Here is a 60,948-nt window from a genome sequence, read left to right as displayed (position 1 = left end):
CTACCACTTACTGGTTGCATGGCCCCAGTTTTATTATATAGAGAGTAGGGAAAAGAACAGTGCCTACCTCAGATTATAAATCCCGTGTGGCATTTACTTGCACACTAGATAATTTTCTGATTGGGATAAAAACTATGGAAACCAACTCTTAGTTTTAGAAGTTTACTTAAATTCCTCTTAAGATTTATACACTATATTACTTGGTTAAAACACTAGAACCAAAGAACCACAAGCAGAATCAAGAGACAGAATTTAATATATGCACACAGTTTTATACGTAATGCAGCATCACACCGTGTAGGGCATTTACTCTTATTTTATACATTCAGGTATGTTCGAAACACTTCTTAAGGCTACAAAACAGAACATAGAAAAATAAACAGGAATATATTCAACACTTACAAAAAGTGATATGATAAAGAATATAAAGTACTATTTTCCTTTCAACACTTCAAAAGATGTATATATACTTTTTTTTAACAAGTAACATCACAAATGATCACATCTTCACATGCTTTTAAGTATTATTTGTACTCAGTGTAAGGCTATTATCATTTTTCATACATAAATTTTTCTCTAGCTCTGTAACAATGCAATTTTTAATCCATTCAAGTAAATTCAACCCCAAAGTTGCTGTTTCCCAGCATTAAGACATGCACCCACCCCTCTTCTAGGATTTTCTAAAACTTCTATTTCAGCGGGGAAAAAATAAGTGGGAAATCCCAATTAGTGGGAGAGTAAGTGGCTGATACTAGTAGCAAAACCTTAGTTCTCTGAAACTGACATACTGGTACTGAGCCATTATTAAGAGTTTAAACAAAAACACAATAGCATTTAGACATTGAACAGGAAGCAAAATACAGTAAACAGAAATAGTGTAGCCAAATATGCATTCTCTTCAGCTACACCAAAATGGACCTTGCTTAGTACCCATAAGTGAAAGACTAAGGTTACCTCATCTAAAACTGTAGAATAAATGAGGCGTAAATAAATATTGCTAGTTTCTAGGATGGCTGAATGTTTTCTAAACCAGAAATGGCTAGAAAGGAACTTTATTGCACCAAGTCAATCATAAGCAAGTCTGCAGTTCACAGGCATTATTCCACCTTGAGTCACATAGGAAACACACTGCAAGAATATATAGAGTTTGCATCAAATACGTTGTGTCACCAGGGAAAACCTACTCCTGCCAGCAAGGCAGGGTCTGAGCTTAGGTCAGCCATGAAAATGAACATACGGAACAGGAGGAGGACTACACAGTTGCTAGCATCCTGCTGCCAACAGGTACACGGAGCAAGAACTGAAGGTACGAGAGGAAATAAACTCCAAGAGAAATACACATAATACTAAAAAGGAAAGGGACTGGAATCAAGTTTTAGCAAAAGCAACCAAACCCAAACAAAACAAAAACAGGTGAGCTTTGGTCATTCTAAACATTTGTTCTTCAAAATGTGTATGATCCTAAGTAAGTTCCATAATTTCCAACTCAAAATACAAGTGATTCCCACTTCTTAACTTTTGCTTTTCTCTGAAACATTTTAGCTCATGTCAGTATACCATATGACTCAGTTAAAATGAAGACGGACAAAAGCTTGCTCGGCCCTACTTTGACCTCAGCCTAAGGCAAAAAACCCCTGGACTTACATACTTAAAACAAACCTAAAGGAAAAGAACAAAACTGACCTTCATACAAAGACTGATCATTTTATAACTAATTATCAAAAGTCAGAGTTCTTTTATTCCAGTGGTCACTGAGAAAAGTACCAACTGCTGAAGTTCTCTTTCTGCACTGTTTCCATCACGTCCCGGAGGTGAGCACGGGAAACAGGAAGCACGTATGTGCTTCCTTCAGGAACTGTATAGAGTATTCTGCTACTCAGCTGAGGTAAGACAGAGTGACAGTGAGGAAATAAACAGTATTCTTTCCTGCCCAAGTTTTAAACATTTCCAGAAGAAACTGAGAAGATCAAATCCCAGTCAATAAAACAAAGGACACTGGAAACAGTGACTTCTTTTGGACTCCTGAGATCAAACTTACACTGAACTTTTAAATCTGGTCATTCTATCTAAGTGTAATTTTCATAAAAGCATCAAGTTAATCGACTCTACATAGAAAAGTATGAGCTGAAAGTGGAGGACCCCCTAATCTCTTTCCGTAACAACTGCTGATGTTAACTAAGAAAAAATTTGCTTCAGAAGTACCTTCCCCCGTTGTTTGAGCTGAAGAGGTGACAACAGAAATGCCTTTCAACGGGTTCTCTCCAGAATTTTTCTTTTTTCCACACAACCACCCAGTCCTCACAAATTTTTACCTAGCACCATCATAATAAAATGTTATCTTTCAAAGTGCTCTCTAAAATCCTATGTTACAAAACATCTAAACACTAATCACTACTCAAATCAGCAGTTACACAGACGTTAGGTAATTAAAACAACACAGAGGTAAATAACCATTATTACAGTACAGTGGAGATTGACTGAGCCTAGCTGGCATCCAAACATTCCTGCAGGTTATCAGAGAACCCAGAAAACTCATCTGCTTCGGTTTGTCAAATTCAAGTGAATTGTATCTGCTTTTAAAGTAATTTGCTTTAAATTAAAAAAACGAAAGTCTACTTTTGGCTAGGTAACATATTACACATGGCATGCAAAGAGAAATTACAACATTATTTGCATAGCACTCAAACTTCCTGATCAAAAGAGAACATAAAAAAGGGTAGATTTTCACATTGGTATGTACAAATAAGAAATACAAGCTACAGTTATTTTTACATAGTAACACAGATGAACAAATACTGTGTTAATTCAGAGAATCAAGTCTCCAAATGGGAACAGAGTGCAACATGCAAAGGGGACGTCTAGTGAATACTGCAGAGACTGAAGGAAGCGGGACAGAGACATCACCGGAGGGGCAACAAGCTCTCAAATGCAAAGCAAATCCACTGTCTAGCAGCATCCTCTAGAAAAGAACTCAAAAGTCACAAGCATCCTTTTCTGTACAATAGTTCCAGCCGTGACAGACTGAACATGCAAATGTAAAGTGGTACACACAACTGATGGCGCAAAGAGAAAAACAAAACACAGTAACTCTATAGAAACCTGTCAAGCTAAAAATTTTTTAACAATTCTTCTCACAAAATATTTAAATCTGTCAGTGCATTAGTGTTAAAGTGGCATTAAAAAAACTTCTGCAGTTTTAACAGATGCAGATTATTTTCAAAATGCATAGCATCTACATTTCTTTCGAGTAGGCACCATGATATTTACACCAGTGCTAAGAATTCTTGGTGGGAACAGCCATTTCATTAGATTTCCTGTTACTTCTTAAACATCTATTCTTGTATGCAATCTCAAGTTCAACACTCACTCACCAAAATTCAAAAATATACCCTATGAATATTAAAAGAACTATATACAACATTTCTAAGACACAGGTTAATAGGCTGCCTTATGTGTAATATTAAAGAGAAGACATTATTCAAGTTTGACAGATATTGAGATGAAAGGCCTTTGGGTTGGAAGCATTTCAAAAGACAACAGTGTTTTAGGCTAAGAATTGTTTGAGCCCAGTTTATGACTAAGGCATTGCATAATAAAATATACATTTCTATTTGGTGCAATATTATGTTTTGGAATCTATAGTGTGTCAAATGGTATATTTTATCACTTTAGTAAACACTATAAAGCACACATTTCCAACATTTGAAATTAAACTTATGTAAGGAAAAAACCAAACACTAAATCTATTTTATATTAAGCTGTTTATAAAAAATACTTTAACAAACTTATTTTCTACTTTTTATGGGGGCAGTCACCCGATAAATAGATTGTGAACGAAGAAAAATGGCAACGCCAGGAATTTACCTGCCCCTTTGAACACATATCCAAAATCTCTTGTCCAGAATGAGAGTGAGGCTAAAGGGGGAGGGGAGGAGTGTGTTCCAATTTGGGTTTTTATTTTAATGTAATTTTTAAAGCCTTCAGAAACATTCCACCTAAGAAAGGGTTTCTGCTCCAGAACACCACAGCAACACCATCAAGTGTGCTGTCCACGATGGCCGTCTCCCATTCCTGATCTCCTCCTGTCCCCCCGGTACGGCCGACCCCGGACGTTCCGATGGTACTGATAACCCTCATCACGGCTCCTGCTCGGCTGCCCCTTCCAGGACTCCTCGCTCCTGGCATGCTGATACCCGCCCCGGCCAGCATAGCCCCAGTCGCTTTTGTACTTCCTGCCTCCGTAAGTCTGGTTGTAGAACTGCTTGGATCTCCCACTTCTCAGAATATTCGACACTTCGCTCTCATCCTCCGAACTCTCTTCTTTTGGTCTCTGCACTCTGTTATCCACAGAGTTGGCCCCACTGACCACATCAGCAGCAGTCTTAGGATCTTTCGCTTTTTCTGGTTTTTCCTTCAGACTTGGAATGGTCCTTTTAGGCTCAAGTTCAACAGGCACAGTTTCCCTCTCTCTGTTTAAAATCTGAGTGGGAGGATGAGCCTTCCCCTCTGCTCCAGGAGGGATGGAAGCCGACGCCAGGGCTGCCTTGGGCGTCTGGGGCGACTGCCCCGCCCGGCCTTCATGCTCGCTCCCACCTGCGTCAGGGAGACAGTGCGTGTCTTCACCTCTGGCCTCCAGAAATTCATCCACTGTGGAAACTGAAGCACATTCTTTCGACAGATCCAGATTTTCCAGGGGCACGTCTAACTCTCCTTTCTCATCAGAGGGCAGAACAACATTCTGCCGCATTACTGGATTTTCTATGAATCCCTGAAAAGGGTACCCATACCAAACGGGAGGAAAGAAAGGAGGGGCGATGGGAACTGGGCCTAAGAACGGATTCGGTCCAAAGGATGGCTGTGGGAACAGATTCTTGCCGCTTAGTGACTCTTCATATTCAGCATGAAGAAGCTGCCCAGAGTTGTCAGATTCAAGGTCTGCCTGATAAGACAACTGTCCATGACTTTCAGACACCTGAGATGGGGGGATAACCAGAGGTGAAGAAAATGGCGGCGGTCCGATCTCTGCCTGTGGCATCTGACCATTGACGCTGGCCTCGGTCTGCATGGGAAAGTGGGCATCCGGACAGGTACAATCACTTTCATTCTGAGCAGAAGGAGCTTCTTGGAACCAAGGATTTTGAGGATACGTAGGGACAGGGACCTTTGGGTACATCCTGCAGGCTGCCAGGTAGGCCTGGTGCAGAGGGTACAGGTAAGAATGTGGGGCCCACATAGGACAACTATATGCCTAAAAGAGACAAAAGACAAAACAAAACAAAACAGTAAGATAAACTAAAAAGGGGCATGGGGGCAGAAAAGGAGCTTAGAGTGGGCTCGAGGTAAATTTTTCATGCCTGAAAAGACCATGTAAACTGCAGTACAAATACCAGACCATTGTGATACGCAACACAAAAAGGAATTTACAAGATTAAGTCACTGCTCAAGACTTCATTCCTTGTTCCTATCCTGAAACCAACCCAACGTCCTGACACAGAGGTCTGATAAAAGATAAAATAATGAACCCACAAATTAATCATGATCATGAATTCCATCCTTTAGATACAATCGCACAGAAATAATCTAGGGTGATGCAGACCGCAAGAACCACCACCATCAAGCAAGCACTTGAGCCTCCAACTTCTGTATCTCCATCACGGGCTGTTTGCCTTGACCTGCGTTTGTGTTCTGGCTCTGCCACTAACTCATCGTGTGACCCCATGCCAACTTGTTACCTAGCCTGGATCTACCAGAAAACCGCTGGTATGGGAGTGGATGATCCCCAACAGCAGGACTCCACAGTCCTAGGAGCCCCTGAAACACTCCAACTGCAAGGATCAAAGTTAGACCTCTGGTCACAGAAAGGTAAATACTGAAAATGAAATACTCCAAATCTTTCCCTTGCAAAAGGTTCAGCTAAACACCAAAACACAAAGACAAATTTACCAGTTAACTGACTAACCAACCAACTAGCTACACCCAGCGTTAACTAGATAAATATAAAACCATGCAATGAATGCAATAGATGGGGAATTAATCAAGTCTCCTTTTATGAATTAGTCAGTAGGCTACACTAGGGCACTTAATTTCAAATTTCAACGGCCTAGAATCCACAGAAATGAATCCAGGACAGGAGACGACACCACACTGACAAGAACGGAGCTCTCCAGTCTCCGTCTAAGAGACGCCACCTCCAGGCTGACCACCTGCCACAGGGACCTCTCTGCCAGTGAGTACCGCCTTCCACAGGAGCACCTTCACCTGTGACCTCCTTTCAACAACTGAGGCATCATCTCGTAAATGAAACAAGCCAGGCTCAGAGACACAGAATGATCTGCCCAGGGCCGCACAGCTAAACCGGGCAGGAGCAGAACTCCAAACCCAGACCTCTCACTTAATTCCTTGCAGAGACGCTTCCACTAGGCTGTTTCCAGAACACAGTCACAGGGCTAAACCACTGCCAATTAAAGGGAAAAGCAAGCAAATACTGGAGCCTCAACAACCACCAAAACAACAATAACAACAACAAAAACTCCACAATGCTGAAAATGCTAGTTCTTAAAATAATGAGATTTAGTAAGCCTTAGGTTATTGGCCAACAGTAAGAATTAAGAGCATATTTAAATTGTAATAATTTTAAACAGTGTTAACTTAAAAATAACTTAAAAATGATAGAATGTAAATACCTTTACACCGAGATTGAAGAAGAATCGAAGAATGTTCTTATCTGAAAATAAGTAACATAGTAATCACTCACTAAAATTATACATTCAAAAACCTTTTTTTCATTATTCTCAAATGACATATACAGTTCTAAAGTTAATTTTGCCTACTTGAATTGCTTTCTCTAGCCTGTAATATAAAACATAGATTAAAAACTGTAATCTAACCAAAACCAGGCTCCAATACTGTAGGGTAATACCAGGTTCAATATGCTTTATCTATGCTGACATTCAAGTTCCCAAAATGGCTTCAAATGAGATTTTGATATGATTAAATCTATGTAAAGAAAACTCAGGTGTTCACTGTACTTCTTTGTCAGCTTCTTTGTGGAGTTTAAAACATTATGAAATAAAAATGTTGGGGGATAAGGGTGAAAATCAGCATAAACCTAACTCATGAATGAGATGAGCCCAGATACTCACTTGACATTAGCCAGTTACCCCCAGATTCAAGCATCAAACCACTGACTAATAAAACAAAATTATCCACAAAAATCCAGGTAAAGAGCACACGAGCCCCTGCATTACCCTTTCAGTTGTTCTACAGATAGGAAATCTTGCAAACTAAAATTTTAAAAAATGTTTAAAGAATCCTTAAAAAATACATTATTGCATGTACTACCATAACAGCTATTACGTATTATATTCATTCTCTTCCGTAATTTTTTCATAAAGTATAACGTAATGAATATGAGCAGTTCCAAAAACCAAACACTGATGTAAAAACTCAGTAATGTTTAGTTATTAAGATTTAATTCAAAATGGTTTCAAGCTGTTTTTGAAAAAAATGACACCAGGGCCAGAGGTAGTTACTAAACATACAAAATACTCCAATCAAACAGGAGCTGGAACTGGAGAGAGTGAATGACCAGCCAGACCTCTGCTGTCCTCCCCAAGCAGTCCTTCGGCTTACTCAGCAGCATGACCTCTGACCTCTGCTTACATTTCTCACCGCACCTGTTTCAGTACTTGATGATAAAGCAACCTGCACCTGGAGAAGGGCCTCACCTTTAGGCAGGTCCTCCCCAGTGTGACACAGTGAGTAAGGTGGTGCAATGGCTCGATCTCCCTTTTCATTACAAGGAAACCCAGGATAGAGTGGGTCTTGGTAAAGGCTCAGCGTCTGAGGCAAAGGCATCAAGGGCTGGTTCACGGCTTGTATTGACACAGGAACTGGAGAGGGTGTTAAGTGAGCTTGGGACACAGCAGAATCAGGTCCAGTGGTCAGAGTCTGTGTCACTGACAAAACGGGAATTGGAGCAGGGACACCTACAGAAGAGAGGGAGAGGAATCAGAAGACTATAAACAGGCAAAAATAATTCTGCTCTACAAATGTAACTTCACATTAAGCTAAAAAATAAAGAATGGTATACAATTATAGAGCTGGTAACAAGGTGTGGACCCAAGCGATCTAAAGAAGTACCTCTTACATCAACCAAGGAGTCTCCTGGAAACACAGGAGGAAATGAGCTCAGAAAACGAGCTTTGAATCAGTGCCTTCTAATAACAGCTCCTATGAACAGTGTAAGACACAGAGCCTGGCAAAGGGCTCGATGGGGGCCCCTGAGAGCTGGTCCGGGGTCAGGGAAGGGGGGAGACTGTGCTGTCTCGCTCCCGAGACTGAGGGCCTATTTCGGATGAGTACTAAATGAACCCAGCCCTTCCCCACTGGAAGCAGCGCAGCGCAGCACAGAGGACCACAGGAAGCTCTGTGCAGCTTCCCATACCACCTGCTCTGAGGTCAAGCTCACACTCAAGAATTTGAAGTCTCTGACTTGGAAGGCATCACAGGTTGGTTCAAATTTTTAAAATTCTTATCTAACCTGTTGGTCCAAAAGTTGTCGATTCACTTGGCCAGGCTGGCACAGTGGCTGGTAGAGAAGGCACCGCAGGAGTTAGATGTACCTCTGGAGACACTAGAAGGGGAGCTGGACTTGACAAAGACACGTGTTCTGCTGGCTTCTTCAAGAAGACAGGGTGGAAAAAGACAACAGTTCATTTTGTTTAACACTCACTTAACCGTCAAATGTACCTTGAGTTGCCTGCCTTCTATATATACAACTGCATTTTCTATAAACGGTCTTTCTAAAGTCTAAAACATAAGAGAAAAAAACACAGTAACTGAAACTTCCACACAAATAAATTTGATCCTAACCAGGGATTGCCCACTGAAAGTCACAGAAGTCACTGGCAAGGTTAGAAACAAACTGAAGCAAACAACACAATGCTTTTAAGCCAAGGAAGCAGAATCCCTGAAATCACCTTGAAATCCATGAATTATTTAGAATAGCTCCTCACACAAAGAGATAACATCAAACAACTATATGCTTTCTACCCAACACGAAGGATGTTAGCTGAAACGCACGGCTAAGAACTTTCTCTGCTCCTGTACTCGACTAGCAACCAAAATGTCTGCTAGAACTTGGGCCCCTTCACCATCAAATCTGTAAATAGGCGGGACTGCATTTTAGATGTTGTGTTTTTGTAGTCTCTTCAATCATTAAATTCCCTCTCTTCTAGGAAATAATAGTTAAGAATGCAGACAACTCTTTGAAATCAAGTAGAAATGTATAATTTCCCTTCAAAAATCTGATTTTTCAAGCCAACCCACCACAAAGGTTGATACAGGTACCAAATATAAACTTACTCAAAGTCAATTCAGAAGAATGGCTTCTGTGTCCAGAAAGTAGTGATTACAAAAATAACATTACATTAAAACTGAGAACATTCTAGACTAACAGCAGAATTACACAATAATCATAACTGCATCCAAATGTTGATACTAGAATAAATTCTCCCATCTCCTTTATTTTTTGTTTTTATTAAGTTTTTTTGTATTTTTTTAAATGATCATACAAAAGAGTTAAGAAACCCAGAAAATGAAGCATTTAATGTCAAGTGCAACAACGCACTTACTTGTTCTGCAGGAGGTGGGCACTCTAATTTCTTTGACTTTGATGGTGATGAAATCCTTGAACATTTATCATTGCTAATATTCTTTGGAAGGAAAAAGAAGAAAAAAAAAGCGTAATTTTGTATTTCAAAGACCCACATTCTAGGGTAACCATGGTCGCCCTAACAATTCGCCCTCCCTGCATCTGACTGAACCCTCACATGAGTGAGTATTTTTTCAATTGTATCTGGTCTTCAACAGATTTTGCCTGCACATCTTTATCATATCAAACTACTGGGCAGTTTTCACTGGGTGCATGGTTTCAAACAGCACTTTTCCTTTAAAAAATCTCAAATCTACTACAGAGTAATGGAAAGTAAGCTACCTTCCACCAATCCAGATAGGTCCAAATGTACTCAAGAGGAAACGGTCATCATTTGTGAGTGAATTCTCCTCAAGGACTGTTTCTTCCCGCTTTTCTATTTCCCTAACACTTTGTTACAAAGTGATGACATCACCCGCACCTTCTACATAACCACAGCGGTAAGGAAAGAAGAAAAGGATGCAATAAATATTTAAAAGCTTTACCTCCAATGTGCCTGGCTCAGGTTTTTTATCCAAGGGAACATGTCCATGGACAGAATCTGTAACAGATCAAGACCAAAAAGACCACGTCAGCCACTAGACAGGTGTGAGGAAAGAACAACAAAATGTGGAGACGGAGAAAACTAAGAGTACCATCTGAACCGTGTTCAGTCAGTGAATAGTACGGTTTTCAGAATAACACAACATGCTTTCTTTGCTTCTCTGTAACAGCAAGACGTGACAATGAACTGCTTAATCACTTAAGAAGCAAGCTCTTTTCCCCATATATGACTTTAAACCCAAAGCAGACCTGAAGCACCCGCCTTCAGATGATGCGATGGCGCACCTTTATCTTTCCGCTCTTCGGGATCCGTCCTCCGTCTGCCTCCTTTTCTATCGCTCACGTGGGATGACTTTCTCTGGATACCTGGGTTGCTACTCGGAGAAGCTGACTGACTGACTGCTGAGCTCTTTAAAAAAAAACAAAACCCAACACTTTGTGCTAAAGATTTACCCACAAATATACGAACAAAAGTCTTCTAATTAATCTTACTCATAAAACATCTGACTGAAAATCTCAAAATTCACAGCCCTGTTGTTTATACTTCCAAAACCACAAAAAACAGGACCTAGGGTTCATATCATATACTCTGTAAATTGGCTTATTAGGCAATCAGACACTCGGCCTAAACTAGTAATAAGACTTCAAGTCACCATGTTTCAGGAAGCCACCCTGACCAAACCAGCTTGCGACTTACTCTCCATTCTCACAAAGAACAGCACCCTCCACACCAACCTTCACAGGCAGCCCTTGCAGAGCCACAGTCCTTGGTGGGGAAAAAGCCCCAAGTGCAAACTGGCAGTGCCCTACAGGGCACTAGGACTCCTACTGCTGAAATGCTACTGACCATCAGCAAATCACCCAAGCTCTGGTGAAACACAGGGACTGGAGTAAGGCAGGCTGTTCGGCTGAACTATCACCGCAGGTCCCTTCCTCTTTAACACTCTCCGGGTAAACACTGCACACGGCCGAGAAAAGAATCTCAGCCCTCTGTGCTGGGAGTTTTCCGAAGACAAACCTGAGTCACTGTCAAGTCCAAGAGAGGATCAAACGCCTATCTAAAAACAGTGAGTTATGAAGGCCCCACTTTAACAAGCAAAAAATTTCAGGATTTATTTCAACATTATAGTTGTTTCATTCACTAACTGAAAAAAGGATAAAAACCTATGAGTAGAAGCTTAAATGCTTTGTAATTTTTATTATCTAAATATAATGGGAAGATAACCTATATCACAGAGAAAAGTATACTTAAAATACAGGCCATGCCTAATTCACATATGGATTTGGGCACTTCTTCCAGTAACTCCTAAGGTCTAACCTCTGTGCTAGCTGTTTTCAACTGAGCATCGCACACCTCTGAAGGATTCCACAGAGACCAGAGGACAGAGAACTGGGTGTGGGGGCACTTTAATGTTTTATACTGGTAAACTGGGTAGCCCCCTGAAACATTCAATTCTGTTTGCTCAATCCACTGTTAAGAAAGTGTTCCAACCACCACTCTGCATCTCGGGTCACTTGGTTCCACTTACCAATACATCTAAGACCACAGGCACAGGACTCCCAGCGCCCCAACCCGAATTAGTTACCTTGCCCTGTGCTGCCAATGACCCCTCCTCACAGAGCACTTACGTCACTCTACACGAGAACTGTTCTCCCTTCTGACTCCCGTAAAAGGAATCAGAAACCTAAAGGGAGAGAACACTTATCTCACCAGAGAAGCATCCCTCAGCCCAGGCCTGCCACCCGGACAAGGGCAGCGCCACAGGATGGCATGGACCACGGCCCCCACCAGTGCTCGTGCTGTCCTGTCTGCATGCGTGAGGCTGCTCTTCCTGGGCCCTGGTATGCTTAGTATGGAACACTGAAAACGAGTTTCCTGATTTTGCTGACATACCTTGTTAACTGAATTGTGAAACTCCAACGCTTGTTACTGTCTCTTGCAAAAAACAAACGAGTTTCAGTGCAAAAGTAAGTACTAAACTTGAAGTGAGATAACCAGTTTACTTGCCTCAACTCTGCCACAATTAGTAATAACCTTAGACCGCATCTTCCTCATGAAAATGAAAAGAGGGGCAACTGCACGATCTTCAAGGTGTCTTTCAACTCAGGGAGACTTCTGAAGGATAACGTTTAAATTAAAACCCTTTTATATACATACGGAAAGGGCCGGGAAAGCCTGTTCATCTCTGTTCTGAATTTCATAGAGTAACCGAGATTCCTCTATAGCTTGTTTCTCCCTGCGCTCTTCTGGAGAGAGGCCGAAATAGTTAGATTCTCGAATCGTGGGGTCAAAATCCTCCACTCTCTCACGATCAGGTTTTCTGTCAAATAAAACATTCTTGTCACACAAAAAAACCCCAAAATGCATGGAGTTCCTAAAAAGAAAAAATGTATTAGGTACCTGAAATTTTTTTTTAAACTTTTTTGCAATACAAATATTTGACTAATTTAGCTACACAGTAACATTACAGAACTTCCGGCTGCCTGATTAATTAATGCTCAGCAAACGGCAGCGCCTGGAGCACTAGGCTACATTTCACAGTCAAGAAAATATACTTACAATGGGGGGAGGGCGTGGGGGAAGGAAAAAAAAGGAGAAAAACAACTCATTTCCAAGTGATACAGAAATCAGAGATATTTTTTTTTCTTTTTATCAGGCCATAAATGTAAGCACTATGTATATTTTCTTTATGCCATTCTCCAGGACTTTCACAAGAATTCTCTTTCAAAGGAAAGGGAAAGTTACTAGTTTAGGCCTCAAAAGCATCCTCATTTTCCATTCCAAGTAAACGGCAATGTTCAAAGGAGACACCAGGACCACCCTCTTCCTTTTTAAAGACAGTACCATGGGAAACTGAAACTTGAAAAGAAGAAAAAAGGTACCAGGCTAGCTACTAATTGCCCAGATAAAATTACTGTCATTTCAATATAATTTTGGTTAAAGAAGGATGACAAGAAATTCACAAATAGAGTTTTAGTAACCTGTAACACAACCCTAATTTTTTTTTAAGGCTTGTAACTATTATAGGCAACAAGAGCACTATATTTCTACCATGTCTCACAGTTCCACAGCAGTGGGAAATGAAAATCCAAAACCTACAGGGAAAATATATTGTCACAATACAAAAGATAGAATTCCAATAGGGCAGATGGAAACCCCAGAGTGCTGGGGGGAATAAACAGGGGAGCAAATCTGGACCCTCAATCTTAGACCAGTCCTCCCCAAACCCCAATGGTGGGAGACTCCAAAGACGACTCAGCAAGTGCCAGCAGTGTCTGGAAAGTTAATACTCCCTCCCCAGTGTGCCCCACCACCCAAAGGTGCCTACCTCTCCTCACCCGCCAAAGAGCCAAATCCTTCCCACCTGTGTCTACCTAGAGAGCACAGACACCACCACCACTCTCAGCACCCGCATAATGAAAGCATGCATGGAATCCTGCTTGGTTTCTGTCATTATTTTGTTTCCTTTTCTCCAAAGAGACAGTATCAGTGAGGATATCAATGAGAAAGAAATGAAAAAATGAGAGGTCATGAAGGTCTCAGGCCCAACATTACAGCTCTTTCATTCTGTAATAAGAATTCAAAATTGATGCGTTAGATATTAGAAATAAAGCCAAGACAAATTCTAATGGTCTTAAACAATTGGCGGTATTAGCTATACAATTCTGAATTTTGACTAAAACTTTTTTAAATCTTACTTTAAATATTCAATCAGCAGTCTCTAAACGTGTTTGAACACACTAGTCAAATTCACGCTCACACCCACGGTGTGCAGCAAGCACAGCTAGGTTCTATGTAATCCGTCACGAGGTCCGAAATTCTCCAAAGCTTCACGTCTACGTACTATCCACTGCCTCCTGCCGTCCAGTGCTTTAGTACGCCAGGTCGTATACAGACACCACGGAAACAAGAAAAGGATCACACCTGTCTGCTATTCCAATTCCTGACAGACTGGATGCAATATTAGAAACGCACTAGATATAAACTCAGTTTGTGGTAAACAAAAGTGTATTTAAGTTAGCCATTTAGTAATCTGTATGTTCTTTCTTAAAACTTTAAGACACTAAAGAGTATCCTTGTGTTCAAGAGAAAAAAATGCTTTTCTAGCCTATTTTAAAAATGAGAATTTTGTTTTAAGAAAAAAATCTCATTTTTGTCTATGACCTTCCTACATTTACTTCAAATTTTTAGGTTTCCAAAGTTAATATTCATAATAAATTATTCCTCTTAGATACTTTGCCTGTACTGGGTAAGCTACCACCAGATGCTAGTGGAGTTTGGTCAATGTCCAAACATCAGACTTTAGCCACAACTAGCTGATTTACAACATAATTCTGTGTGCTGCATGTGCCAAGACCCTGACTCCTCTGTACCCAGGCTGTACTCAGTCAGGGTTGTTTGTGGTGGCCAGCCTTGACGGATGAGGTCATTCTTTCTTCTGACTGATGTTTAATCATTTGTTCTCATTAGAACTTTCAGAAAACTGGATTATAAACACACACGTATTTTTTACACATATATGAAGTATCCCAGGCAAGGATACAGAAGAATCTGTTAAAACACTGGATGCCTCTGCAGAAGGAAACTATACCTCTGGCAAAATAGAGATAGGAAGGAATTATCAGAATAAACTGAATGTTCTGAATTTTAAACAGTATCAATTAATTTCCTACCCTAAATAGTTTGTTCAATAAAAAAGAAAAATGTAATCTGTTACAAACTGAATGTTCAAGTCTTGACCCCAGGTATCTGTGCGGACTTTACTTTTATGTAGGGTCCTTGCAGAAGTAACCACACTAAGATGAGGTCATCCTGGAGCAGGGAGGGCCCTAAGTCCACCGTGATGACACAGACACGCAAGCAGAACAGCACATGACGACGGGGACAGAGACTGGAGTGGTGCACCTACATACAAGCCAGGGAACGCCAAGGACTGCGGACAACAGCAAAAGCAGGAGAGGGGACAGACTCTTCCCCAGAGCCTTCAGAGAGAGCACGGCCCTGCTGACACCTTGACCGCAAACATCCAGTCTCCAGAACTGCGAGAGAATAATGCCTGCTGTTTTACGCCAGTCGTAGTACCCCACAGACCCAGGAAACTACACCATACTGGTAACGTGTCAACCTAAGAACCTACAACACTGTCTTGAAGATGTAACATAAACTATCCTTAACAACAAAATGTTAAGTACACTCCCAAGAAAGGGGAATGCCCACATGCCAGAAATAAAGGAACTAAAAACCGGAGCTTGGCAAGTTCCAACTATTCAGACAACTGGGGAGAGGGAGCCTGGATGGGGAAGGTACTGGTCACAGTAACCCAGGAGGCCTCCAGCACACACAGGAGACACGGCCAAGCCTGCAGGAATTACACCAACCTACAGCCCCATTCAGTGTTAAGACACATTACCACAAACAATCCAGACTTATCAAAACAAAGTAAACCAACCACTCAGGTTAATTTACGTTCCTATATGAAGGGGAACAGCCTCACTTTGCAGGGAATTAGAAATACAATTTGGAAGTCAGTATTTAACACACTACAAGCCACCAGAAAACTTACTAAATGCCAGGATAAGGTCTAGGATAAATAAATAAATCATTTGAAAAAAATTATTCAAAAATAAAGATAAAGATGGCTTACCCTTCAAAATTCCTCTGATTTATTTAAAGAGAATTACAAAGAACTGAAATCTTCACATGGTACTTCATCAACAATACTTTTAATACTGATGCTACAGACAAGTATATGAACAAAGAGTTGTAACTAAACACATGTAACATGGCAAATAAAAGAAAAGTTCCTCACTTAATTTCTTTTTATTTTTCTTTTTTAGGTAGGGGAGGTAATTAGGTTTACTTACTAGTTTTTTAATGGAGGTACTGGGGATGGAACCCAGGACCTCGGGCAGGCACTCTGCCACTGAGCTCTACCCTCCCCACCTCAGTTAATTTCTCATTGTCTTGCATTCAAGAAGAGTACCTTATGATCTGTGAGGGTGTCCTGCTCAAACTTCTGTGCTCGCTGGCAGGCTTCTGAGGATGCGACCCTGCGGGGTGGCTGGAGGCGGCGTGCGGTCTCACCCCCGAAGGGTGCTGCAGCCGAGGAGGTAGTGTGGCTGGGGCTTTCGCTGGCTTGCTTGGGGTCTTTGGCCCTCTGTAATCAATGTCTGTGACAAGAAGCCAAAAATATCTCATCGTTTTCCTATTATAACCACCCCAAGTACTATCACCCCTTCCCCAAGAAAGAGTAACTTGATGTGCTCCTACCAGAATGGAAATTTTGTCCGGAAGGAGGTTTTTTCATCCTCTTCCCTGACACTGTGTTCCAGCTTTCTGAGGGAGGTGGTTTGAGGTTCTTCGGTGAGTGTCTTTAAAAGGAAATAAATAAACTTGCAGTAATTTAAAGTACTCCAGTAAGAATACCCACTTAAGTACTGTGTATACTTAAGAAAAAATTTTTTCAATTTACATAAAAAAGAATTCCCAGTTTTAGTTCTTATATAAAAAACTAAAGTACAAAGCATTTAGCAATCCAGATGTAATTCTAATCAAATAAGGTGTCACAAAGCAAAAGCATATTTTCTAACCTAAAAGAACAGAAGACTAAAAGGCCATAATCACAATCTAAGCATAAAATTAAATAAAGGGGAGATTATTATCCATTAGACATGACGACAGGACTGTAGCCAAGGTGGGGGAGGGAGGAGTCCTTTCTGTGTTATCTACGTGTCTACAAGAAATGGTGTGATGTCTGGGATACGCTTGCAAAAATTCCAATTTCATTCCCATTTTTTTTTAAGGGTTAGGCAGAAGAGATTAGAAAAGACCGCCAAACCACTATTTGCTTCTAAAATAGGGTGACAGTCACACTAGGGTTCACTGCAATGTCCTTCTCACAAGTGTGTATGTCTGAAATTTTCCATAGTGAAGTCTAGGTGTGATCTACTACCTTTTCCTCTAATAAAGGCAGCAGTAGCTGAAACAAAAGTTGCTCTAAAGTAACACTGCTTAACAGAAAGCGTTTTACTCCTCCTCCTGACAATCATTTACTAAAAACTACAGGCAGGGCAGCAATGAATGAAATTAGAAATGAGTATGGTCTCTGTCCTCCAAAGCTCCTACTTTATAGTTACAACAGAATCAATTTCCCAAATTGCCTTTGAGAAGAATGGCACACTTTAAACAGTATGCAACAAATATTTTTATTTAAAATACGTTAAGGCACAAACCACTAAATCTGAACTCAAACTAGTTTTCCAAAAGATCTAAACAAATATATTTTCTATACACTGGCAGTATCTTTAACTGAATTTGCAAATACACAGGGCCATTTAGAAATGCTCTTGATTACATGAGGCTAAATGGAAGAGACCGTGAATGCCTTAGCTGAAGAGCAATACATACTTCTTTCCAAGTTCCTCGACCAAAACTGGTCCGTTCTCAGAGTGAACCCCTTGGAAGTCTGAATTAGGAAATTTTCCATTGTGATCCAACCTCACCTGTTGAACAATTGCACAAAGAAAAATCAGTCACCTGATTCTTTCGCATTAATGATCAGTTTCCAAATTGTTATTTCATTTTCAACTAAAGAGAAAATGAACATACATTGTTGAAAGCAAACTTAAGTTCAAAAGGGTGTCTGATATTATCTCTGACCTCCATGACCTATGTACCTCTATCAATACTACTTCGGTTTACTCTTTCAAACTTTTTCTAAATTGTCCTAGCTCTGAAGGCAGGCTGTGGCCCCACAAACACCAGGATTCCAGGCCCGGCGTTTCTTCTTACCAGCAATATGACCTTGACCAAGTTCCTCATGTCATGCTTCAGTGTCCTCAGATACAAGATGGGACTAATAATAGTACCTACATCAGAGGACCCACGGAGATGGAATGAGGTACATATGACACAAATAACGGACACCAGCTTGCAAACGGCAACAACTCCACAAAGGAGGGTAACTATTATTAAAATTCCTATTGTCGTCTCATTTTTTCAATATTTAAATATTTTAACATGTAACTGGGACCTTTTTTCCCCTTACAGATAGGTCCATCATCTCTTCTCTAACATACAGCTGGTTATTACACAATAGCAAATCATCAAGACAGAAGAATAAGCCTTTGGGTTTCCTATAGTCAAAGGGCACACACTGAACAGCGCACTGCCAGTCACTGCACTAGGAGCCCAATGTATGCAGCCGTGTCTGGAGTAACCTCCTATTTTATCCGTACAGTCTCCCTTGGAATCCGTGGGGGACTGGGTTCCAGGACCCCTGAAAATACCACAACTCCCCGGGTACTCGAGTGCCTGACGTAAAATGGCCCAGCACGCTCGGCCCTCCACGTCCGCCGGCGCGGAGGACGGCCGACTGCAGATTACGGCCCTCAAGCGGAGCTTTCACTCTTCATCAGCCACAGCAGGACCCTGCCTTCCTCTCTTCCACAGTTTTACCATAAAAAAATTTTTCTGAAGCTAATTTTTATTAAAAGTTTAAACTACATTTTACACGCTTGAGTAAATAAAAGTCACCTTTGAGTCACAACAGACTCCATAATAAAATTTCAATTAACTTTTGTCCAAGTGAAATAGTCAAGTAGTAGAAATAGAAACAAAATACTCTAAAAAGGAAAAAATTAAAACAAGTATCTGCTTAACCATCTACCTTATACAGCATCTGTTTTATAGAAGCAATTGCAACCTGAAAGGAAATACGCCTGATTTAAAGTAATGAGTAACACACTTTCAGCGATGCCAAATAAGCAAACTTCTCTTCCCTACTAAGCAAGGAGAGGGACGGAGGGGAACCACAAGCCCTGGATTTACTCATCTCTTTTCTTCTCTTCCAAGTTTCCCAAATCAATATAGTAAAAGACTGCACGATTCTGTTCTGTGACTAGAGCACATTTCTGACAATCCTGTAGGGAAGAACCTAAATGAATCATACCCTCTTCTTCCTGTCCTTTCAAATACCCCAGAATCAGAACACTATTAAAGCTTTTAAGGTAAAGTTAGTCACAGACACCCCAGATATAATCCTGGTCAATCAGAGACTTTCCACAGACCACTTTATCACAGAGGAAATGAGTGTTTCCTCCCCAAGTCAAGAAGAAATGTTTGTCAATGGCTATTTTAAAATAGTTTTTAAAAGACAGCACTTTTTGAGGGAAACCATTTTTGATGAAAATTCTCTTATAAATAACAATATTTTTGTGTGGAGGGGAGGGTTGTTTTTGTTTTAGAAAGAGTATTATTTTTTCATAAGAGTTTCTCTAGTCTTGGCATTACTGATACTTTAGACCAGGTAATTCTTTGCCGGGGCGGTGGCAGGGAGGTGGTCCTGTCCCAGCCTCTACCCACCAAAACAGCATCCTCCCAGCTGTAACAAAAAAAAACGCCCACAGACATTGCTAAATGGGAGTCAGGGGTACAAAATCACACGAAGTGAGAAGCGCTGACCTAACGCAGCTTTCCCCTTTAACACCCAGCTGCTTCAGTCCAGAGCAGTAGCTTATTCAAAGTAAATGGCAAAACTCTTTATTATTCACTTCCCTTTCTCAGTCCAACAAAAAAATTATGTATTTATCAAAATCTTCCAGAATGACTTTCATACACCAAACTGATCTATAACGTCAGTTTCAGTAAATTATCTGCCAACTGTGATGAAAAATCTAAAAACCTAAAATGTTATTTGCTACTCCTTTGAGGCAAGTAGTATCAAAGACTGAACTGTTTTACAGACCATGTGATGGGATGCCATGGTTTTAGATGCATATGGTTTTGGTAATGCATTCAAAAGCTATATATTTCTAACTAGTAAAATGTTTACATGATAAAATGCAGTCTGAAATCCCAAATTAACAACACATACAAACTTGGGCAAGATTTCAAGTAAAATCTTTACTTCCTCTATATAATCACTTACTTGGCATTTATCTCCAACTTCATACTGTAAGCCAGCAGCAATGGAATAATCATGTTTTTGTTGAGCTGTAAACAATATCAGTACAGTATCAAGTTGACTTAATCATTTTCAAATACCACAAAGCAAATTTATGGAAAATACACAGATTTTTAAACTCACCTTGTTTAGACTTCAGCCAAATTTCATATTCCACATTTCTATAGACTGCTGGATTGAGTGACTTAAGAACCTTTCTAGACAAAGGAAGGCTAGGAGAGTTCCCATTGTTTTTCGGGTGCTAAATAAACAAAGCCAGGAAGTCCAATGAACACAGAAATGCTCTTAAAACATGTCTGAGATACGTATAAGAGTAAAATCAAATGAAGAAGTAAACTTTAAAAATTAGGAAGTCACCAAAAAAAGTCTTACTAGTAGTTGATCCTGACTCTATTGAAAATGTACCAGAAAAGAGAAAAAAAAAATTAAGACTATAAATTCATATGCTTCTTATATTGAAGAACTAGTTAAAACCATTTTTAAAAAAAATACCTGATCACTTGACAAAGCTTTAAATCCATTCACATCATTAGCAGTGGTAGCTGTACTCCTACAAAGAAGCATAGCCATCATTAGGAATACAAAAGTGTTTGCACACAATTACCTTATTCTAACCTCACAAAAAAAATCTCAGTCAGAGTTATATCCCAAAAAGTCACAGCTATATTCCAATGAGCTCAAACAAGTTTAGAATAAATGAGCATATGTACATGTACATGTGTGTATGTGTATATGTATACATGTCAAAGATTTTTACGGTAATTCTTACTGACTTAATCATCAAAAAGACAAAAACACAAAAAATATGAAATTTGGGGGAGCAGAATCAATGAATTTATGAAACATTCAATGTAAAAATTTCCTTTCAAAATATAGATGAGGCTCCACTAAACAAAATACTTCACTACAGCAAGACAGACAATCTATGAGAATAGATATAAACTAAGTAAGTAATCAGTATGGTAAATGCTGGTAAGTGCTGTAGGGGGAAAAAGGTAGGAAAAACAGTGTTGAGACTTAGGCTAAAATAATACAAAAAAAAAAAAAAAGGATGAGCAAAGGACTTGCTGAGATGTCTTTCTAAATAAAGATTTAAAGGTGATGGGACAGCAAACCATATGGCTGCTGCAAGCAGAGGGGACAGGAGATGCAAGGACCTTGGGGAAGCCAAGAGGCTGGTGAGGCTGGTCAGAGTGATGGCAGGTCGAGTGGGTGATGAGGTGAGAGGTTACCTACACTCTTCCATCCTACAATTCCTCCTCATTAATAAATCAATCTCTAGTCTTCAGGACAATCTCCAAATCTATACCCTTAAATGCAGCAATATGTAAGAGACCCCAAGTATCTGAGAGTCTAGACTAAAGAGCACCCTAACTTTCTAAAGTTCAGGACTGACCGATATCAATGTGAAAAGAATCCAGGCACAAGAGCACAGTGACATCCCGGGTCTTTCCTCCTTGTTACCACACGTGTGCCTACCTATCCTGCCATGACCAGGCAGCATTATTCCCTAACTGAAGTTCTGTCTTCCCCGAGCCAGCCACAACACAAGCAAAAAGAAATCTTAATAATGCAGTGAAAAGTTAATTAAAAAGGCTTCCACGTTCCAAGGGCCACAATAACGCAATATAAAAAGGAAAACAGCATTACAATGAGCTCAGCATCCCTGATAAACTTCTCCAACTTACTAGCCTCTACTCCACGCTACACCTACCTCAGCTGCCAGCTGCCATCCCAGACCCAACTGCTGCTAAAACTATCAGGAGCAGCAACCAAAGGGCGTGTGCTGGAAGTGCCACCACACCAAATAAAGGTAATAAGTTAAAACAAGTCATTCATTCTCTCTCCCAACTTCCCCTATGTTCAATGACTTGTCTTAATCATACCAGGTGCCTGGAGAAAACCACTGAGCAGAATTTCCATCTGTGCAAAGTTAATTAGGCTATTCTAGCATTAAATTTACAAGGGAAGATCCTAATTTTAATCTAACTGACTCATTTCTTTCTTACAAAGAAATGGTAGTCAATCAAATTTTTAATCAGGATCAGAAAAATTTAATTCAACAAATGCTTGGAATTACAGATGTAAGAAGATATATTTAAGCATTTAATAAAGAATTAGATATCCTAAGGCTCCATTTCATTTTTCTCTAGTTTCACAGTATGTAACACCAAATGGATACTTTTATACTCTCATACAGGAGGAATAACACACTTTTAGCTTCAGTGAGAATGGAATAGGTCGGTTCTCGTAAAATAGAGAGTAAATTTAACATGGTTGATAAAAACTAACGCATGTTGGACATGCTATCTAGGAACTAGGCTGTGCACTGTACATGTTATCTCATTTAATTCTCACAGATTCTCCACTTTAAAGAAATACTAATATATCCTCATTTTACAGGTATAGAATTGAGATTTCTTAGTGAATTTAAGTAACTTGTGCCAAGAGCAGTTAGCTGCCAGGAAGCCAGGACTGAAACCAGGTTAGGATGTCCACAGCCCAAGCTCTTACCCACTACCCTATACGTCTTGTGCGGAAAAGAAAAATAAGCTTCAGAGACTTAAGGTAAAAGGTGCTTATTCACAACCTAAACAAAGGCATCATCCAGAGCTACTCACATACTTAAACTCCAGCTTGGGTTTATTATTATATAAAAAGAAGAGGCATTAAGAAAGAAAATAATAAAAGAAAGTCAAGGAAATCAAAATGCCCATTTTTTCCATCACTGGCTATGTAAGCAATTGACAGGCTAATTTTAAAATTTTATTAATACACATACGTATAGGTAGGACCAAATCTATTCCACAGATATATATATACACATCCAGGTTACACAGAAACAGATCCTTAGCAACAATAAAAAAAATCAACTTCCAAAAGAAATAGCCTCATAACAGAAATTAGATAAAATTAGTGGCAGGGAAGGAACCTGCTACTGCAGACTGCTGTGTTTCAGAAGCACCGTAATACCTCAGTACGTGAGGCAACTCCATGCAGAAACAAGTTCCGAACTGTTTCTTGGTATGGCACTATAAAGATATTTTAGGACTGAAATTCATTCTTACTTGTAACTGTCATCCTCTGAATCTGATATTTCACTGTTGTTTTCATCAGCTACTTCAGAGGTGTCTAGTCCCATCAAGATTTTACTCACATCAGTTTTAAATACCTTCTCATACAACAATTCATAAAGGAGAGCTGCAAGTAACAAAAGAGAGACGTTACACAACATTAACTAATTTTATGTTCTAACGTAAAATTGAGATTGCTCAAGCTTCTACAGTCCTAACTAGACACCTGCAACATCCTATGGTCAATAACACAATTTAATCAAAAAACTACCTAGATAGAGAGCATCTACAATGTCTGTCTTTGCAGTGAATTACTTCCAAATCACTTACATAAGATACTGACATTTTTTAAGCTATAACACAAAAAAGGTATCACAACTGTGAAACAAGTATAATGCAATTAAATGTGCACACTGAGCAATGACTACATTTCATACACTGTGCCTAGCCTTTACACACCTTCATATTCAGTCCCAGCACAGTGAAGTGTTCTAACGGTACACATGAAAAAACTAAGGCGGGGGGAGGAGTAGCTGAGGGGTAGAATGTGGTCCTTAGCAGGCAGGAGGTCCGAGTTCAATCCCCCAGTCCCGCCTTAAAATAAATAAATTAAAGACCTAATCACCTCTCCCCACCCAAAAAAAAGAAGAAAAAAAAAAAAAAAAAAAAGAACTACAGACGTCACACAACCTGCCCAACCTTAAGAGGCTTGGATGGAAAACTTAAGGGCATGAAGAGTGTGAGAAAGAAGAGAACTTTTCATAAAGGACTAAAAAGAAACTGTTATAAAATGTGCTCTTATCACCCCCCACTGAAGCATATTTAGCCAACCTCTTTGCTTTAAAAAAGGGGAAAAAACCTCCAGAAAACACAGAAATATGTATTACCAAATATTCAAAAACACACTCCACCTGGAGTTTAGGACTCTCATTTAGTTTAAATTACAATGACCTTTACGAAAACAAGAATACTAAGAATTCACCCACCATGGTCCCCCAAGACACCCTCGTCTCACAGACCACCTTGCATCTACCCTGATATCATCCAAGCCGCAGGCACTGAGACGTGCAGGAGAGGTAGGCACCATGAGCTGTCCCTTCCAAAGCTGAAGTGTCCAGATTTTGAATAACTGAGAGAGGAGGACAGAGCCCCAGATTCAGACTGCTAGACTTTCCTATCCCAAAACAGATCAATCAGTTTAAAAATCTGCATTACACACAACTTCGCTGGTCACCCTAGCTGGAGAACAGAGGAAAAAGCTGTCACACGCCCAGCACCGCTGCTTTGCACGAGTGATGTGCACTTTATTGGAACAGATGATAAAGGAGCTGAAGTAAGAAGGTAGGAAGGACCTACCAGAGCAGTGATTCTCAACTGAGGATGAAAGGGGGATTTTACCCTCCCAGGAAATATTTGGCAAAATCTGGAGACATTTCTGGCCGTCACATGGGGGAGACAGTTACTGGCACCCACACAGCTGATACTACTAAACATCCTGCAATGCACAGAACCCCCCTCCCCAAAACAAGTAATTATCTGGCCCCAATGTCAACAGTGCCAAGGTTAAGAAACCCTGGTCTGGAGCCAAATATAACCAAATGCTTGATTTCCTCATTTAGATTTTTACATTATATGCTAACAGCTTTAAAAACACATATAAATCCTTATTACTAAAATTAATCACTGCAGAAAAAAAATAATATTGCATTTACAAGCCAAACTCTAAGCAACTAGCAGCTCCTTTTCTGCCTATTGAAACAAGTTTTTATTACAGTATTAACATTTCTGGTTAACCTAAGGTTCTCAGAAATATATTTTTATACAACAGAACAGTGTATTTGCCCTGACTTGTCTGCATTAAGACTATGTATTGCTTAGGGATAAAATGTCCTATACAAACAACAAGGGTAATACTTACACTGACACATGGCAGAGCTCTCTTTATACTTTATGGGATAGACAATATCATAATGATTTCCATTTGAAAAACACAGTAATACCTGAAAGGGAAAAATAAAAAACGCTTCTGAGCCCTTCACGTATGACATTTACGTAGAACTTCTATCTCCAGTATCTCTGAATTACTAGTAAATAATTTCCAAGTAGAAAGAGAGTATTTCAGAAGCTCCCATGTGGTACATCTATACGCTGAAATGTCACACAGCCATTACATCAAAAAGTTCTTAATGACTTGGGGAAATGCTTACGGGATCACAAATCACATACAATTTATGATAACAACATGATTTCAACTATTTAAAGACCAAGAGGTTAAAAGCCTGTAAGAAATCATTCCAAAACCTTATTAATGCTTACCTCGCTAAGAGGCAGAATCAAAAGTAAATTTTTTCTGCTTTACAGTTTTAAGTACCTTCTAAACAGTCAACTACTTATGCAAAGAGAAATGCACACTGATTTTGCTTAGATTATGTCATATTCCAAGAATTATACTGGAAAGGCCAGATCCAGAGCCAAGCACCTTGGAAACCCCCAAGTCCTTATAAAGGTATATTTCACTCAGTTCCCCTCCCCTCACCACCATTAGCATGGTGACAAGACACTTCAGCTTGGTCGGGATGATTCCAGCACAGCTCATTTAAATAAAGTTCTCTAACAGTGAATCAGGTTTCATTTTATTTGTCCCTTTCTAGACTTTCTGCTTTGTGACTCGGATTATCTTTATTATGGGAAACAGATCGCAACTACCGATCTATTAATTTCTGGGTACAATGACAGAACCTATTTTCACAAGTAATCTTACTATTTAATGTTTATACTGATCTAAGACAGTAACAGTCTAGTTAATCATGTACTACTACCTCAATTTTTTTCCTCTAGTAAAATGTTATGAGTTCAACAGTGACTTGTGGGGAAAATCAAATTCAAAATAATATAACTCAATGATGATTATCAGGAACTTAAAAAAACTCAAAAAGTAACTTTAAAAAATTCAAAGTCAAGTAAAAATTATAGCTCAGGCAGTCAAGGTAGCAACTGAGTGGTTCTTTTACTTAAATCTTTAAGAAACGCTTAGAAAAATTCTTACCTTTTCAGGAAAATTATTTTCAGTTACTTGTGAAGGAGAAACATTTGGTTCCCGATAAATTATAAAATCTTTCCTGAAAATAACATTTAGAAATTACTTCTGATGAAATGTGTTTCATGAATTGAGATTTCATGATTTCATTCTTTCACTCAAGAGCCTAGTGCACAACAAGCAATGTTCTAGGCCCTGGAAACAGAGCAGTAAACAAAAGACTGTGATGGAGTAACTAGGTTCTAACATACCTGCATAAACATATCCATTTAAAAAAAAATACTTTAAATATAATTTGCATATCTGTAACTGCAGCTGTAACTCTAAAAGTAGACCTCAAAATCACAGAAATTGTTAAGATAAAATCTATAAAGACATTTTGAAAAGAAAAAAATAAAGCATTCACCTGCTCCTCTACTGGGCAAAAGCAATGAAATTGGCACTCCGGTGTTTTGCCTCTGTCCTAGTGGCCACTCACTGCTACCAGCCCTGAGAAAGTGGGGAAGCGTTTCTCTGGGAGGCCGATAACTGATACAGTTCATAGGCTTGGAAAACTTTTGGAATATTCCATTCCAAAAATATTTTGAGAATTAAAATTCCTAAACACTGACATGTCTAAATGTCAAACTGATGCAATTAAAAAAACAAATCATCAAAAAAGATTCTCAAAATCAACAAAAACTGCTTTGCTACTTTAACAGTTTTAGTATAATGGAATCTGTTAATTTCCCACTGACTTCATTTTTGTTTGCCTATGTTATTACAGTGTTTACCTGTACATAAGAGAAAGGGCACTTATTTCCACTTGTCCAACCCATTCCTGTATTGAAGAAAAGAAGTTGGCACATAAGTCTCCTACTTTTTACAAAACCTTAATACATATCTTTATACAATATACCTAATGAACTAGAAAAGCTCATTAATATTATTAGTATTATGAATATTATAAAAGCATGTCTGTAAAACAGACAATAATATGTACTAAAAGGCAGCCCAACTACGGGGACGCCGTAAGAGTTTCTGCTCGCGTGGCAAGATGACGGAGTGGAACTTTTAAGCTGAGAACTTGCTGAAGGCAAGGGCTCTGTCTTCCAACCTAGCCGGACAGAGCCTGGCACATGGTACGTGCCCAGAAAATGGGATGATGAGCAGGAGCAGAACTCAGGAATCAGAAAGGATGGAAAAGGGCAGAAGGTCTCTTATCTTCAGCATGACTGAGCACAAAGAAAGCAGCGTCCCAGCAGTCACGGTACCGTGCAGTAGAAGTTCTAGTACTAAAGGAGCCATTTTAAGTCCTTCAACTTTTTAGAAGAAAATAGCCAGTATATATCAAAATTTTAAATCCCCATATACTCTTTGATCCAGCAATTCAACTTCTATTAAGTCTACCCTAAAGAAATTTTTCATATGTTCACAAGTGTACATAAACAAGAATGTTCACTGTAGCTATTTTTAATAGTTTAAAAAAATTTTTTAAAGAAAGCCCCAAGATTCCACCAATAGACAAGAAGTTATTAATTTATGGTTCATCCAAATTATGTACAGAAACACCACGCAATCATCAAAAAGAAGGTACACTCATGTGAACTGACTGGGAAGGATCACCCCAACTACTAAGGGAAAAAGACAGTCATAGTAAAATAACCCTGTTGTGCAAAACAAACAGGAAGGCACGTCCGATAGGTGTGCATACATGTGACAGGAGGCCTGCGAGGACATGTCCTGAACTGACAGCAGAGAGACAGGGACTACAAGATGAGGGAAAACGAAGGATTTTCACTCCTCATTCTGTGTTAAATTTTTTACCATGAGATCTACTCCTATACTACCCATGAAATCAGTAAAGACTTACTACCAAGAGTTGCTAAACATAACGAGCTATGATAAATGAATGCTGCCTCTTTCTCCCTGGAAGAAAAGAACTTTGAGACAAGGAAAAGGTTTTAGATAATGCTGTGATCTCTCAGAAAACAATCATCTTTCCTCCACAGACTTTGCATTTTAATAGTTCTTAAAAGTTGGCTCTGGTTTTCAAAATGAAATGGGTGCCATATATTAAAATAGATTTCTTAAAATAGGCCTCTGCCTAACAATCACGGCTTCTCATAAGCTGCTAAAAGTGACACCCTCTGGTATAGAGGAAATCCTCCCCTGAAATCAGTCTGCTTAGCTCGCGAACACAAGCTACATCCACTTTACAGAATGCATTACATCACTTGAAAAATGGAAAATTATTCTACAAGTGTCAACAAAATATTACCTCTCAAATAATGGACCTTTCTACAAGTATTTAAATCTTCAGAATAAACTCTGTTGTAGCCTGGTTAAGTGCAAAAGGGCCATTATAGTATCTTCTTGTCTTCTCTAACCAGGGTCAAAAATTTATAATTTTAAATTATTAAAAAAAAAACTATGTTCTACCATTGCCTTCCACCTTTAAGGCTGTAATTACTCAGCACTCTGTGTATGTTTGATCTACTTCCTTATTTTGGGTGAAAGAACAGCATTTCTGCAAAACCTGTTTTAACTAAAGAACTATATATACTACATCAAAAATGCTAATTTAAATGTTCTTAAACACTCATCAAAAGCAAAATGTGGTCCTCAAAAGACACTATTAAGAATATAAAAAGATACAAATTGGAACAAAATACTGGAAAACATATATATAATACAAAGTAAACTTGTAATTCAATAAAACAAACGTAACAAAAAAAAGGACAAAATCTCTGAATACACATTTCACCAACAAAGATATACGGATGGCAAATAAGCATATAACAAGATGCTGAACATTACTAGAGAAATAAGTTAAAAATCACAATGATATCCCACTACACAATCACTAACACAGCTACAACTTAAAAGGCTGACAATCCTGAGTGTTGATGAAGAAGTTGAGCAATTGGAATCCTCTTACGTTGCCGATGAGAATGCAAAATGGCACAGCCACTTTGGAAAACAGATTGGCAATTTCTTATTAAGTTAACATACATTTACCTTATGACCCAGCAATGCCACCTCTAGGTATTAATTCAAGCAAAAAGAAAACCTAAGTCCGCACAAAGACTTGCAAGCAAACGTTCTCAGCAGCTTTAGTCATAACTAGCCCCAAAATGGAAAGAATTTAAATATCCATCAGCTGGTAAATGGATAAACAAAATGTAGTCCATCCATACAACAAATCACTACTCAGTAATAAAAAGGAACAAACAACAAAATCACACAACAACATGGACGAATCTCAAAGTGTTTCCATTATGTTAAGTGAAAGAAGCAGATCATATCATCATTCCATTTGGGAGTCTAGAAAAGGCAAAAAAATAGCACATTAGTGGATGTGCAGGAGAGCCAGGGGTGTGGGGTGAAGCGCAAAAGGGCGTAAGAAACTCTTTGAGTGATAGAAATGTCCTATATGATGTTTGCGGTGCTGGTTACACAATTGTATCCATCTGTCAAATTTCATCAAATTATAAACTTAAAATTTTATTGTATATCAATTCTACCTCCATAAAGCTGACAAAAATATATTCTTGCAAAAAGTTTGAGGCATTTTTCAAAATGCTCCACTGGTATTTTTAAGTAAAAGGGTAAGGGGCTTTCTCTGAACTGGATGAAGCAATGGAGTTTATCAACTGTATTTCCCTTTTCATTTCATACATTCCATATATCAGGTAGAAAGAAACAAATGAAGACAAAAACATCTGTTGCTAATAACAAGGAACAAACGACTTTTCAGAAGGTTCCTAAAACATCTGGAGAAGGGTTGTGATCACACTGGGAAGGAGAGTGTCCAAAGAATAAGAAAATCCAGCTAGCCAGCACACTGGGAAGGAGACACCTGTCCCATGTGCTCAAAAACGGAAGCAACTTTCCCTGCCTCCTCTCCTGCAGACCCCCAAGTCAATCTCAGCTCAGGCCACAGCACCTCGTTTCCTCCTTCTGACCCCTCCCCTCTCCACTCCCACGATGTCTCTTCTATCCTTTCTCAGACCCTCACAGGCCAACAGCTTCAACTGCTGTGCAGAGATCACTATACAATAATATCCCGGGGTTTTTTTCTGATTAAAAATTAATAAATAGCCTTTGTCATTTCCTTCATCTTCTATAAAGGAAATAAAAATCACCAGTTATACTACTACCAAGAGGCAACATGCTGGCGTTTATCCTGTAACAGACAATGCGACACGGATTTAACATTCATTCAGCTCGCACCAACGGATCATCGATGAGGCACTCCAAATGGACAGGCAATGATGGGAAGTCCAAAAGCAGTAAAATATATAATCCTTGCCATCAAAGAGGCTTATAAATGAAGAGAAAAAAGCAAAAACTTCAGGAAAATGAATTTATGATCATTTTTTGAGGGCAAAACTCAGTTTTAAATTTTTTAAAATGTTGTCAGGAGTGGATTTAGAGAAAAGGCCTTCAGAGAGTATTTGTCTCCAAAACTGGAGTAATACTATACTTGTTCCTTTTTTTACACTTAATATAGTGTGCCCACTTTCCCATGTATTACACAATTTTTTTTAATGCCATTGAAATCGGTCTTTCTGCCTCTGGTCTCATCTACATCCAAACTATCTTTACACAAGTGTTGCATCCATCTATTCAGTCAGTCAACAAAGATGCCGGGCACTCTTCCCCATTCACAGCAGTGAAGAAAACATACTTACTTCCTTCCTGTCTCCAAAAACTTGAAGACTTCCCAATGCCAGATTCCCAGGCCCCAGGCACGGAGACTTTGGGTCTGGAACAGGGGCCAGGGACCTGCATTTCCCCTGATGCACACGGCCTGGAGGTCGCTCTGAGAGATGCTGGCCTGAAGCACAAGCTCCAAGCTGCTGAGCCGGGCCTGCAGCTCCCGGGCCTGGAGCGCCCCCATGGCTGGCCACAGCCGGCCCTCACACTCCTCCCCACCTCCCACCTGCCTGGGCTGCAGGCTGCTCACAGCTCCAAGTGCTTTCTGAGTCTGCCCTGTTCACAGTGTTCACTACCTGGCAACACCCTCCACCATGGGCATTTCCTACCCAGAATCTATTCAGAATTCGAATGCCCACTCACTCTCCAACTCCTGCTTTGCCTACCGAGCGGGAAGTAAAACTGAAATGCCTACAGCACCACGTCCACACTTCCGGTACACAGGCACTTTCTCCCCTGTAGTAGGTATTCTTCTCTACTGTAAGGGAACTCCTGCGAACAACATCCAAATCCCAGGCACCTCTGCATCCCGCGTGCCTGGCAATCTGGCCCACAACAAGCACCCAAACAGGAGTTAGAGAGTCAAACGGAGACACCAAACGTTGACTAAACGCCCTATTCCTATGTTATTATTCCCTCTTCCCTGACTCCTCCCCTCAGCTTCTTCCTTTGCTAGCGTCCTCTTAAACTGAACAGTGATGACCTCTGGGGATGATGGAACAGTCTACCTGGCATTCTGCAGGGCATTTCATTACATCTGGATTTTTACAGTAAGAATAGTTTTGTAAACAGGAAAAAAAAATTCTTCCCACTTGAAAATGACTGAGTGCGCTGGCAGCGGGACTGGGGCGAAGTGCTGTCCCTTCCTCCTCCTCACGCTGACCACAGGGCACGCAGCCTCCATGAGGAACCTGTCTTCTTAGCTGCCTAAGGAAGCATCAAGTATCGCGCCCCGTACACACACCCACACAGCACCCTGAAACCACCGGCAGTGTTATTTTTGGTCTTTTATGCTACAATCACACGCTGTCATGACAGGTAAAGACAGCACGACTCTCTCCTTTGGGAGGCAACATTCAGTGCACAGTACACAGCTCTGTCTTCTAATTAAATGCCGGATAAAATGTGCACCTAACAGAAAACGTTTATAAGGAATCCCCTCCATACCCTGTAATATTAAGTGCATGTTATAATGAACTTTGAATATATTATTTAAATATATAAAAAATAAATACACTAGAAGATGACTGCATACCTGTGGATTTTCCAAACGTTTTAAATACTCTTCAAATGACCCTTCTATAAACTGCAAAAAAAGAAAAAGTCTATTAAGAATACATAAAAGCAACAGTCAACCTCTTCACTGTGAATTACTGAGTTTTTTTACACAAACCTTGGATACACCAGTAATAGTTAATTATACATACACAAAATCTAATTATGCAAATATATACAAATCATCATAAAACATACAAAAGAATTTAAAGAAGGAAACACCGTCAGAAAGCATTTCCTGGACAGGATGTGGAGGCACACAGGGACAGCACAGCAGGAGGGGCAGGGAGAGCACTGTGCTGGGAGCACAGGAGCCGCCCGGCGAGCAGGAACAGGGCAAGCAGGTGGGGAGAGCACAATGAGGGAGGGACTCAACTGGGCACCTGTTTACGGAGGGCCTGGAGCCCAGGACTTTGATTGAGGGAGAAGGCAATTCAAGGTCACTTCAGGTGACACCATAAACAAATTACATGATAAAAGCAGTACTTAACTATGGTCACGGCCAATGCATAGGAGAGAATTAAACAAAGACAGGAATATTAGTTTACTAATAGATATAAATATTCACAGTCTCTTAGGTCAGTTACCCTAAAAACAAGGTTGAGAAGTAATAACACTAAAGATACTCTGAAGAATCAATGAGAGTTTTCCAATAGTGTGCTTCACTGTTACTTTAACGTAAAGATAAAAGTGAGTTTCTTCAAACTATGTAATAATGTTTTTTGCTTTTCTCCTAGCAGTTGCACTAATTTAATTGAGAAAGACATTTGTCTGAAGCACCAAATTCAACTTTATTTAAATTACAGTCCCAGTTAATTTAGCAAAGTGATACACTTAAAAACATTACAGTACACTCGCTGGTCTATAAAAATCTTTTAAATGCCCATGGATTTTTTTTTTTAAGACTGAGATATAATTCTTCTATATATCATATACTGTCAAATTTCCAAAAAGTATCCTAAGTTTCAACACATATTTATAAAAAAGTAGTCACACATTTTAAATATCCCACCAATCAGAGACTGTTCTATATCTAGTGATTGTTTGTAGACTTAAAGAAACAAAAACCCACAGAACCCATTTAAAGCTGGAAGAGACACAAGCCCGTATCCAATCTGAGACTGTCCTTTCTAATCAGAAAGTACCTACCTTAAGCCCTGACTAAGCACTGTCAGTAAGTAACCAGGCGCACCTCCTCTTCCTAGGAGGCCTTTCCCAATACCGGCCAACAGAAACTGTCAGAGGAATTCATTGTATGGAAAAGTGAAACCTTCCCCTTCGGAACTTTCAGCCTCCAATCATACCTCCCAAGATTGTAAAGGCCAAATAACACACACAAAGAACTTCACACAACGCCTGCGGGCACACAATCAGTGCTCAACCAGTATCAGCAATTTCCATTATTGCCAACAGAGTTTAACCTTTTGGCCAAAAATAACTCATTCACTTGTAATTTCTTCAAATACTTAAAAACCACTCTACTTCCCTGCTGTCTTCACCATCATACCATAACACTCTCTCATCTAGCCTTCACATTACCAGTTTTTTGTTGTTTTTTTTTTTTTAAGAAGAAAAGTTTTCAAATCTGATCAAGCAGGTAACTCTCCTTCTTGGAATGTATTACTGTGCATCTGATAACACGGCACCCAGAAAAATGTCACCAGTAGTAATATTTCGCTTAAATATAGGAACTCAAACCCAAGCGCGCATCTAAACTAAGAACTGTTTACCTACTAAGTCTTAGAATTGAGTTACATGCAAAGCATCTATGTTCCTTTGGCAGTCAACAGGGGAAAATTCCACTGAAAGTTGTCAGATGATGTAGGTCATAAAACCAATAATTAGTAAATCTTATAAGGTTTTCGATGTAAAATGAAAATAGGTCACTGTGGCATCTTATTTCATAGCCTACTACGTACTACTGAGGAAATTACAGCAAGTTGCTATTCCGTTAACTACTAATTAACTGCTACATTCTATTAACTACTAATCGTTAAAATTACAGTGTTCTGATATGCGATTCCCAATGATGAACCCTGAAAATTAAAAATCTATTAATCTGATAAAAATCAAAGGCTCAGCATTAGCTATGCTCAGCATGTTTTATATTCCAAGTCTGCAATTTTTAAAATTCATAGGCGGTCACCAATCACAGAATGCTGTTAACCACACACCCAATTCCCTGATCATGTCAGACAAAGCTCACTCTAAATACATACAGATCCTCCCCGAGTCATCCTTCCATCCTCCACTGCTCAGGGTCTGATCTGTTACAGAAGCTTTCTAAATGTCTGAATAAACAAACACCATAAAATGGCCTTTAAAAAAATCACAACTGAAAATAACTGGATTTGAATTCAGTAAAGCAGTTCTTTTTTATAAAGGTTGTCTTCATCAGCTACATTAAGATCCAACCTGTGAAATTCCCACTAGACCACTTCTAAAAAGTGAAACGTAAATTTAAGGCAAGACACCATTACATGTCTAAAATTACAAATTACCTCTTCAAATTTCTCTCGGTTCTCTCGGAGATAATGGATACAGGCCATCCGGACTTCAACGTGGCGAGACTGAGAGTGCAGCACCTGCAGAGGAAGAGGCACACACCACTGAGCACCTGAGATTCAAGTCCTGCCGGCAGGCCTCCTCTCACCCAGCGCGACCTCAGGACCAACAGGCACCAGCCTCCACCTCCCCTACTCTGAGTTCTAGCTCGTGACTCATTCCCACCTCTTCCCCAAACACATACGCATACAACAGGAGCACTTCATAAGCCAGGTGTCATCCTACCAAGAGCTCAATACCACTTCCCTTTAGGTCACTGAAATCACTCCTTTGAGGAAATCTTTGTAAACTTAAGACACTCCTCTCTCGGCCAGCTCTCTACTATAACTGCTCTTCACGAAGAAGGGCTAACAGAATTCCTGCTACTCGGGGCTTAGCTTCATCCTATGCTTGTTGGTAAGGAGAACAAATAGGCAACTTCAACAAAAATCCCCGTTTTAAGAAGCTTTAAGTCCATAAGAGATAAATTTCTTTTTCCCAGTAGTCTTGAATGAGTTGCCTCATATATAAATTCAAGTCCATTGTGGTTTCAGAGAAACTAAGGCACTCATTCCTAAATCCTTAGCTGTCAGGCTTACATGATTCCTGGAAGAACACGCAGCGAGTAGCACACAGGATGCAAATGTGCCCCTGTGTGCTGTCGTCCAGCAGCCTTGAAATTTGCTCTTAAGCCCCAAATCTTACAGCACCACCTGAAAGAAGTAAGCCACACTACAAAGATGATCCAAATCCTCTCACTATGTAGCCTCTGTATTCTTCTGTTAAACAACCAGTTCAACGAAAGGATAACCTACTAGTATTTTGTCTTACTAAAATTCTAAGGCTTTGGTTTAAAACCAACTAATATCATCAAATGGTTAGGAACCTCTTGGCTAGTCTCCAATACTACCATACGTTTAACTACCATACTCAAAATTTTTTCCTATTACTAAGTGTCTCAAACGAAGGTGCTCCTGGTACCCTACAAGGTTAAGGTACGGGCAAAAAAAAAAAAAAAAAAACACTGACACTTAAAATAACCATTATCTCAAACTACTATCAAGGCCTCTTGAGAATCTACTACAAAGAAGCTTTAAGAGCTGCAGCTCCAATTCAGTGATTCTCCCTTATGTTCAGGATGAGCAGAGAATTCAAGACAAGGGAAGCTCCAGCTAGCTGCACATTTTACAGGGCTTTGTGGATAGCAGCCAAAGCTCATTTATACCCACAAAACCAGAGGCAGAACTGTCTGGACGGCTAGTACGTCCCTTTACGTTGAGATACACTGAAGATGCACTAGCTGAGGTTAGCAATGAGTCACTTTCCAGTACACCAGCTGGAATTCAGCTTAAAGAACATAAACATTGCGTCTTAGGAACTACTAAAAAGCATCCTTACCTATTCTAAGCTTCCAGCACTGGAAGGACTACATATGTAAAAATAGCCATCATACATTTTTTTTTTTTTGCCAATTCAACAAACGACATTCAGCAACACTCCTTTCACAGAAGCTTTGTTAGACACGACTGTGAATCAAGGTATTAGTCTGAGTAAACCACAGTGTCATCTGATAGGGCCTTCCTGCCATTAGTAAAGAGAAGCTAGTCTTAAAGCCATTTACCTAGCAACAGGTGGCAGACATAAGTGAGTAAAGCTTATTTTCCATCAAAAACAATGGCAGGCATATCTCTTGCTTTCTCTCCTCTTTTAACAAAGATTTTATTAGCACATGAAATCTGAACCTGTTACTCAGAAGCAAAACTCTCAGCAATCTGCATCAAGCGTGGGGTGCCGGGGCTTTACTGTAAGCCAAGCACTGTTAAGAGAAGCAAAGTTAAATGACAACTGTTTAAAAAGCATAATGTTGTGCAGGTTCAGGGACATTCAGGAAGAATTCAAATGGCATGACAAATATCTTTGCAAATTACTGTATACGTGAAGATAAGCTAGAAATAGGAGGCTCTCCAGTCTTAGGACAGACAGTGATAAACACTGAGAAAGGCTGAGACACTGCTTTAGCAAGTCCTCTCAGAGCGCCCTATTTTTAGCTCCATGGCCACAGAGCTGATTCAGGTCAGGCCTCCTGCAGGCCCAAGTCCAGAAGTGTAAAAAGGGAAGGGCCTATCTAAATCGGGTAATTTGGAGGGAGACACTTCTCCTAATTCAAGACTCTCCCCTCAAAGACTGCCATTTAGATTACTTACCCTGACTCCTTGTTAGAAGTGATAAATTACTTAGATATAATTGGAGAAATCGTACACCAAAAAAGTCAATCCTCTGTACGTATTTTTAAAGGGCAGCCTGAGGCTGCTGTTACTCCCCTCCCCTTGCCCCCTCCCCCAACACACACACTGCCTTTGGCCATGAAGGCTACATCTTTAGTCCATGTCTCCTGAAGAACTGAGCTTCCCCCAAAATTCATGGTATTAAGCTTTCTAAAAGCTCAGTATACCCTAAGTCGAGTCACGTATTTGGAAGGGACAGTCCCTTATGCCTGACTTAAATCCCATCACAATAATATACAATAAAATGTGTTAGCTGATGTTAGCGATGAGTTTAGTGTAATCAGCCAGCTTGTGTTCCTTTCTACTTAAAAATAGAGAGATTCTGTATAATCAAATTTGCCAATTATCTATGGCATGTAGTACTGAAACCAGACACACCTTTCTGCTTCAGCACAAACTAGGATGTGGATGATCCAACTCCAAATATGCACCATAGTTGCCTTATTTCTCTTGGTTTCCACCTGCTTCCCTACCAGACTCTTCCTAGAGCTAACTATGTGTAAATAGAGGCTGAACTCACTTCTACCTCTTCCCTCTGCTTCTGGAGGTGCCGAGAGGTCCAGGGATGTGGAAAACAGAGATGTGGAAAACTCCATAATGGGACTATTACTAATAGTAAAGACAAGTGCTCTGTGTATGTGTGGACATACCCCACAGCAACGTTAGAACAACCTAAATTTCTAAAAAGAGAAAACTAATGAACTGAAAGACACAGTTAGATCTGAGGAGCATTGCGAAGAATGTCTGAATGACAATGCCTGCAATAAAATGCACAGGTGTGGACCAGTTAAATCAATTTCTTGTTTTTTCTTTAAAAAAAAGAAAAAGAAAAGCATCTTATGCTCTGGATGTGAAAACGAGGGCCTTTAAAAAACAAATAGCTGGCCTTTTTGTGCTGAAAACAATGCGAATAGAATAATCTATAGATGTTAGTTAAACATTCACTCACAAATAGGAATTTTGCAAGCTACTTAGCATTCAAAAAAGGTGACAGAAAGACAAACAGAAAAACTCCAAGGAGGCGAGGAAGGAGGGGCGGATCTTAGGCCAAAGGAAAGCAACCTGCGAACGGTAGGAAACACACCAAGGCAGTAATGTGAAACTTCTGTCCAACTATTTCAACAGCTATTTTTCAATATAGGATCGGTTTTGGTGGCTGCATACCTACCAACTACACAGTGTTATATAATACATAATAAGCTCTCTTACCAAAAAAAAAAAAAAATCAGAAATACCCTCCCAAAAACTTTGTTAAAAGTGATTTTGTCCAGGGCCTAAAGAACCCCAGGTATATCCTTCCTACTAGCAACAACAAAACACTTTTTTAAGTCAAATATTTACAGTATACCTACAAAGCCTTGCAGAGCATTTAAAAGAAAAAAAGTGTGAAATCAACTCAAAGACAATTATTTTAAAACACACTATATTTTCAAAAGGCTGGCTTTCCCAAACTGCACATTTTCCCCCTCCTGATTCAGGTGGACATCGGCGGGACGGCTACCCCACATTCCAAAGTCCGGTAAGAGGAAAAAATCATGTTCCACGAGTCAAGCCCGGTGCACCACCTCCTCTAGTAAACATTTGGTTTACTGGTGTGAACGCTGTGCTTAAAAAACCAAGAGAGGATGAATGCGGAACAGGAGGAGGAAACAGCATTTCGCCAAGTCCCCAGCCATCAAGCAGGCTTCTCGGCAGGCCTCGCGGGCTGTCCTCCACTCGTCACCTCTTCACCAGGAGGGCCGACACCCGGTTCATGCACAGGTTTTTAAGTTTCGATTTAGAGCTACCAGACCCTGGGTAGCGTCCCGTTCCGGCGTGACAATGGGCCGCTGTGACGACAGCGGGGCCACGCGCAGCCCGGGACGTGGGCGGCCCGGCCGGCCGCCGCTTCCCACCCGGCCCCGCCGCCTCCCCCCGTCCCCCGCCCCATTACCTGCTCCGCCACGGCCCGGAACAGGCACGACCCGTCCTTGGCGACCAGTTTCCGATACAAGCCCAGTTTCCGCAGATAGGCGTCCATGGGCGTCGCGTCCTCGCGGGGCCCCGCGCCGCCCTGGTCGCCGCCGTCGGGGGCGCCGACGGCCGCCTCCATGTTGCCGGTCGCGCTGCAGGCCCGGCGTGGCGCGGGCTAGCCCCACATGGCCTCGCCGCCGGCTCCTCGACGCCCCGGCCTGGGACGGGCGGCGGCTCGGGCGGCGGCTCGGGCGCGGCGGACGGCAGGCGGCGGCGGCGGCGGCGGCCCGAGGCAGCGGTCCGCGCGCATAGGGGAACCCTGCCTAGTGCATGGCCGTGCGCACGCGGCCGCCTCCCGAGGGACCACGCGCCCAGGGGCGCCGAGGGGAAAATTCACGGAAACCCGAGAGCGAGGAGTCACTTCCCGGCGGCCTTGCCGCCCGGCTCAGCAACTGCGCGGGGGGTCGCCGCCCCCACAAGTTTCCTCGTCCCGACCCGGCTGAGGCGAGGAAACCCCCGCGGCCCGAGCGCGCGGGGCCGGCTCAGGTGAAAGGAGGCCTGCGGCCCCCGCGCGGCACCCACACCGGCAGCCGAGGAAGCCGAAAGAGAAAGACGCGGCCTTTCGTCTCCGAACCTCGCAGGAGGGCGCCGGAGGGGCGGGGAGGGGGTGGGGGCGCCCGGCGGAGGGCAGCACCCTCGCAGCCCAGAATTTGTTTTCGCTTTCGGCCCGACAGCGGAGAGGACGGCGGGAGGTGTAGTTTGGGCAGCGGCAGGAAGTCGGCCTGCGGCGGGCGGGGACGCGCGGCCGGCCTACCCGGGGGAGGCGCCCGCGAGGCACGCGAACTACAAGTCCCTACAGCGCGGGCGCCGAGGCCGCCACCGCCCGGAGCCAGCTTCGCGCTTCCCGGGCACCGCGTCCGCGAGCAGGCCGAGGGTCTCCGCCAGCCGACGCGCGGCGACCTGCGCGCGCCGCCCCGCCCGCCGCCCACTGCGCCGCGGGGCCGCGGGAAGTGCGCGCGCCCAGCGTGCGCGGAGTTGCCAGGGACACGGAGGCCGCTGGGTCGGCCCTTTGTGTATTTCCAAACAGAGGGCGCACCTGTCTGCTCCCCTCCCCCCCGGCCTCTTCTCCTGGCGTTTCCATGGAGGTGGCTTTAACGGCTTAAGCAGAAAATAGAGCTAATTGGCGAAGGCTCCTGGAACTGGCACCGTGCAGAGCGACACAGGCTGTCCATAAATCAGCCGTGAACTGCTGATTCCTATTAGAGATGAGAAGTACAGCTCACGCGCTGTGGCAAGACGATGCTTTTGCCGCAGGCATTTTGGTTTACCCTGCCCCTATATCTGCCCACCCCAACACAAAGAGGAGTCGCTGGTGGTGAAAAGATTTTTTTTTTCTTAAAAACTCATCTTGTAATTGCCTGATAACGTGCTGGACTTGCCCTGGATTCCAGCAATGCTTACTGGAGCCTTCCTGCTCAACTTCCCACCCTCTGAAGTGGAATGACAATTTTTGCTTTAGATCCCAGAATTTATCAGTATGTTTTTGTGACACCAGAATTTTATTTTGCTAAGTACAACAGCATCCGGTGTCCTAATCATTTAAGTACGCGATTAATCGTAAAATCTACTACAGTCTTGAGGCCGTGGTGTGTCAGGAGAATACTGGGGCGGGGGGCGGGGGGGGGACTGGAGAGTTTAGACATGTGATCAAATAGACTCTGGAATGGGGTCAAGGCTGACTCTCACCTGATGGTGAGAGCCCAGTGCAAATTACTGAAAACTCTGTTTTAGTAATTTGTTTTCAGTACTTGCTGCAGACAATTAATGACTCATACAGTCTCTTTTCTTTGGAGCTTCTAATTTTGATTTCTTAATGTTTAAAGAGTTTATCTCCAACTGTGCTGTTTTTAGAGAATACAAAAGTTACTGTGACCTGAATGAGTTTTCTTGTCCCAGTAGTAAATTTTGTACATTTTGTAAAGAAATGAACACTTTGGAATCACTTTTAGAAAACTCTAGTTGCAAGTCAAAAGAAAAATTGCTTTTCTTTCTTTAAAAATATATACTTTATATATATTTCTCATTACACTGAAAAAGAATTTACCCAGTATTGCCACCTCTTACAACATGGCTTGCTTTTTTTGTGTTTTTTTTTAAAACATGGCTTGCCGTTTAAACCCACAGAGGAATTGAAAGTAAAGTAGTACTTAAGCTGTAGAGATTAAATACTGAATTCCTAAAATGAGCGGATTCTGTAGTATTAGTTTTATAATTAGTTTTATAAGCAGCAGACTTTTTTCTCTCAAATAAATCTTTTTTTTTTTTTTTTACTTTTTATTGAAGTATAGTCAATTTACAATGTTAGTTTCAGGTGTACAGCAAAGCTACTCAGTTATACATATACATACATACATACATATTTTTTCACTTTCTTTTCCATTACCAAGCAGCACACTTTCTAATGTGCCAAAAGAAAACTATGCCTTTCCTAACATTTATGTAATATTCCTTCAAGAAGCATTTCTGAAGCTAACCTCATATTCAGTATGTATTTATGGGAAATCTACTGTATATATAATGCTAAGATTGCATTGCTAATTATCTTGAGGATATATTAGAAACATTTCCAAGGCCTTCAGTTTGAAAATTTATCAGGATTTATTTTGAAATTGAAATGTTCATAATTACATTGCTTTAATTTTCTAAAAGTGTCATTCAAATAAAAGTTTTGCTCACTTTTTATGTGCACAATGATTTCATTTTGAGTGGCTAATAGTGTTTCAAGCATATTTTTTATTTTCAAGCCTTATCCATATTTTAACCTGATTTAAATATGCTTACATATATATTTTTTAATTTAAAAAAATCACCATTTTCCAAAGTCTCAAAAATCCTTTGAAACACTTTGAAAAGGAAACCAATACATCATTAATTCTACACTGTCTTTATTTTCTGTTGCAAAAAATGTAGCTCACTAACAATAGTATAAACAATATAAGAGTGGGTAAGATCATTTAAATACGTATTCTAGCATAGAACCTGACACTGAGGTTGCCTTTCGGTATTTTTTAATTTTTTAATTTTGTATTTTGGTGGGAGGAGGTAGTCAGGTTAATTTATTCTTAGAGGAGGTACTGGGGCTTAAACGCCCCCATGCATGCTAAGCATGCACTCTACACTTGAGCTATACTCTCCCCCCAACTTTTGTTATTTTTTAAGTGAATTATTAAATACTAAGAAAACAGAAGACTTTCTAGAATTCATCACAATTCTATGTTATCTTGTCAAAATGTGGCTTATTATCAGAAATATTAGAAGAATAACACATTTTCGGTGTTTTCCACACTTGCTGTCGTGGCAAAATTACTATCTTCACTCCTGCTGCATGAGTGAAGAACAGCCTCACTCTAAACTGGCTGCTTCTGGTTCCAAAATTAGAAGTAAAACACCTGTTGTATTTGACCCCAGGCCTGTTTAAGGAAATCCTTTAGGTATTTTGAGACCTAATCCAAGACAGACCCTCTGTATGCCAAATCCCCAAATATAGCTCACTGTTCAGGCAACGTTAAAAGATCCTACGACTTTAAACTGGACCAATACTTACAGAAACTCACTTGCTTTCAAAGGACCTTTACTTCTTAACATTAACCTCTGAAACTTTTCAAGAAACCACATCTGACTGAAAACGTTCACTCTGAGGAAGCCATATCTGATGAGCAAAAGTGAAGAACTCTTTAAACAGACGTTTGAATCAAATAAAACTTGGAAGATTCAATGCTCCTGAGAACCTAACAAAATTAAACAAATTCATCCTACGCAAATATGTCAACTTTTTTTTTCTTGTACACAGACTGTTTGCTCTGACAAACTTTGAAGCTAATAATTGGATGGAATTCTTTTTTTTTTAAAGAATGATAGATTTTCTGCATTTGTTTTTTTCCAATAAGAGGTTAGGTACTATGGTGGCCAGCCTCTAAGATGGGCTCCAAAGATCTCCAACAGGTGGTGTTCACACTCTTGTATAATTGCCTCCACCTACAGGGTGACAGGTCTGCGAAGATTGGTTGCATGATCTGCGTGACTAGAGCAAAAATGATGCTATGTCCCCGCTGAGATTAGATTATAAGAGACACTTTTGCATTTTGATTGTTCTCTTACACTCCCTCTCGTAGAAGCTGGTTGCTGTGGATCCTGAGCAGACTTACGGAGCGGTCCTCTTGGTAGGGAACTGGAGCCCTAGCCAACCACCATGTGAGTCAGCTTTGAAGTGAGTCCTCCAACCCAGTCAGGCTTTCAGATGACTGCAACCCTGGCTGAAATCTTAACAGCAACCTCATGAGAACCCTGAGCCAGAACCATCCAGCCAAGCAAGCACTGAGATTCTTAATTCTGAGATTCTGAGATTCTGAGAATCTTGACCTCAGTAACTGTGTGAGATAATAAATGTTTGCTGTATTAAGCCCCTAAATTTTGGAATAATTTTTTACACAACTATTGGTAAACAGATACAATGCTCTGTTGTTTCTCTTTACTGGGTTGACACAAAATGTATCTTAATAATTCATGAAAGTAACCACAAATTGAATATCCTTAGTGGTTTTAATAGTTCTCTAAGTTACCAGTAAGTGGAATTTTTTTAAATTTATAAAATCCTTTACAATAAGAGAAAAACCTAAGAATGTCAGGGCTTTATTGCCACATAGCATTTTGATTTGTTTTCTATAAAAATTCAAGAAATTTAATCCTACAAAAAAAAAACCTATTTATATGAAGAAAGACCTATTTCTTTCAGATCCTATGCGCTGGAGACTACTAACTGTCCTCCACTTTGCATTCGACACTCCTAAATATTGTGCAGGGTGGCCATGCACAGGTTTCCCTGCCTACGTTGGCACTAAATGTGACCACGTGACTAGTTGAGGCCAATGACATGTGAGCAGAATTCATGAGCTTAACTTCCAGGTCATCTCCTTAAAGACGAAGCCCTCTGCCCACTACAGTCTTTCCTGTTTCCCAAGGACTCATTTGAAGACATGATTGAAACTAAGCCAGCATTGATGATACAAAGACAACACCCTAAGAGATAACAGAGCAAGAAGATGAAGGAAACAGCGTCCCTGAATGCTTCATAGCCTGAAGGCTTGAATCACTCACATCCAGACTACTTTGTGAGAGAAAAATAAACTCATTTAACCAACCATTTTCTGTTGTTGTTCTTTTACAACTGGTCTATGTATTCTAGCATATTTTTCTTCCAATATTAAATAGGTAGTGGTATTTGGGGCCAAATGAAATTTATTTACAAATTTAGTTGCACAGAGCATAACATTTTTGGGGGGGGAAGTTCAGAAAATTTTTTTCCTGAAATTTTGTTAATCCGAAATGTTAAAGGACTTCCAAAAAGATTTTCTGATGTTATTTCAACAAATGACTTTCTTCATCACCAATTCACATTCTCCTTCAGCTGCGACGTTGGCACTGCTGACTACCTCCTCATTTTGAAACTCTCCTGGGCTTGGGGGATGAACTGAGTAAGTTCTAAACCCCAGAGCTCAGACTGTAGCCCTGACACCCTGTCACAAGTGTGATTGGAGACATCAGACTATGGTTTAGATTCTTACAGCAGCTGTCACTTCCTTGTGAGGTAAGCCCATGGACATGCCCAGGCTGGACAGACTAAAAACCTCACAATAGACTGAGACTCAACACTAAGGGCTACTCAGAGTCCATCATCCCTGCAAATAAACCCCCACGTATTTCCAGCCTTGTACCCCTCCTTCCACTACCACCTCTCAATCCCCACCTGGACCGAAACAAACTCACAAAGTCGCCTTACAAGGAATTTACTTTAGGTCCACAGTGTGGGATTGTGAACTCTTTGTAGGCTTGTAGAATTTAAGATGATTTTCTGTTTCCCAAGGGTTTAAGAGTGTATCTGGTTTGCATATTCAGGTTAGCAATTCAATAAATATTCGTTAAATATTTTCACGTATTTCTAATAAACCCCTCAACAAGAAAGATATTTAGAATGAAAATTTATAATTATGGAACCTGTAGTTGAGACCTAAATATTTGGCCAAGACTATGTGTCAGGTTATACATCATATTTTTCCTTATAAACAAAGAATTGAAGGTAATCTAAATGTTCCACAATAGAAAACTGATTAAAGACATTTTAATATGCACATACAATTAGAATACTATTGAGGCGTTTAATGTGTGTATGTGTCTGTGTGTGTGTGTGTGTGCCCGTGTGTGTGTGTATTTATCACAATTACCCAAAGAACTCCTTAAAACCACATTTAAACCAAGATGACTCACATTTTTTTCTGTTTCAAACCTTTTTTTTTTTTAAGAGATTGGTACATTTAGTTCAATCATAAACCCACGTTGATACATCATAATCACCCAAAGGCCATAATTTACATGACAGTTCACTCTCAGTGCTGTACCTTCTATGGGTTCTGACCAATGGATGCTAACATGTATACATTATTATGGCATCACACAGAGTATTTTTACTGTCTTAAAATTCTCTGTGCTGTGCTTATTCGTCCCTTCTTCTGTCTCCCCATGACCTATGGTAATCACTGCTCTTTTTATTCTCTACAAAGTTACCCCCTTTCCAGAATGTTGTATAGTTGGAATCATACAGTATATAGCCGTTCCATATTGGCTTCTTTCACTTAGTCATATGCACTTAAGGTTCCCTCACATCTTTTCTTGGCTTGATAAATCACTTCTTTGTAGCTCTGAGTAATATTCCATTGTCTGTATGCACCATAGTTTATCCATTCACCTACTGAAGGTCATCAAGATGACTGATTTTGAAGGGAGAGGGTGGGATAGATAAATCAAAGATTAGACTATGAGATAATTATTGTTGAAATTAGCTGATGTGTATTTGAGTGTTTATTATACTATTTCTTCCACTTTGTACATATTTGAAAATTTTCTATGATAAAAAAGCTTAGGTTTTTGAATCCCACTCCAAGTTTCTTGAATCAGAATAACAAGGGGTAGGGCAGAGGAATCTGAGGTTTAAAAGTCTCCCCAGGTGGTTCTGAAGATCAGCCAGCATTTCTGGGAACATCTGAACATTGAGATGGCAGCACGGGGGCAGGGCATATCATCTAAGAAAAGGAAATCATGGGTTTTTTAATTAATGTGAGAGTAGGAAATAGATACCTGACCTTTATTCCAGGTCCATAATCCCTGTTCTAGATCATCACAAAAAATTCTTCAAGATTGCAATCTTTATGATACACTCATTGTTTTATACAACAGGCATACCCCGGAGATACTGTGGGTTGGTTCCAGACCATTACCGTAAAACAAGTCACACGCATTTTTTCATTTCCCAGTGCATATAAAATTACGTTTACACTATACTATCGTTTATCAAGTTGTGCAATAGCATTATGTCTAAAAAAACAATGTACATATCTGAGTTAAAAATACTTTATTGCTAAGAAAGTGCTAACCATCATCTGAGCCTTCAGCCAGTAGTAATCTTTTTTTCTGGAGGGTCATGCCTCAAATATGTTTGAAATACGGTGAGAATTCTGAAAATATGACACAGAGACATGAAGTGATTAAATACCTTTGGAAAAATGGCACCTAAAGACTTGCTTAACACAGGGTTGACCCAAATTTTCGATTTATAAAAAACATAATATTTGCAAAATGCAATAAAGCAGAGCACACACACACACACACACACACACACACACACACACACACACACACACACACAAAAAGACCAAGTTGTGCTTTTAGTATCTTTGGACAAAGACATATTAAGATAAAATTTTATTGCTTAAGAGGATTGCAACATAAAACACCAAAATTTTTAAATTAAACTAAGACTACACAATAAGACTTTGTTAATAAAAACACAAAAATGTACCATCAACATTGAAACTAACATAGGTACTGAACATACTATGAAGAGCAATGTAAAAGTTACGTGAAATGATTTTAATGAATCTATTGAGAATGCAATTGACACACAATAAAATGTACATTTTACACTGCACACTTTGATAAGTCTTGATACACGTATGTATCTATGACACCATCACCACAATCAACATAATAAACATATTCATTACCCCTCTAATTTTCTTATTCTCCTTTGTAATCTCTTTACCTCACCCTCACCCCCTCTCCAATCCTCAACTCTCCACGTAAGTACTGATCTGTTTTCTGTAACTAAACTTAATACATGTGTTTACATAAACTGTATTATAGCTAGGGCTGCTATAATACAATACCACTGCCTGGGTGGCTGAACAACAGAAATTTATTTTATCACAATTCCAGAGGGTTAGAAGTTCGAGACCAAAGTGTCTGCTCACAGTTGACTTCTCTGAGGACTCTCTCCTTGGCTTGTAGATGACCATCTTCTCCCTGTGACCACATGTGGTCTTCTCTGTGTGCCCATCTGAGTAGAAATGTTCCCATCTTAAAGGGGTGCCAGTTAGATTGGATTAGAGCTCACCCTGATGACCTCATTTTAGTTTAATTATCCCTTTCAAACACTATCTCCAAAACCAGTTATATTCTGAGGTACTGAGGATTAAGACTTCAACAAATAATTTTGGGGGGGATACAATTCATTTCATAACAGAAACTGTAGATTAATTTGCATTTTCTAGAGTTTTATATGAATGGAACGCTTTCAAAATAAACTCTTTTTTTGTCTGACTTTGTTCACTAAGCATATTTATTTTGAGACTAATTCATTCATGTATCAATAGTTCATTTCTCTTCATTCCTAAGTAATATTTAACTGTCTAGACACACTGCACACTGTTTGTCCTTTCACCTGTTAATGGAAATTTGGGTTATTTCCAGTTTTAGACTATTAAAAATAAAGCGGCTATGAACCCTTTATTTCTCTTGGGCAAATTACCTAGGAGTACAATGGCTGGTTCATTTGGTGGGTGTGTGTATAACTTTATAAAAAAAAAATGCCTCTGATACTGGGATTTATAATACAAAATATATATTTGGTCTTTGTTTCTCTCAGTTCCTGGTACAGAGCTCCTAAACTCTTGAAATTTCCTAAGTGAAGGGCGTGGTAGAGGTGGCTTTGTTAATAGGCAGCATTTTCGGAAAACCCCAAGGTAACCTAAGGATGGGCTGGTTGCCTGGGGAACCAATGATGAATAAAGGGTTGGAAATTTCAGTCCTACCCCAGCTTCCTGGGAGGAGAGAGGGCTGAAGATTGGCCGATGATTTAATCAATCATGCCTAAGCAATGAAGCCTCCATAAAATCCCAAAAGGACAAGGTTTGGAGAGCTTCTGGATTGGTTAACATATGGAGATTGAGGAGAGTGAAGCATTCAGAGCAGGTGGAAGCTTGAAGCCCCTTTGCCCATACCTTGCTCTTTGCAAGACTGTCCTTGGGTTCCCTTTTTCTATACCATGGCCTAGAACTTCTCTCCAGACATTAAGTTGGGGTAATTGGAGAACTCACAGCATCTGTTTCCTATCTTTCAGTGATTACCGTCCTTTGTTTTCTAATGTCCATTGTCTTGAAAACCATTGTTTCATATATTTTGTCTGGATTTGGGGTTATTTCAGGAGGGACAGTAATTCTCTTAAATGGAATAACAGAAGTCTGAAGTAATAATTTGAAAACAAATACAGAACAAAACATGAGTGTTTTTATAGATTTTCCAATTATGGCCACAAAATGTCTATATTTCCCTGATTTTTGACTCCAAGGCTGCTGTATTATCTTGGCTCCTACTGGAGAATCTCTGATCCCAGTCACCTCTGTATCTTTCTCTCTCATGTCTTGTTGAGATACTCAATCTCTTTCAGAAAATGCCCTGTGCCTCCCCAACCATGTGGCAATGGACAACCACGAGTTGATATATACAAAGATTGTTCTTCATAAATGTTCTAATTTTGAGAAACAGTCTCATTACTTTTATATGCTAATCTATGTTTGTTAATCTGATTGTGTGAATATACTTTTAGGTGAAGATTTGTTCAGCAAGCCTTTGCCGTGGCCAAATTTACAAGTTACACAAATACAAGAGTACTGTCAGTTTAAACAACGGTTGATAACAGAATTGCAAAAGGAGAGAAAAGTTTTTCTAAAAATAAAGGAAGTACACATATGACATACACACCAAAGATACCTTTTCACTCTGAAAAAATAAAATGGAATCCACTAGAAAACTTTTAAGAATTAATAGACAAGTTCAGCAAGTTGCAGGGTACAAGATCAATAAAGAAAAATCAATTGTATTTCTACACACTAGTAACGAACAATCTAAGAATAACATTAAGGAAACAGTTCTATTTACAACAGCATCAAAAATAATAAAACCTTAGTAATAAATTAACAAAAGTTCAAGAACTTGTGCAAAGCTACATTGTTTGTTGAAAGAAATCAAAAAAGACCCAAATACATGGAAAGACATCTTGTGTTCATGGATCAGAAGACACAATACTTGGCAAATTAATCTACAGATTCAACATTAATTCCTATTTATTTCTCCAAAAAGATATCCAAACGGTCAACAAAGCTCATGAAAAAAAATGCTCTTTGTTAATCATGAGTATCTAAATCAAAGCCACAATCAGATACCACTGCATGCTCACTTGGATGGTTACAATCAAAAAGACAGACAACAAGTTTTGGTAAGGATGTGGAGACACTGGGACCCTCCTACATTTTTGAAGGGATTGTAAAATGGTGCAGCCACTTTGGAAAAAATCGTTCGGCGGTTTCTCAAAATGTTAAACATAGAGTTACCACATGATCTAGCAATTCTACTCTAAGGTGCATGTTCAAGAAAATGAAAAACACATGTCCACACAAAAGCTTGTGCACTAATGTTCATAGCAGCATTACTGATAATAGCCCAAAAGCCAAAACAACACAAATGCCCGTCCAATGATGGATGGGTAAACAAAATATGGTATATATAGCCTTTTAAGAGAATATCATTCAGCAATAAAAATAAAAGAAGTACTGATATAAAATGAATGAATCTTGAAAACATTATGCTAAGGAAATAAAAGCCTGTCACAAAAGTCCACGTGTATAATTTCATGTCTATGAACTATGAATTGTCCAAAATAAGCAAATCCATAGAGGCAGAAAGTAGATTTATGGTTGCCACAGGCTGTGGGGTGGAAAAAATGGAGAGATACTGCTAATAGGTACAGATTTTGAGGGGAGATGGAAATGTTCTAAAATCAGAATATGGTAATGGTTGCACCACTCTCTGACTATACTAAAGACCATGAAATTGTGCACTTAAAAACGGTGCAAATTTTATGGCATGTGAACTACGCTTCAATAGAGCTGTTATAAAAAAAATAACTAAAATGTAGTGTAAGAATTTGAAATAAACTTAAAAAGCCAAAAATGAATGCATTTTATTACTTGCCTTCAGATCTACTACAAAGTTCAGTTTTCTAAAGTGTATAACATTTTCTTCTGCCAAAATCTGCTGTTGTTTTCAGTCAGTTCAATTAGTGTCAGTTTCCTTTTCCTCAATTAGAAAAAACAGTAAAATATTTAGACTGATTAGTCTGGTGATATAATAAGCTTATCTAGTATTATTCTTCTAGGATAAATATCTGTAGCTTTACTAATAACACTTTCAGACTTCTAATTATCCATTTTTCTAAAAACCTTATCCATAGATAATCTAAGATGTAAAAGTGGAAAACAGAGTGCCAAGAAAAATGAAAACATAATGCCAGTAGAATGAGAAAAATGTAGCAGCGTGTGAACTTTCTACTTGTTTTCGTAGACTTCTTTCTTTGCAATAAACACGTTCTAGGAAAGAAGGCACTTTCATTGCTACTCCTGAGAACAGAATGAACAAGGTATTTCCCAACCCTGTGTAAAGAGTCATCACTGGCCTAGGCTATTGATCGAAGCATGGGTTTTAAGGGCCCATCAAAGTCTGTTGTGAAAGAAATTTAAGAATAGGACATTTGATTTGTGTGATTGTATAACAAAAGCATAGGGCTGAAAGCAGATGGGGAGAGGTAAGACAGGGGCTGGCGCTTGGGATATAAACATGGGGAAAAAAAGTCATAGAAAGTAGGAACCTAATGCCCAAGAAGCGCCAGATGAATGAACCAAGGATTACTGGGAGGCTTTACTGGCCAGCCAGCTCCTCTAGCCTCCACAAAGGTAAACTCCAGGCCTCTGCATACATTGAGTCTCATGGTTATCACGCTGAGGCCCCCAACCCAACAGTACAGAGGTTTCACCCAAAGGCTTAAATCCTGTCACGGTCCGAGCAGGGCCCTGGCCACCTACCAGAGTAACGAGGGTGCTGAACTAGGAGAGAGCACGTTCCCTGCTCCGCTGCGGCGTGCAGGGATGTCCACTCTTCCCCTCCTAAAATATGAAAAAACAAAACAAAAAAAGGAGAAAAAAAAAATCTTAAATGACGTCCCTTGACTAACTTACTGGACTGATTATTTACTTACAGTCTCTCAACCCCAAACTGACCCTTTTATGGCTCCTGTATTGACGCCAGGACTCGGACTTTGCAAATTACATTTCCCAGGCTCCTTTGCCAGCCGGCTGTTAAACTCTGCCAATAGGAGGCGCTAGAGCAAGACGAGCTGCTGGGAGGAAGAGGGAGAGACTTCTTTCCTGATTTTCTTTTTTTCTGTTCCTGGATGTGTTGACCCAGCTTTCTTCAGCACTCCCAGCTCTACCATCTCCTTGGAGGTAGCCAGGCAGCATGCACTTCTCAGACACCCGATCCCCAGCTCCAGAGGGGCCCTTCCTCCAGGGAGGTGCCTGGTAATCTCAGTATCCTCCCCTCTGGTTCCCCAGACCTAGAGGCAGCTGTCGCTTCTGCTGTCAGCTTTGGGTATCTCCCGTGTTAAAATACCTGATGTTTTTCTTTTTCTTCTGTCTCTTTTTCCCTGACTGGACTCTGATACAGTCCTAAGCTCTGCTAGCTGTGACATGTAAGGACATCCAACTCTTCCTTTATAAAGCTTTGGAAAGACTGAACCAAAAAGAAAAGAAAAATTGGTAAGTTTTGCTCCTTAGTTAGCTCAACTCCTATAGTCTTCCTAATTAAATTTGAATCCATCTCAGTTTGAACATCTCATGTCTGTTTTTCCACATGCTTAAATGCCACCAATACAGCTTCCTCTAGCAGGGAATGAATTCCCATACAAAATAAACAGTTGAATTTCTTTTCCTTAGAATATATCACACATTTTATGAAAATAAAATTTACTTTAGCGGTATGTAATTTCCACTGCATCTGTAGAGCTAAAGGTCACCTAGTAATATATTTCCATGCCATCCCCCAGACCAAAGTAAAAGACGACCAAATTCTCATCATCAGTCATCTATCCTGAACCAAAAAAGCTCTTCCAGTGGCAAGACTTTTAACCCTTCCTTTTAGATTTTCAAGTATTCTCCTATCACCTGGAGAATTTGCAGGGCCTCCTGAGGCACTGTATGCCCTCCCCCTTTCTGGCTAAGTTGCATTTGAGTATAGCAGAATAAGGCTGATGGATGGTATTTTATTTAAGATGAGTATTTAAGAAAATCCTGTAAACACTCTGTGCCAGTAACTCACTTACTGCCTCTCAGCTCCAAATCCAACTTGCATTGTCCGTTCTGTGGTAACGAAGCTGGACTTTCTCCTTTGTCATTTGGCATGATGTTAATCTTTGTCAGTAGAGGCGGTTGAGAGAACACTGGAGAAAGGAGTTTCTCTTTCTGGTTGTAGTCCACTCTTCTCCCCAGGCCCCCGCAGTGGCCAGCAGCACCCAGGACCATTAGCATATGGTACCTTCCTTTGGAAAAAGCAGCTTCTCATGACACCTCTTCAGTAACTGCAGCAGAGTGCTGGAGGCAAGGTACTTCCCCATGAACGAGTTCTCCCAGCACTGTGGGGCTGATTTCCAGCAGATGTCACCAGTGTGGCACTTTGGAAACCCTGCCATCTGGAGAACAAAGGCCATGATATTTCCAGCAAGGTTTGGATGTCAGCACTCAGAGGCTCCCTCCTTGGTGCTCTGTCTCAACCTTGTGGGGAGTGACTGCTCCCTGAATCTGCTACATGTATCCTTTAGAGTTCTCTTTACTTCTTACCAGTCAACCCCTTAATACTTCTTTATACTGGACTATCTCTATTCAGATGACTCTGTGGTTTCTCTCTCCTGATTGGACTCTGATGGTGCATACTGATTGGCTGTATTTTACCTCATTCCATCTGCTACCAATACAAAGCTAAGTAAAGATCAAGCATATTCTAGACTAGGGATGCTCATGAATCACAACATAAATGTATATTAGAGGGGGAAGTGAAGTGTTTAAAAGGCTTGATTCATGTTAGTGTAGACTTTAAGCCTTTGTCCTGCTTCAACGAGACAATTAAAGACTCATTCAGCTTTTAGGCCTCAGCTTTAGTGTTGCACATCAATTGTTTTGTCTGTCCTGCACCGCAGCCCTCTCATTTTGGAAAACGCAGTCATTTCTTTGGGGGCATCTGTTCCTCTCCTATCCCCACCCACTCTTCTAAATGTGTGATTCTAATGAAAGCTGCCAATAACACACCCTGTTAGAGGACTGGGCTCAGAACACAAGCCAGAGACGTTGCTTAGGATTTTTCTGAATTAGAAGTTACAGAAGCAAGTCATTTCCTCTCTGGCCAAGCTGGGAAGATGTAAATTGGGAGCTAGTGGGAACTATGGGTCCAGCCTTGTGAAAAACTCAATCTAAGAAAATGAAGTTGATATATGGGGAAAAGGCAACAATAGGAGGAAAGAGGACAAAATTTGTTGGAGTTAGAGTGCTTGGGTTTTGCATTATCAGAGGCACAAATGTGCCCAAGCCTTTCTCATAGTTTAGTTATTTGAACCAACCAATTCCTTTTTTAACTAAGCTACTTTGACTTAGGTTTCCATCACTCATAATTAAGAATTCTAAAGTGTTATCTATCCTGAAGACCCTGGACTACATTATTACTTGTATTCAATTCCTTCAGTGTATTTTATCTATGCTAACCATTTGCTACTTTATAATTTTTGCCCTAACTGCCCGTATGGTATAACTTAACATTTAGCTAATAGTTCATAAGGCTATTTGTGTATATACATTAGATGGTCATCTTCACATCTTTTACAGTGTCATGCACATGGTTTCTGATTAACTGATGGCTGGGAATTCTCTGGGACTGTAAGTGTGGTTATCTGTTTCCCGTTTGCAGTCTTGTTTAACTATACATTACAGTAAATGTTGTCTAGGAAATGTTCAGATAGCACACTGTAATAATAGCCTCTATTTATTTTTAAAATGTATACTTTTAAGATTCATATTTATTTTACTGAGATGTTGATTTGCAATATTACTTTAGTTTCAGGTGTACAACATAGTGATTCAAAATTTTTATTGATTATACTCCATTTATAGTTATTATAAAATATTGGCTATATTCCTTGCTGTACCATATATCCTTGTAATTTATTTATTTTATACATAGTAGTTTGTAAGTCTTAATCCCCTATCTCTATCTTGGCTCTCCCCCTTCCCCTCTCCCCACTGGAAACCTCCAGTTTATTCTCCGTATCTGTGAGTTTGTTTCTTTTTTATTATATTTGCCAGTTTGTTTTATTTTTTAGATTCCACATATAAGTGATAACATATAGTATTTGCTATCAAATGAAATTTTGCCATTTGCAGCAACGTGGATGGACCTGGGGGTATCACGTCCGTGAGATAAGTCAGACAGAGAAAGACAAATGCAGTGTGTTAGCCTCTATGAAGGCTCTATTATAGTTAAGAAACAACGTTTTGTTACATTATCTTATTTAATTGTAACACTAGGAAGTATTACTATTTCCATTTTAACTACGAGAATACTGAAGTTAAATTACCTCGACAGAATTTGAACTGAGGCTTAACCGACTCCATGCTTCATCCACTATGCTATGCAGCTTCACCTGGAATGTACATGCACTACATTTTAAAAGAAAGACCTCTATTTGACACAACATTGTAAAATGACTATAACTCGATAAAAAAAAAATGCTTAAATAAATAAATAAAAGAAAGGCCTCTGAAGGTATGTTGTGTATACTTCTACCTTTAGCTATAGGAAATGGTTTGGGAAGAATAATGGCTTCGGTGGAGCCTCAGGGTACCAAATAATTACTACTAAACACTGGGCATCATAAAGATATCTTTTTATTTCCTCTAAAAGTTCTGAATCTCCTCACATCAGGGATTCTCTTGCCTGCGTGTTTAATGGCGTGCACACAATGGGGAGGGGGCAGTGCTAGGAACGTGGTCTCATCAGCTGATTTGCCTTTGATGTTGCTCTGTTTTGCGGTAAAGAGAGGCCCTGATCACAGTCTTGAAATAAAACCAGTGACCGTTTAAAGCTAGTTTTATTTTCTGAGAAAAATATAAATAAGATACATATAAACAGGCCTCTAGTCGGTTTAGTCTTAATATCTCCTGATCCAATTGCCTTCTCTTATTTTTGTTTAATTTTTTCTTCATATATAGAAGGAGACCATTTCAATTTTTCTATCAAATAAAGTTTACACATTGATTAAGAAGCGATACACAGAGCAGCATTTTCTCAATAATTACTGCATCTTTAGATGTGGGCTTTTTAGAGTTTAAGTCATAAGTCAAAATTACTTTTAATTTTAAAGGGGTTTTTTCGGTTAGTTGATTCAACTAATTTTCTTTTTTCCTAAGCTACTTTGAGCAATTATCCATACAAATGTACTAGCTGGAGTTTTTATTGCTAGGTTTTTTGTTTTTTTTTTTTTTTGATGAAGAACTATTGTTGAAGTAAATAAAGTAATTGCAATTCATTTGCTATAGTTCACATTTCAGCTCTACATCTGTTCCTGGAGAAAAGCTTGAAAAGATTGGTGGCTCTGTATTGACTATTTGCAGTCAGAAAATGTTTCAGTAGCTCTATTTACGATGTCAAAACAGATATGAGAAAAGCAAAACATTTGTTACATCAGTCAAGTTTTTGTTCTCAAGTACAACAAAGAACTGATCTGTGTTATTATCACACAATAGACTAAGTTTTGCTTTTATTTTTCTCTCTCATTTAACTGAACTTACAAGTCATCCAGAATTCAGACTAATTTTGTACCAATAAAGAAGCAACAAGGATAAAAGTTGCACTGTGAAAAGCACCATAAAGCTGGACCAATTAAATCAGGCCTCATTTAATGAGGAATTTGAGTTTAGAATCAACACTGTGAAAGGAAATTCTAGTGAAAGCTTATACCCTTAGAAGCTTTTTGTTTTAAATACATTCCTATGGTTTGGCCCACATGCAGAAGACAGTTAATCTGCAGATGGGCAGACATTCACAAGGGGACGGCTCAGTGTTGCAAACAAACACATCCAATCCAAATCTTTCTGCAAATGGGCAGATTTTCACATATGGATCCCAAGTGACAAGAACACACACTTACTTACCTTTCTGATGCTTTTAAAAGACATCTTAGTTTCCTGTGACTAGTAACACTAAGGAATTGTACATGTGTTTACTTCCACCCTGTGAGATGTTCCAGTAGCTCCATTGAATTCTTTTTTTGATTGCTACTGAAATGAAAAAGAAAGTCAGACGATCAGACACATTTTTGTCCTTGGAAAACACTTTTTATTACAATCTTTACTCTTAGAAGCTAGAAAGAAATTCAAATGCATTTAAGTCATCAAGGGCCACACCAGAAAATAGAAAACTTTTCTGCTCAGAGGGGCTGAAAATTAATGGCAAATCCATAACTTCCCTACTCCCTTGCTACCCTCTCTCCATGTTCTCCAGTAAAGAAAACAAGCTAGTCTCTTTCTCAAAAGCTGGAGGGCAACACTGAAGAGAGCCTCAGAGAGCAGAAAAACACTCCCCCCCAATAGACACTAAGAAAGTGCCTAAATTCAACAATCCCTGGGCGCATGAAGCCATTTGTGCAGCACTGTTTTCCTATGTGGATTTTTCTTATCTCTTTCCTACTTAAAACATGGAGTGGGCAGAATGTTTTAATCCTGAGTTTTTACTGTTGTAACCTAGGAACAATAATTTGAAGCTTCTAAGTATGTAAGTGTCACCATGGAGACAAAAAGAAATCTCTCCGAGATATGCTTCTGCCTGGAGCTTATCACTAAAAAAAGGATGTCAAACTCAAAGTATGAGTAGACTTGTGGACTGCTGAGTTAGGTGAACCTTTGGTCTTTTCCTAGTTCTGAAAATTGACTTTAAAATTTTTTACTTTTTTAGTTTTAATTTATTGGGGAATATTATTAGTATATAATGAAAATAGATTTTGAAATGTCCAGATACATTGCAAGTTGGTATATAAAATGGTGTAACCTCTATGGGGAACAATTTGCAAATCATCATCAAAATTACAGTTATGTATATTCATTTATGCATAAGCAGGTCTTCTGGGAATTTATCCTACAGATACCTATAGCATATACATATGTGCTAAATAACACATACATGAGGGTATTCATAGTGACATTTTTTGTGACAGTTAAAGCCTGGAAACAGCTTACATTTCTATTAATGGGGCACTGGTTAAAATAAAGTATGAAATACTGTGCAACCATATTGATATAGAATGAACTGCAAGATATGCTATGGGGCAAAAATAGCAACTACAGTGTACAATGTGCTACTGTTTGTGTCCCCAGGAGGGGTAACATGCATATTGATTTGTTTGTATGTTGTTTGTGTGTATATAACACATCTTTGGATGGATTTGCCAGAAGGTGCTAACGTTGGTTTCCTCATGAGGAGTGGGACTCGGTGACCGGGATACAGGGGTGGGAGGGAGTCCTTTCACTGTGTACCTTTTAGAAACTTGGAATTTGAACCATGTAAATGTACTATTTGAAAAATAGATAAACTTAAAATGAAAGCAAACTCTCTCTCTCTCTCTATATATATATACACACATAGATACACAGGTAAACAAAACTGTTCACTGACCCACACAATCTCGTTGGTTCTACCTGCATATTCAGGACTGTCATAACATCTCTGCCTTTAATCTTGTATAAAAAGATTTTCTAACGTGAAAAACGTATGTTCTGGAAAATGTATTAAAATAGTAATAGCTAACTGAACATATGCTGTGGGCCAGGCGGTACACTCAGCCCATCACATACATGTTCTCATTTAATTTTCACAACTCCAGAAGATGGAGACCCTTCTTGTCTTAATGTTACAGAGGAGGACATTGATGTAACACAGCTACAATGCACACCCAAGTGTTACTGACTAAAAAGCTTGTGTTTAATCACTCCACCACCCTGTTGGTCTTTTCTTCTTTCAATATGCTTAAATTCTTCAAAGACTTTTGGCTGTACATCAACTCACTAAAATTGGGTAAGTAGAAAAATAAATGTATAGGAATTATTTGGCAACTACTTACCTCATATGATCAGTTAAAAAACAAAAAAAAAAACCGCTGTTCCAGAATAGAGGCTAAATATGTCGGCTGCATTCTTGTATGCCAAGGCAGCGTAATGTTGAAGCCATCTGATCAAAATCGTGTCATTAAATATAATTTGTGAATAAATAGGAACTTTCAGTGAGGGTGGGATTAACCATTAAAAAAAAAAATTCTTCCTTGTTGGCTTGGTATCAAGAGGCAGACGTGAAAACATCAGGGGGCTTTGGGCCTGTGCAAATTTAAAACTTCTTAGGTTCGCTGGAAGTGAGTCTTGTGTAGTTCAAGTTTCACTTAGCATTGGAAGTGCTCAACTTCGGTCTTCAAAGGATAAAGATATTTGAAAAGCACCATAGGGCTCCAAATATTTTACGCCAAACAATGCTGATTACTTAAATATAAACAAGTCAGTAACATCTGGATTATTTGCAGCTTCACATACAGTTTTAAAGAGAAAAAAAGAAAATGCCTGGACGGATATATTGAAGGATTGGCCAAATGCAAAACTTGGGAAGACTTCTTTGGGTAAATTTGTGAACTTTCTTTCTTCAAAAGATCATCTACATTCATTGTGTAAATCAAAAGACTGAAATCTAAAAGGTCATTTCTTTGCTGTATGTCAAGAAAAACACTCAACAATATTAAAATATTCCTGTAAATAATAACATCTTCTACATTAAAGAACTTTGCTGTTTACAAAAAGATGAAGCTTTTTTTTTTTTTACATTTTATAAAAAGAATAACTGTAACTTTTAGAGAAGATTACTGCAGTCCATTTTCAAGTATTTAGATGATATTAATATCTTTTTTAAACTCCTATTCACATCCCAAAGAGCTTAAGGTAGTTTATAATGAAATAAATATACTATTTCTATCAAAGTCCAGGCAAGAAAACAGAAACCACTCAGGGTCTTTCACAGAGGGGATTTTATTTCAGAGGATGATATGTTTCAATCACAAACAAATGATGGGAAAACTGAGAAGGTGGGCATAAGACATTGGAGGCAACCCAGGGATGAGCACACAGGATGCTACAACCACCTTAGGTCAGGAAGACAAGCGAAGGAGGCAGACTTACCAAACTCTAGAAAATGGGCCTGAGCAGAATTGGGACAGGATGGGCTACCTGACAGAAATGAAACCCGGAATGTGACACAACACTTCTGCAGGTGCTGCCTGAGATGGAGTTATAAATAATTTACCTTCTCCCATCTTCTCTCCAATCTTCTGCCAGTAGCTCTCATGGGTTGACCTACCTGGAAAAAACCAGGGAAAGAAAGAACCGGGAGATTAGTTCCCTCTGATGTAGAGTTGAGTAGAGCACAGGAAGGGCAGAGAATGGATTCCAGAGCGTAGCCTTTTTTGTACTCAGCATCCATTCTTACCCTTGGACCAGCTCAAGAGCAACTTCGTGATTCTGCCTAGCATGAGGCCACTATCCATCATGCAAAGACACTGACAGCTTCAGGAGACACAAAGTCCTACTAGCCATTGTGTCCATCTCAAGGTTCTCCAGGTGATATGCAATCCCGCTTGGATGTGGCTCCTTGTGGTCCTGGTAACCCATCAACTTAACTGTAAAATTAAGCACTACCAATTCTCATTCAGTGTAGTGGGGAAGAGAAAGGGAAAAAATCAGAAAGAGAAAGAAAAGTCTGATGTATGTATGTACATATATACAGATTATGTATATATCTTATGCGGGTGAGTGTGTATTTTTTTTTAAAGACTTGGCTGCTATGATCACTATTTCTGTAACCAAGGGTCAAGGGTTATGTTTATTACTTCCTTCACCACCCATTTTATAATCCTCTTGTTCTCATCCAGCACCTTGATTGTTTGGTATTTTTTACCTAGTTGGATGACTACAATCTTTGGTCCATACTAGTCCAGCCTTTATTGGGTTGTTTTATGTTAGTGCTGGATCATACTTTGCTGTTCTCTCCCTGGGGCATGATGGCATCTGACTCTGGTCATGGGCTGAGAAGCAATAGCTGCAAGGCAGGAAAGATTGGTAATTAAGTCATGCAAGACCGCTGTTCTTCTCTCCAGCAAACTTGGGAAGCTCTGTCATCGGAAGACTTGAGGAAAGATCATAGGTCCTGTTTAGCTCTTTCTCTACCCCTGAACTGCAGCCACAGATGCCAGCCTTATTTTATATTCCACACTGAATCATGTGTGCCTCTCAGGTTGTTCTCACAAATGACCTTCTCACTGCCCCAATGATTGAAACAGTGTTGTAGAATGAAGCAAACGTGGGGATCAAAATTGTTGGGGGGCACTAAGAGGCAAGGAATAACTTGTATGAGACAGATCCCCTTGCAGAATGGTCTTCCAGAAAGAAGAGTTGGCTTCCTGCAAAGTTTCATTGAAACTGATTACAGCTTAATGCATAAAGGCTCT

The 60,948-nt window shown here is 39.8% G+C and overlaps 1 protein-coding gene across 3 annotated transcripts; it reads right to left on the bottom strand.

The window, feature by feature from the left end:
- Nucleotides 1-238: 238 nt before the first annotated feature.
- Nucleotides 239-39,231, bottom strand: OTUD4 (OTU deubiquitinase 4). Of its 3 annotated transcripts, none has more exons than XM_074377832.1 (21): nucleotides 39,073-39,231; nucleotides 34,812-34,895; nucleotides 32,291-32,341; nucleotides 27,108-27,154; nucleotides 26,344-26,416; nucleotides 25,216-25,297; nucleotides 23,292-23,424; nucleotides 20,716-20,773; nucleotides 20,347-20,464; nucleotides 20,188-20,252; nucleotides 17,667-17,761; nucleotides 16,530-16,630; nucleotides 16,243-16,429; nucleotides 12,417-12,579; nucleotides 10,508-10,667; nucleotides 10,201-10,256; nucleotides 9,636-9,716; nucleotides 8,543-8,681; nucleotides 7,728-7,988; nucleotides 6,684-6,724; nucleotides 239-5,248 (listed from the first exon to the last, which is right to left on the bottom strand). In XM_074377832.1, exons 1-21 carry the CDS (start codon nucleotides 39,229-39,231, stop codon nucleotides 4,037-4,039), a joined length of 3,366 nt encoding a protein of 1,121 aa, XP_074233933.1. In that variant the 3' UTR covers nucleotides 239-4,036. The 3 variants fall into 3 exon arrangements, with proteins under 3 accessions (XP_074233933.1, XP_074233934.1, XP_074233935.1); XM_074377833.1 differs by having other exon boundaries at nucleotides 10,544-10,667; XM_074377834.1 differs by lacking the exons at nucleotides 25,216-25,297; nucleotides 26,344-26,416; nucleotides 27,108-27,154; nucleotides 34,812-34,895; nucleotides 39,073-39,231 and having other exon boundaries at nucleotides 32,291-32,339.
- Nucleotides 39,232-60,948: the final 21,717 nt, after the last annotated feature.

This window comes from Camelus bactrianus, chromosome 2 (genome assembly GCF_048773025.1).
Source record: "Camelus bactrianus isolate YW-2024 breed Bactrian camel chromosome 2, ASM4877302v1, whole genome shotgun sequence".
Lineage (NCBI taxonomy): Eukaryota > Metazoa > Chordata > Mammalia > Artiodactyla > Camelidae > Camelus > Camelus bactrianus.
The sequence above is the reverse complement of the archived record's forward strand: the minus strand, read 5'-3'. Positions and strand labels throughout refer to the sequence as shown.

What these genes read in the sequence shown, in the direction of transcription:
- OTUD4 (XM_074377832.1), bottom strand. Translation starts at nt 39,231, where the DNA reads ATGGAGGCGGCCGTCGGCGCCCCCGACGGCGGCGACCAGGGCGGCGCG. An exon ending in AACGTTTGGAAAATCCACAG is followed by an intron (nt 27,155 to 32,290) that starts GTATGCAGTCAT and finishes TCTTCAATACAG; the next exon opens with GAATGGGTTGGACAAGTGGA. An exon ending in TGGGGAGGACCTGCCTAAAG is followed by an intron (nt 6,725 to 7,727) that starts GTGAGGCCCTTC and finishes ACTTATTTTCAG; the next exon opens with ATAAGAACATTCTTCGATTC.